At 42.9% G+C, this 72089-nt stretch overlaps 2 protein-coding genes and 1 long non-coding RNA gene across 4 annotated transcripts; 1 reads left to right on the top strand and 2 right to left on the bottom strand.

Annotated features, from left to right (window-relative positions):
• Positions 1-25206: 25206 nt before the first annotated feature.
• Positions 25207-29043, bottom strand: LOC115107832 (DNA repair protein RAD51 homolog A). The gene is made up of 10 exons (XM_029631493.2): positions 28843-29043; positions 28135-28245; positions 27881-28018; positions 27633-27750; positions 27415-27506; positions 27167-27261; positions 26847-26960; positions 26512-26641; positions 26215-26336; positions 25207-26075 (listed from the first exon to the last, which is right to left on the bottom strand). The coding sequence occupies exons 2-10, from the start codon at positions 28216-28218 to the stop codon at positions 25952-25954; spliced, it is 1017 nt and encodes a 338-aa protein (XP_029487353.1). The 5' UTR covers positions 28219-28245; positions 28843-29043; the 3' UTR covers positions 25207-25951.
• A 2708-nt stretch (positions 29044-31751) lies between these two features.
• Positions 31752-41994, bottom strand: knl1 (kinetochore scaffold 1). Of its 2 annotated transcripts, XM_029631492.2 has the most exons (25): positions 41920-41994; positions 41556-41587; positions 41264-41300; positions 41102-41161; positions 40940-41022; positions 40790-40842; positions 40438-40494; positions 40270-40322; positions 36384-40010; positions 36177-36285; positions 35973-36040; positions 35785-35883; positions 35519-35634; positions 35269-35359; positions 35036-35152; positions 34337-34424; positions 34073-34138; positions 33931-33970; positions 33661-33765; positions 33464-33564; positions 33243-33305; positions 33034-33143; positions 32785-32906; positions 32484-32609; positions 31752-32366 (listed from the first exon to the last, which is right to left on the bottom strand). In XM_029631492.2, the coding sequence occupies exons 2-25, from the start codon at positions 41585-41587 to the stop codon at positions 32270-32272; spliced, it is 5520 nt and encodes a 1839-aa protein (XP_029487352.1). In that variant the 5' UTR covers positions 41920-41994; the 3' UTR covers positions 31752-32269. The 2 variants fall into 2 exon arrangements, with proteins under 2 accessions (XP_029487352.1, XP_029487351.1); XM_029631491.2 differs by having other exon boundaries at positions 41556-41978.
• Positions 41995-43641: 1647 nt separating this feature from the next.
• On the top strand, positions 43642-54899 carry LOC115107317 (uncharacterized). Its single transcript, XR_003860182.2, has 3 exons — positions 43642-43738; positions 53598-53672; positions 53847-54899. It is a non-coding gene; the product is annotated as an uncharacterized LOC115107317 (long non-coding RNA).
• Positions 54900-72089: the final 17190 nt, after the last annotated feature.

Raw genomic sequence — 72089 nt, 5'->3', positions numbered from 1 at the left:
AAGTAGAGCATAGTCTAACCTAGAAGTGACTGTAAGAGGTGCGTAACTGGCTGCAGGGAAGTCAGGCGCAGGAGAGCAGAAATGGGTAACAACCGGAGCAGTTTAATGAGGCAAAACAAACTGCACCCAGAACAACAAATTACGGGTTGAAATAATCGCAAACCAGTGTGAATTGCACATACACTTTACAACAAACAATTCCACACACAGACATGCACATCAAGTAATGAGGGAATGTAAACCAGGTTTGCGGAAAACAAGACAAAATAAATGGAAAATGAAAGATGGATCGGAGATGGCTAGAAGACCGGTGACGTCGACCACCGAATGCCGCCCGAACAAGGAGAGGAACCGACTTCAGCGGAAGTCGTGACAGTACCCACCCTTGACACGCGGCTCAAGCAGCACGCCGACACCGGCCTCGGGGACGACCCGGAGGGCGAGGCGCAGGGCGATCCGGACGGAGACGGTGCGCACTGGAAGGGGGAGAGGTTAGTGGAGGAGTGGTGAAGTGAGTTCTGGGCCATCTCTGCCCAGGGCACGAACGCTGCCCACTCCCCCGGCCGGTCCTGGCAATAAGACCTCAGAAACCTACCCACATCCTGGTTTTCTCTCTCGTACCTGCCCGTTACTCTCGGGGAGAAAACCTGAGGTAAAGCTGATTGAGACACCCAGACGCTCCATGAACGCTCTCCAGACCCTCGACGTGAACTGGGGACCTCGGTCAGACACTATATCCTCAGGCACCCCGTAGTGCCGGAAGACGTGAGTGAACAAGGCCTCCGCAGTCTGTAGGGCCATATGGAGACCGGGCAGGGGAAGGAGACAGCAGGACTCAGCAGGAGAAATGGTCCACAACGACCAGGATCGTGGTGTTACCCTGTGATAGGGGGAGATCTGTGAGAAAATCTATCAACAGGTGAGACCATGGCCATTGTGGAACGGGTAAGGGGTGTAACTTACCTCTGGGCAGGTGCCTGGGAGCCTTACACTGGGTGCACACCGAGCAGGAGGAAACATAACCCTCACGTCCTTGGCCAAGGTGGACCACCAGTACTTCCCACTCAAACAGCGCACTGTCCGACCGATACCTGGATGACCAGAGGAGGGTGACGTGTGGGCCCAATAGATCAGCCGGTCACGGACAGCAGACGGAACGTACAGACGCCCAGTGGGACACTGGAGGGGAGTGGACTCTGCACGTAACGCCTGCTCAATGTCCACATCCAGCTCCCACACTACCGGCACCACCAGGCAGGAGGCCGGGAGTATGGGGGTGGAATCCATGGGCCGCTCCTCTGTGTCATACAGCCAGGACAATGCGTCTGCCTTGACATTCTGGGAACCTGGTTTGTATGAAAGGGTGAAAACAAAACGGATAAAAAACATGGCCCAGCTTGCCTGGCAAGGATTCAGTCTCCTAGCTGCCCGGATGTACTTCAGATTGCGGTTGTCAGTCCAGATGAGAAAAGGGTGTTTAGCCCCCTCAAGCCAATGTCTCCGCGCCTTCAAAGCCTTGACGACAGCCAGCAGCTCCCAGTCCCCCACATCATAGTTTTGCTCCGCCGGGCTGAGCTTCCTCGAGAAGAAGGCACAGGGGCGGAGCTTCGGTGGCGTACCCGAGCGCTGAGAGTGCACGGCTCCTATCCCAGCCTCGGACACGTCCACCTCCACTGTGAACGCCAAAGAGGGATCCGGATGGGCCAGCACGGGAGCTGAGGTAAACAGGGCCCTAAGGTGAACAATAGTCCTGTCCGCCTCAGCCGACCAATGCAACTGAACCTGACCCCCCTTCAGCAGTGAGGTAATGGGAGCCGCTACCTCACCAAAACCCCCGGATAAACCTTTGGTAGTAATTGGAAAACCCTAGAAAACGCTCGGTCAAATATGCACGGCTGAAATGCGGTATCCTAGGAAGGAGACGGACTGCTGGAAGAACAGGCATTTCTTAGCCTTGACATACAGGTCATGCTCCAACAGTCAACCAAGCACCCTGCGCACCAAGGACACATGCTCGGCGCATGCAGGGGAGTATATCAGAATGTCATTGATATACACCACTACACCCTGCCCGTGCAGGTCCCTGAAAATCTCGTCCACAAAGACATGGAAGACTGACGGAGCATTCATCAACCCGTATGGCATGACGAGGTACTCATAATGCCCTGAGGTGGTACTGAACGCTGTCTTCCACTCGTCTCCCTCCTGGATACGCACCAGGTTGTAAGCGCTCCTGAGATCTAGTTTCGTGAAGAAGCTGTGGCTATGAGAGGTAGCAGGTAACTGTACTTCACAGTGATCTGGTTAAGAGCTCGATAGTCAATACATGGGCGCAGACCCCCCTCCTTCTTCTTCACAAAAAATAAACTCGAGGAGGCGTGTGAAGTAGAGGACCAAATGTACCCCTGACGCAGGGATTCGGAGACATATATTTCCATAGCCACCGTCTCCGCCTGTGACATTGGATACACGTGACTCCTGGGAAGTGCGGCGTCTACCAGGAGATTTATCGCACAATCCCCCCGGCGATGGGGTGGTAATTGAGTGGCCTTCTTTTTGGAGAAGACGAGAGACAAATCGGAATACTCCGGGGGAATGCGCACTGTGAAGACCTGGTCTTGACTTTCCACCGTAGTAGCACCAACGGAAACCCCTAAACACCTCCCCGAGCACTCTCGCGACCACCCCATTGCCATGAAACAGTGGCGTCATGACAGGCTAACCAGGCTAGGCCTAGCACCACGGGAAACGCAGGAGAGTCAATGAGGAAGAGACTGATTCTCTCCTTGTGACCCACCTGCGTCACCTTGCCTATGGGAGCGGTTGCCTCCCTAATCAACCCTGACCCTAATGGTCAACTGTCTAAGGCATAAACTGGGAAGGGCATAGCCACTGGAACAATGGGGATCCCTAAACTAAGGGCGAATGATCGGTCTATGAAATTCCCAGTCGCGCCTGAATCGACGAGCGCCTTATGCTGGGAATGCGGGGAAAACTCAGGAAAAGTAACATACAAAACAGGTGTGCAACAGAGGGCTCTGGGTGAGAATGGTGCCGGCCCACCTGGGGTGATGCCAGAGTGCCCTGCCTGCTGCCTCGAACCCCAGAGGAACCAACCCGGCACCGACCGACAGTGTGACCTCTGCGGCCACAGATGGTGCACGTGAAGGTTTCTCCTCCGGTCTCCCTGAGAGCAGCACCTCCCAGCTCCATGGGCATCGGAGTGGTGGTGCTGGGGGATGGAAGCAACAGATTCCACTCTGGACTACCACGGGTAGCCAGCAGGTTATCCAGCCGAATGGACAGGTCCACCAGCTGGTCAGAGGTGAGTGTGGTGTCCCTGCAGGCCAACTCCCGGCAGACGTCTTCGCGCAAACTGCAGCGATAGTGGTCGATCAGGGCCCTGTTGTTCCATCTCGCGGCCAGGGTCCGAAAGTCCATTGCGAACTGTTGGGCGCTCCTCGTCCCCTGCCTCAGATGGAAGTGAAATCCTCGAAGTGGTCCAGCGCCGCGTCCCCTTCTCCCCACACAGCGTTGGCCCACTCCAGGGCTTTCCCCAAGAGGCACGAGACGAGGGCCGACACCCTCTCGCGGCCCGAAGGAGCCGGGTGGACGGTTGCCAGGTATAGATCCAGCTGCAGCAGGAAACCCTGGCAGCGTGCAGCCGTCCCATCGTACTCCCGGGGAAGGGCGAGACAAATCCCACTGGGACCAGGTGCAGGGGGGTTGAGTAGTGGAGATCCATGTTGTGCTGTTGGAGGCACTGGAGGAACTCCCTGTCTCTCCCAGCGGTCCATGGTTTGGATGACACTGTCCATGGCGGCGCCGAGATGGTGGAGCATCGCCACATGCTCCCAGACGCGCTCCTCGACCCCTATACCAGGGGCACCTGCTCCTGCTGACTACATATTCAGGTGTGGAATTCTGTAAGAGGTGCGTAACTGGCTGCAGGGAAGTCAGGCGCAGGAGAGCAGAAATGGGTAACAACCGGAGAAGTTTAATGAAGCAAAACAAACTGCACCCAGAACAACAAAATACGGGTTGAACTACCCCATCGCAAACCAGTCTGAAGTGTACATACACTTTACAACAAACAATTCCTCACACAGACATGGGGGGATCAGAGGGTTATATGCACGTCAAGTAATGAGGGAATGTAAACCAGGTGTGCGGGAAAACAAGACAAAACAAATGGAAAATGAAAGGTGGAACGGCGATGGCTAGAAGACCGGTGATGTCGAATGCCGAACGCCGCCCGAACAAGGAGAGGTACCGACTTCGGCGGAAGTCGTGACAGTGGCAAAAGCATGGATACAGTTTTCTGCATCATTTTTGGACAGAAAGTTTCTGATTACTGCATAGTTACAAAGACACGGTTGGATCCAAAAATCCAAATACCAATTTTCCACCAGTCTAATGCCCATTGCTCATGTTTCTTGGCCCAAGCAAGTCGCTTCTTATTATTGGGAAAGTCAGTTGTACAACTGATATGTGTCTTCCGCATTTAACATAACCCCTCTGAATCAGAGAGGTGCAGGAGCCTGCCTTAATTGACATCCACGTCTTCAGAGCCCAGGAAACAGTGGCTTAACTGCCTTGCTCAGTGGCAGAACGACAGATGACCTGTCAGCTCAGGAATTCGATCCAGCAACCTTTCGGTTACTGGCCCAACGCTCTAACCACGAGGCTACCTGCCTCCCCTGCTGTCCTTTAGTAGTGGTTTATTTGCAGCAATTCGACCGTGAAGGCCTGATTCACACAGTCTCCTCTGAACAGTTGATGTTGAGATGTGTCTGTTACTTGAACTCTGTGAAGCATTTATTTGGGCTGCAATTTCTGAAGCTGGTAACCCTAATGAAGTTATCCTCTGCAGCAGAGATAACTCTGGGTCTTCCATTCCTGTGGCGGTCCTCATGAGAGCCAGTTTCATCATAGCGCTTGATGGTTTTTGCGACTGCACTTGAAGAAACTTTCAAAGTTCTTAACATTTTCTGTATTGACTGATGTTGATGTCTTAAAGTAATGATGGACTGCTGTTTCTCTTTGCTTATTTGAGCTGTTCTTGCCATTATATGGACTTGGACTTGGTCCTATTTTACCAAATAGGGCTATCTTCTGTATGCCATCCTTACCTTGTCACAACACAAGTGATTGGCTCAAACTTGGTCCTATTTTACCAAATAGGGCTATCTTCTGTATACCATCCCTACCTTGTCACAACACAAGTGATTGGCTCAAACACATTAAGAAGGAAAGAAATTCCACAAATTAACTTTTTAACATGCCCTCTCTTTTTAAGAAGGCACACTTGTAATTGAAATGCATTCCATGTGACTACCTCATGAAGCTGGTTGAGAGAATGCCAAGAGTGTGCAAAGCTGTCATCAAGGTAAAGGGTGGCTATTTGAAGAATCTCAAATAGAAAATATATCTTGATTTGTTTACTACATGATTCCATATGTGTTATTTCATAGTTTTGTTGTCTTCACTATTATTCTACAATGTAGAAAACAGTAAAACATAAAGAAAACCCCTTGAATGAGTAGGTGTTCTAAAACTTTTGACCGGTACTGTATATGAATATCAACAACAAAATAAAGTGGATTTTTCTCCGTCCTCCCCTGATTCAGAACATATCATTTTCATAGTCATGGCACGATTTGTGTAAGAGCTATAGAAGATTGAAAACCAAAGTGATAAAAATAGAATAAAAATCCAACAACCAAAAAAGCAGTGGATTTTTCTCTATCCTCCCGATTCAGAATATATAATTTTCATAGTCATGCCATGCATTGTGTAAGAGCTATTGAAATTTGAAAGCCAAACAAATAACACAATGACATTTTAACATCAACAACAAAAAAGCTGGGAATTTTTCCTCTGTCCTCCCCTATCATTCTCATAGTCATGCCACCATTTTCTGTAAGAGCTATTGAAGATTAAAATCCAAAAATTGTATTTAATTTATTTTCACACACAAAAAAGGTATATTGTTTTCCATCAACTCTTGATTCAGAATATACCATCTTCATAGTCATGGCATGCTTGGTTCAATAGCTATTGACAAGAGAAAATCGAATATCCAAGATAAAGATTATTTTACCCCTGGTGATTGACCTCACTATTCACACAGTTACATGTTAAGTGTAGAAGTACACTTGAAAAGTTTTAAATGTCTATAAGGAAGTCTTCAACATTATTCTAGCTGGAGAAGTATGGGTTGTATAGGTTAAGATAAAGGGTGAAGGGTCTAGGTCTACATGAAACGTAAAGCCGTCTGATAGTCAAATCCACCCAGGCTAGGTCACAGGAGGGTAAAGTGAGAACAGACATTTCAAAACAAGTCTATACATGCTCATGCAGGCGATGTGCTCTCCTTACCTGACATGCCTTGTACGCAGGGCTATAACTACATATGAGGACATTGAGGTTCAGAGCGTTGTAATTTATTTGAATTGTCAGCAGTTTTCCTCATATTTAACCTGTATGTCACTCACTGACTGTCACTTAATTAGCCCATGTCAGTAAACAATTTTTAGATTAGTAAATTAGTCTAGCCAGCAATCTAAACTAGTAGTAATCATGGCCCAATTACCGATCGGGCACGCAGGGCATGTGCCCATGGGCCCTGAACTCCAGGGGGCCCCAATTTATTTTGTTAGTTACTCTCACTTAGATATCATATTAACATTGCATAAGTCATGGCAAAATGTGTAGAATTGCAAGGAAATTAGCTGTAAAACTGCAACAAAAAGTTATGTAGAGCTAACGCATTTATTAACTTTTTGTTAATTAAATCTGGGGTTTTTTTGCTAACAGATCTATGTATTATTAAATTATATTTTTTAATCCCGGTGCTGAGTTAATGTGAGTTAATATGTAGTGGCTAATTGTATAGCTAATTGACTATGTGTTTGTAGATCGACTGAGGTGAATTCCAGCAACCAATGAGTGTCACGGATAGCTAGGAGTGGTGGGTGTGGAGTCAGGCGCAGACAGCAATGCTTCCAATGCATACGTTTATTAAGCTTGGTCTAGCCAACAAACAGGCAAAATGACCAATAATCAGGTATGTCCCCAAAGCCAGGGAAAATAACAGACAGCAAAATACTTATAAGCAAAACAATTTCACCACTGACAGTGAGAATAAGCCCGCACAAAAGCAGGCGGGCCCTGGAAGTTTAGATAGGCCATAATTAACAACAAATAAGTAACAGGTGAAAACAATCAAGACAAAACTAACAGAAAAGAAAAGGGAATCGGTGGCAGCTAGTACACCGGTGATGACGACCGCCGAGCGCCGCCAGAACAGGGAGAGGAGCCACCTTCGGTTGAAGTCGTGACAATGTGATAATTGCAGGGGTTATTTTTCCTAGTTTTTGCTGTTCTCCAAATAGCATTTTAGAGTTTTTAAATTATATAGAAATGCAGTAAATGAGCTTTAATGAGCCACCTGTCTGGACCTCACTATAAAACTCAGACCCTGGTTACGGCTATGCTTCTATGTACCATGCCCAATGCATTTCCGGTATTACCACCTGTCATTGGAATGCCAACCATGCATAGATAGATAAAAAAAGCAATCCTCATCTCAACAGTCCGTAAGATACACTCTATCCTGTTGCTACAGGCTACCTGCCAGTGTCAACCTAGCTCATATACGAACATGACCATGCCAGTTTGGATAATGGATAATCATGTTGTTGTGACTGGGTCAGTCAATGCACATTACAGGAAGATGTCCCTGAAAGCATAGGCCTACTTAGGCACCTTGCCGTTCTCCTTAAAACAGTAAACTGATCAATGATAAGGAGTGGGCCACTTATGCTTTAGCTCAGCGGGTTAACACATTCTAGGGGCACACAGACGATTCAAGTTCAAAGTCAGTCAATCACACAGGCAGACTGGGTAACAAGAGAAAACATGACTCTCCAAATAGAACCTTTTTATGTGGTTGTCCTAACCCATGATATATTGAAGAATGCTGCTCTTATTCAGCCTGTGATTTCATCTGTATTTGGAACTTTTGTTTCAATGCTCCTCCAAAAGGTACAGTAGTTTAGCTTCCGAATTTGATTAAAGCTGAATAGATTTTTCAGCACTGGGTGTGTGAACATTGAGTCATGCTGACCGCAATCGTTATCTCTCACACATCCGGCATTTAACTAAGTCGATAAAAACAGACTATAACCCTTAATCAGTTACCTTTATTTCGATTTTTAAAGAACGGAAAATGAAGCGAACCCAGATGATGATAAGACTGTAGCGTGGATTAATTATTACAATACAATGACCATGTCAACAAACACAGCAAATGTCTTTGGAACAGTGGCGGTTTCCTAAAGGATAACCTATGCCATGCCCAGGCTTCTACCACACCTGTGAAAGAGACTGCTAAAAGGGAGACCTGTCAAGAACAGCTGTGTGTTTGAATGAGTCAGCAGTAGTGGCTTCAGCCCCGGATGTTTTCGGTCCAGCCCTGAACCTTTTGATGGTCAAAAATATCTAGATTTTATATATTTTTTTCAGTCTGATAAGAGTTTCCATAAACACAGATCACTTGCACTATTCAGTATATAAGAAAAAAAATGTTTACTGACAAACTTATGACAAAAATAAAGAATACAGAATACCGTGTTAGGCAGGTAGCCTAGCAGTTAAGAGTGTTGGGCCAGTAACCTGAAGGTTGCTGGTTCAAATGTCTGTGCTGATTAAGTGAAAAAGCTGTCAATGTGCCCTTGAGCAAGGAATTTAATCCTAGTTGCTCTGGATAAATGCATCTGCTTAAATGTAGTAGGGTTGTCACTACTTAAAAAAAAATCATAAATATGGCTAAACCCCACCCATTTCCACAATTTATATTTTTTAAATCAGATTTTAAACCTAACCGTAACCACACTGCTAACATTATGCCTAACCCTAACCTTGAATTAAGACCACAAAGCACATTTTTGTAGCCAATTGTAACTTTGTGGCTGTGGATTCTGACTTTGTGGCTGTGTTACCTAATGGAAACCCAGTAGTTTGCACCGCAAGAAGCCTTTGAAGTGACACGGTAGATGCTGTGATACGTCCCTGGTTAGATGTCAATGTCATCATTCAACAAAACGCCTGTCTGTAGTATAGCACAGAGTATATGGCTATTCAGAACTTCTTCCGAAAGAGAGGCAAAAAAAAGCTAGCAGGTTGAGCACAAGCAGGCAGGGGTGGAGAGGGCAGAACAGCCAGAGAGTCAAAGTGCAGCAGCTGCAGAGTTATCCACATGTTTGTGTAGGGTTGGTTGTAGCCGACTAGCTAGTTTCCCTCAGCATCAAGGTTGAATAATGCTAATAAACTAGCGTTAGCACTCAGCATCCTTACTATTGGGTGTCAGTCAGAGTTATTTAACAGTATGTTTAGTTGATAGGCAAGCTAAGTATGTTGATATACACTACCAGTCTAAAGTTGGGACACACGTACTCATTCCAGGGTTTTTCTTTATTTTTTTTTTACAATTTTCTACATTGTAGAATAACAGTGAAGACATCAAAACTATGAAATAACATATGTACTAACCAAGAAAGTGTTAAATAAGTCAAACTATATTTTATATTTGGGATTCTTCAAACTAGCAACCCTTTGCCTTGATTACAGCTTTGCACACTCTTGGCATTCTCTCAACCAGCTTTTCAAACAGTCTTCAAATCTAACTTTATTTGTCACGTGCGCCGAATACAACAGGTGTAGATCTTACAGTGAAATGCTTACATACAGGCTCTAACCAATAGTGAAAAAAAGTTATTAGGTGAACAATAGGTAAGTAAAGTAATAAAAACAACAGTAAAAAGAGTGAAAAATAACAGTAGCAAGGCTATATACAGTAGCGAGGCTACATACAGACGCCGGTTAGTCGAGCTAATTGAGGTAGTATGTACATGTAGATATGGTTAAAGTGACTATGCATATATGATGAACAGAGAGTAGCAGTAGCGTAAAAGAGGGGTTGGTGGGTGGCGGGACACAATGCAGATAGCCCGGTTAGCCAATGTGCGGGAACACTGGTTGGTCGGGCCAATTGAGGTAGTATGTACATGAATGTATAGTTAAAGTGACTATGCATATATGATAAACAGAGAGTAGAAGCAGTGTAAAAGAGGGGTTGGGGTACACAATGCAAATAGTCCGGATAGCCATTTGATTACCTGTTCAGGGGTCTTATGGCTTGGGGGTAAAAACTGTCGAGGAGCCTTTTTTGTCCTAGACTTGGTACTCCTGTACAGCTTCCCATGTGGTAGTAGAGAGAACAGTCTAAGACTGGAGTAGCTTGGATCTTTGACCATTTTTAGGGCCTTCCTCTGACACCGCCTGGTGTAGAGGTCCTGGATGGCAGGAAACTTAGCCCCAGTGTTGTACTGGGCCGTACGCACGACCCTCTGTAGTGCCTTGCAGTGATGCAACTGGTCAGGATGCTCTCGATGTTGCAACTATAGAACCTTTTGAGGATCTGAGGACCCATGCCAAATCTTTTTAGTTTCCTGAGGGGGAATAGGCTTTGTCGTGCCCTCTTCATGACTGTCTTGGTGTGTTTGGACCATTCTAGTTTGTTGTTGATGTGGACACCAAGGAATTTGAAGCTCTCAACCTGCTCTACTACAGCCCCGTCAATGAGAATGGGGGCATATTCGGTCCGCCTTTTCCTGTAGTCCACAATCATCTCCTTAGTCTTGGTTACATTGAGGGATAGGTTGTTATTCTGTCACCACCCGGCCAGGTCTATGACCTCCTCCCTATAGGCTGTCTCATCATTATCGGTGAGACAGCTGTTGTGTCGTCTGCAAACTTAATGATGGGGTTGGTGTCGTGCCTGGCCATGCAGTCGTGGGTGAACAGGGAGTACAGGAGGGGACTGAGCACGCACCCCTGGGGGGCTCCAGTATTGAGGATCAGCGTGGCAGATGTGTTGCTACCTACCCTCACCACCTGGGGGTGGCCTGTCAGGAAGTCCAGGATCCAGTTGCAGAGGGAGGTGTTTAGTCCCAGGATCCTTAGCTTAGGGATGAGCTTTGAGGGTACTATGGTGTTAAACGCTGAGCTTTAGTCAATGAATAACATTCTCACATACGTGTTCCTTTTGTCTATGTGTTCACTATGGAGAGCGTGATCACGTAGTCGTCCGGAACAGCTGATGCTCTCATGCATGCCTTAGTGTTGCCTGCCTCGAAGCAAGCATAGAAGTGATTTAGTTCGTCTGGTAGGCTCGTGTCACTGGGCAGCTCGCGGCTGTGCTTCCCTTTGTAGTCTGTAATAGTTTGCAAGCCCTGCCACATTAGACGAGTGTCGGAGCCGGTGTAGTATGATTCAATCTTAGCCCTGTATTGACGCTTTGCCTGTTTTATGATTCATCACAGGGTATAGCAGGATTTCTTATTCGCTTCCGGGTTAGAGTCCCGCACCTTGAAAGTGGCAGCTCTATCCTTTAGCTCAGTGTGAATGTGGCCTGTAATCCATGGCTTCTGTTTGGGGTATGTACGTACAGTCACTGTGGGGACGATGTCCTCGATGCACTTATTGATAAAGACTGTACTCCTCAATGCCATCGGAGGAATCCCGGAACATGTTCCAGTCTGTGATAGCAAAACAGTCCTGTAGTTTAGCATCTGCTTCATCTGGCCACTTTTTTATAGACCGAGTCACTGGTGCTTACTGCTTAAATTTTAGCTTGAAAGTAGGAATCAGGAGGATAGAGTTGTGGTCGAATTGACCAAATGGAGGGCGAGGGAGAGCTTTGTACGCGTCTCTGTGTGTGGAGTACAGGTGACCTAGAATTGTTTTCCCTTTGTTTGCACATTTAACATGTTGATAGAAATTTGGTAGAACTAATTTAAGTTTCCCTGCATTAAAGACTCCGGCCACTAGGAGCGCCGCTTCTGGGTGAGTGGTTTCCTGTTTGCTTATTTCCCTATACAGCTGACTGAGTGCGGTCTTAGTGCCAGCATCTGTCTGTGGTGGTAAATAAACAGTCACAAAAAGTATAGCTGAAAACTCTCTAGGCAAGTAGTGTGGCCTGCAATTTATCACAATATACTCTACTTCAGGCGAACAAAATCTAGACCTCCTTAGATTTCGTGCACCAGCTGTTGTTTACAAACATGCACAGACCCCCCCATCTTGCCATCTTACACCCCCCATCTTACCCCGCTAGCTGAATATCCATGTCGTCATTCAGCCACGATTCTGTGAAACAGGATATTACAGTTTTTGATGTCCCATTGATAGGATATTCATGATCGTACCTCGTCTTGAAGGAATTCCCACATATCCTGAGCACTTGTTGGCTGCTTTTCCTTCACTCTGTGATCCAACTCATCCCAAACCATCTCAATTGGGTTGAAGTTGGAGGATTGTGGAGGCCAGGTTATCTACTCTGAAGAGTTGATGTTGAGATGTGTCTATTACTTGAACTCTGTTAAGCATTTATTTGGTCTTCCTTTCCTATGGCGGTCCTCATGAGAGCCATTTTCATCATAGCGCTTGATGATTTTTGCAACTGCATTTCAAGAACCTTTCAAAGTTCCGTATTGACTAACCTTCGTGTCTTAAAGTAATGATGGACTGTCATTTCTCTTTGCTTATTTGAGCTGTTCTTGCCATAATATGGACTTGGATTTTTACCAAATAGGGCTATCTTCTGTATACCCCCTCCCCCTATTTTGTCACACCACAACTGATTGGCTCAAACACATTAAGAAGAAAAGACTTTCCACAAATCAACTTTTAACAAGGCACACCTGTTAATTGAAATGCACTCCAGGCGACTATCTCATGAAGCTGGTTGAGAGAATGCCAAGATTGTGCAAAGCTGTCAAGGCAAAGGGTGGCTAATCTCAATATAAAATATATTTTGTTTATAACACTTTTTTGGTTACCACATGACTCCATATGTGTTATTTCATAGTTTGGATATCTTCACTATTATTCTACAATGTAGAAAATAGTACAAATCAAGAAAAACTCTGGAACGAGTAGGTGTGTCCAAACTTTTGACTGGTACTGTATGTGTTCCAGAATAGAGAGTGTTCCAGAGTAGCGAGACTGTGGCAAGTGCAAGTTTCCTGAAAAAGATCTAATCTCTCAATGTTCATCTCAAAGTGCACCAAATTCATGCATTTAGCTGTTGAAATTCCTTTTCTCTTGCTAGGGAAGGACATCTCCGGACCCCCCTACTGGCTTTGGGCTAAGCCCCCAATGTCTTCAAATCCTAGAAATGTCCCTGGTCAGCAGTGGGATGTAGATCTAGCCTGACATAGTGATTCTGGCCCAGACAAAAGCTGATTCATGTTATCTCACACACAGATGTGGAAGAGAATCAATGGTGCGGTTGTGCCTCAGTCCCATTGTTGATATTTTCTGGATCCCAAGAGTAGAGTGAACAAAATGTAGGATATTAAATAGGATACAGGGGGGAACATTTTCCAAATTCTAACTGTCTGAGTGTGGTAAAAGCATACTATAAAGATGGATGGCCATATTGAGTATATAGCTAATAAATTCATCAGTTTCTTATTACATTTTTATTTGTCATTGGGCAAATTAGATGTATGGATTATTCTTGATTTCAGTTTCTGTCAAAGAGCTTGAGGGAGATAAATAAAGATGTATCTATCTATCTATCTATCTATCTATCTATCTATCTATCTATCTATCTATCTATCTATCTATCTATCTATCTATCTATCAAATAATCGCCATGGACCGACTTGACCATTAAATAATGAAGTAAGCTACATGCCGCCCAATAAAAGGCTGGGAAATACTGCCATCAGGTGGTGAGGAAAGACAAACTGATGTGATAGTTGTTAGAAGATAGGGCACCAGTAGGTGGCAGTGTTGTTAAAGAATAAGATTGGCTCAGCGATGCGAACGATAAGAGACATCTTACTTGGCTTTGTGGTTTTTATTTTACAAATGAAAGCTTACAAATTGTGCACGAATGTGATTTCCTTGTGCCGGGCAGAGTTCATGCTCCACCTTAGCCAAAACAAAATTATATCTAAAAGTTTATGATATGAGGAACGAGAGGATTGTCAGTGAGCTTTGGTTTTCTAAAGACATTTATTATAGACTGATACTGTTCACAGTCACACCATAAACCCTGTAATAACTTATAATAGACTTATACAGTTTTATATTCCTAAAGATTTGAACTTTTCCCTTGGTAAGAAAAACAAGAAATATAAAATAGGCCTATCTGTATACACTCTTGTGAGTCTGCTGGGTCGTTCTAGAAATAAGTCCCTTTTGGGTAAGTGCAACTTGGTCCCCCCCAAAAATAACATTTTATTTCACCTAATTTTACCATTCTGTAATATAACAGGGTTGACAATTTCATCTTAAATCAGCAATAAATCCCTTTGTGACATGAGGAATGGAAGCTTGTTGTGTGCAACAGGAAGGAGCAATTGAATGCAAGCTATACAAAAATGTGTAATTGTCAATCTATGGGTAACAAGTTTGACGTGTTATGCTTGACCCACTCAGTATTTCAACACAAAAAAAACAGAAATTACATTATGATTTGACTATTAGATGTTCAATGTTTTTTTAAAGTAACAGTTTCACCATATTAACACAAGAGTTCAGTTCACTTAACAGGGTTGACCTTAAAATGAGGGACACGTTTTTTTTTAACCTAAAAATTAATCACTAATCACATGAAGAAATGACTTTGTCGAAGCAACCAAACAACTAGGGCTTTACAATGAAGGTGACAACTTGGAGAAATGTAGGTGTTAAGTGGGTTAAAATCTTCCTAGAAGTCACAGAGGGTGCATAGATTTGGCACTTTAGCAAGTATTGATTCATATTAAAAAAAAGGCTTTTAAAATGTTAGATTGGTGCACAATTTATACTTAAAATATCAAAGGGACGCAAAAGGGACTCATTTCGTAGAATGACCCAGCTTCTGTCCTTATTGCTACTGCATATGTCTGACTATGGGAGAGCTAGTGTTCATTGTCCCTGTATAGTAGGCCTAAACATTGAAAAGCAAAATCCACCAGTCTTATTTCAGTGTTTCACAATAGAAGTTGTCAGATAAACATCTGCCTCAGAGCTATGTCTCATAAGTAGTTTACCGTCTGTCTTTCTTACCTTTCACAACATGTCTCCTCTATACACCTGCGTTACAAAAGTCACATGATCCAGGTGGAGTGTCATTGGCTCACAGAGCTTTCACCTGAGAAAGGCAACTGTTGAAAGCATTGACCCAGATATGACACATTGCTCTAGTTAGCCAAACTAACAATAAAGACTCATATCATCTTGCATCCAAAATAAGAAAATATTATACAATCTGTCTTCTATGAAGACAGTAATTAAAAAATAAATGTGCCAATTAGCATCCTGGCAATTGAAAATAGTCCAGCTCATTTTTACATCCATGACATAACCCCTTTCTCCCCTATATATGTTGTGTTGCTTGAAAGGCCCTTAGAATAAAATATATTACAAGAGGGCCACACTTCTCAAAGTCTCACTGGTGAAGCTGGTTCATCACTTGCAGCACGTCTTCTAGTATGGACGGCCCCAAGTCAAGGTTCAGGACAAAGACGAGTCTTCATCGACCCCTGGAGGGGCCTCCACTGGGGGACAAGGAGCCTGTTGGGGGGCCGTGTTCAATTCGGATCCATCCGGCCCCATCGTTAACCATCCCTCCTCCTTATTTTCCTGCTCCTGCTTTACCTCTTCTTCGTGGTGCAACCTGTCATGTGCCACCACCTCCACAACATCCAGTAAAGGCAGAAAGAGGCACCTCTGGTGCCTGGAAGCCTGGGGATGGGTTCTGGCTTTGGAGGCCTGTGCATCCATCTCTTCTGGGCTGAAGAGGCGTGGGGGCTTGGGTGGGGGTGGGGGGGTCTCATTGGGGGTGATGTTTGAGTAGAGGTCCTGGTGGCTTTGAGAGCTGTGGAGGATGAGACTTCCGGTCCGCTGGAAGGTTGCGAGGTTGCCGAAGACATCCCCTTGGGCATCCAATCCGATGTGGGAGAGGTGGCGGAAGTCACCCAAGGGTAGGCTGATCATGTTGACTGATAGCAGCTCACGGCGCTTCTGCTTGCGGGGCCAGCGCATGCTGGCTGATTTGAGGTACAAGGTCGTCTTCAGAGGCATCTTGGACTTAATGGCGTGTACTGTCAGTGAGTTCAACACTTTTAGGCTGAAGTGGAGGTCACTCAGTTGAAGGGTCCAGTTGACCTTTAGGCAGCTCTGAAAATGTTAGGACAAACAAACTAGGTTAAGAAAACTCACTTCAAATGATTTGATACTCCTTCTTTTGTTTATTTTTTATTTTGGCATTTCATAGCTACACAGCCTAAAAATGCCAATGCTAAACAACCTTTGCCACAATTGTTATGATCATCATGATCATTTGCCACGATTGTCATGAAATTGGATTCCAGGTTGAGATCGGTAGCTAGCAATGGCCATATATGGACTGGTAACTGCAGCCATGACTGTATAATAAAATAACCTGTTTTTCTTGTATACATGTGTAACTTCACACACACACACAGCTTGCGGCACAAAGGTTTTGTCATGGGTGTGACCTTAATCTAGTAAGAATTGATGCCTAAAGAGTGCTGAATGCTGAATTATTTGTCTCATGGAAGGAAAAGTCTAAACAACCTCTTGTACTGGAAAGTGAACACTGAGGCACATTAGTCTGTTAATAAGTAACCTTGGAGACTTGTTTTATTTCAGGGCCATTACTTTTATCTCTGACCTGATAAAAATGCTTTTTTCTTTGACTGTTGGTGTTTCTGTGATTGCTTTAGCTTTGGTTTCACTCGTTGTCATTGTTCACACTATGTTTATGTGTCTAAAGCTACTTGAACGTTTGAGACAGTGTTGCAGTCGTGGCTTGTTGTAACTGGTAGTATCACATTTCTTCTCATGTTAAGAAGGTGAGCGTTTTTCCCCAGGGCAGTGTTTCATGTTACCTGTAATGGAACAGTGCCTTGAGAATTCTAAGGAAAATGGTTTACTCCTGACTGGAAGACAACCTGGTTAGGGACTTTCCTAAATTGCCTAAAATGTGAAGTTGATGCTGTCTTATTTGTATTTTATAGTCATAGCAAAAAAGCATCTGAGGAAAATGCTGATATTAAGGAATTTGGCCTATTTTTCAGACAATGTTGAAATCCCCATGGCGGGCTGTTTTTCTGTACAGTTAGTACAAGGTTTTATAATCTTCCTGATAGTTCCGATCATGGATCCTTAACAATTTAGTTCCAATGGATCTACAATTATTTCATTTTTACATCTAATATTTTTATGGGGCTTTTAAAGAGACAGCCACGAGGACAATGTGTCAGAGATAGTGCCTCAGGTAAGCTGAGGTAGCTGGCATGATTCAAATGAACAGTAAAACGGCCAACTGTTGTGTCCAGATTGAAATAATCATTTATTTGGACAATTATTTGGTCCACTGACACTAAGTCAAGACGTGAACCACTAACTAAAGCCATTACAGTATATAGGCCACACATTGTTTGTTCATTCACTTATTGCTTAAAAGTCTTAAAAGCTTACCGGTGTCTATCTTTGTTTCGACACAAGTGAGGTGAACAGGAAGCAGTCTTTCTATGCATTCTCAGTATATTTGCTCTTCTCGCTCTTCTCTACAGTTTTAGAACACACAGCTCTCTAGACGTTCCATGTGCGAAAAGCGCCCCTGACTCTGAAACACTGACAAGGTCTACTACCCTAAAGCACACACAAACTGAGCTAGACTGCCTTATCAGCTCACCTGTGTCTCTGGGTTGTGTTAGTTTAAAGTGATAAACCTTCGGTCCCTCCACCCTGATTTATCAATATCTCTGTCTGTGTGTCTTCTCTCTTGTGACCGTCTTCTCTCAGGTAGTCCTCTAGTCCCAATAATCTCTGGAATAGAGGGTCAGCTCTTATTGTGGAGGTGTGACAAAAGGAGGAGGGGTGTATGACGCTCAGGTGAACTCTTCACTGCTAGGGTTTCTTTCAACGAAGGTAGGGAAAGGGGGAAGTGTTCTAGATTATATCACTTGCCCTGTGGGTCTCAACTTCCTGTTGAGAGTTAGAATATTACAATACACAAGGTACAATTTGGTAGTGCTTCAGCAGTTTTTCTCTCTAGAAAGTTTAGCCAGCTACCTACACGTGGTAGTAATCATGGCCGAATAACTGACCAGGCCTGCAGGGCATGTGCCCAGGGGCCCTAACCTCCAGGGGGCGGCCATTGATTTTGTTAGTCACTCTCACTCAGATATCATATGAACATGGCATAAGTCATGGAAAAATGTATAAAATTGCAGGAACATTTTTGCAGTTTTAAAGCTATTTCATATTCACCCCATTGCACAATGAGTAGAATTGCATGACATTTGTAACATTTTATCTCTGCCCCATGGCAAAATGTGTAGAACTGCATAAAATGTGCTTTAAAACCAAAACGTTTCTCTATGCCCCATGGCAAAATGCATAGAATTGCAGAAAATTTGCTTTAATAAAACAATTTTGTTTCTCTCTGCCATCGAGGGGGACCACTAAAATATTATACCCCAAAAAGCTAGGGCCGGCCCTCCCTCCTCTCCAAACACACACCACCTCCATTTCCTCAATCCACTCGGTATTAATGAAAAAGTTATTCTCTGCTCAGACACAATGTGTCAGCTTGCCATAATAGTCCTAAATTATGTAATTCATCTCTCACTACAATGATAATGGAATGCTACAAACACTGACTCAGAGCATCTTATATCATGCATTGATAAATGTCTTTCTCATTTTCTTGCCAATTTGTGGATTTGAGCATTATTATAGACTTTTATGGTCGTTTCTGAATTGTGCCTTTTCAAGGCGCACACCATTTTGTTTTGCGAAGTAAATGATCAGTCTGGTCTTAGGCTTTTACAGATCATGACCAGTGAAACAATTTACCCCTCCAATATTAAAAAGGAATCGCATTACAAAATCACCAGCTGAACACCTTGATTTCTTAGAGGCGGCTGTTAGATACACATGGTCAGGGGACCTGCATTCCAAACCCTGTTTGCTTCTCATATTCATTAGATAAGGACTGGTTGCATAATCAGCTTGATCTAATATGAAAACAAACTCTCTTTCTCACACCTTAAGAACATGCTGTCTCTCTGAAGGGTATCAATCAAACATCAACCAAAATGAACATATAACCTACCATTTAAGGACCGTTTAGATTCTATACACATTTCTCCTTAGCAGCAGAAGGAGATGAGCAATGCCAAATGAATCTGAAGCTTGTGAAAAATGCACAGAGCACTATGAGAGGCAGGTTCTCACACATTGCACTCCATAGACCTGCTGTAGCCAATATGGAATGCCAATCACCAGATAAGCTTTTCGTTAACTTGTGTCAGTTACTGGTATTGTGGGCTGTGAAAAAAGAGCAAGCAAACAACCAAATAATAAAACTTACTTTGCCAGTGACCAGTGTTCCCTCTCATTTTTTTCGTCACTGAGCAAATTTCAGGTGTGCTGAGCGCAAACTTGAATGTTGTGGAAAATTCTGTGCAACTTCCAGCACGCATTTACTGTGAGTACTGAGGCTGTGCCCGCTTTAAGTTTCCGTTTTAACAGTGTTCAAGAAGGTTACTGTGGCTAGTTGATCATAATGTAGGCCTACCAGAGTGGCCTACCATCAAAAACAATGGAGATAATGCATCCCATAACATTTGATCATGGAAATAGCTGTTCTATCAGTCAGCCTACAGTAGCAGCCAATGTGTGGTGTTCAATGTAGGCCTACATTCCATGAGAAGTTTGAAAAAACATGCAGGGCTTGACATTAACCTGTTAATCCACTTGTTCTCCAGATAAGGAGGTGACTGGAAATGCTTTTGTGATGTGTGATGCAAGAAACCACTTTACAAAATAAAATGCATTATTATTCCCATAACATTATCAGAACCAGACAAATTATGCTTCTCTCTGCATATTGGCTACTTAGCTTATTCAAGCCTAAAAATAAAACAGTGCTCCTTTAAGACCAAAAACAGCTCTTTACCTGACTCGCTTTTCAAAGATATCTAGAGTTGTACACATTTTGTGCTCTTGTAGGAAGCCATCTCCCCCCTATTTCTGACTACAAAGGATCTACAGTGCATTTGGAAAGTATTCAGACCCCTTGACTTTTTCCAAATGTTGTTACGTTTCAGCCTTATTCTAAAATTGATTAAATTGTTTCCCCCCTCCAATCTACACACAATAGCCCATAATGACAAAGTGAAAACAGTTTTTTCTAAATGTTTGCAAATTGTGTAGAGGCACAGATCTGGGGAAGGGTACCAAAAAATGTCTGCAGTATTGAAGGTCCGCAAGAACACAGTTGCCTCCATTATTCTTAAATGGAAGAAGTTTGGAACCACCAAGACTCTTCCTAGAGCTGTCCGACCAGCCAAACTGAGCAATCAGGGGAGAAGGGCCTTGGTCAGGGAGGTGACCAAAAACCCGATGGTCACTCTGACAGAGCTCTAGAGTTCCTCTGTGGAGATGGGAGAATCACCTAGAAGGACAACCATCTCTGTAGCACTCCACCAATCAGGCCACACGTTTGCAGGAGGAATACAGTAGATTGGAACATTGCTGTCATAAATCAAATCAAATCAAATTGTATTTGTCACATACACATGGTTAGCAGATGTTAATGTGAGTGTAGCGAAATGCTTGTGCTTCTAGTTCCGACAATGCAGTAATAACCAACAAGTAATCTAACTAACAATTCCAAAACTACTGTCTTATACACACAAGTGTAAGGGGATAAAGAATATGTACATAAAGATATATGGACGAGTGATGGTACAGAGCAGCATAGGCAAGATACAGTAGATGGTATCGAGTACAGTATATACATATGAGATGAGTATGTAAACAAAGTGGCATAGTTAAAGTGGCTAGTGATACATGTATTACATAAAGATGCAGTAGATGATATAGAGTACAGTATATACGTATACATATGAGATTAATAATGTAGGGTATGTAAACATTGTATTAGGTAGCATTGTTTAAAGTGGCTAGTGATATATTTTACATCATTTCCCATCAATTCCCATTATTAAAGTGGCTGGAGTTGAGTCAGTGTGTTGGCAGCAGCCACTCACTGTTAGTGGTGGCTGTTTAACAGTCTGATGGTCTTGAGATAGAAGCTGTTTTTCAGTCTCTCGGTCCCAGCTTTGATGCACCTGTACTGACCTCGCCTTCTGGATGATAGCGGGGTGAACAGGCAGTGGCTCGGGTGGTTGTTGTCCTTAATGATCTTTATGGCCTTCCTGTAACATCGGGTGGTGTAGGTGTCCTGGAGGGCAGGTAGTTTGCCCCCGGTGATGCGTTGTGCAGACCTCACTACCCTCTGGGGAGCCTTACGGTTGTGGGCGGAGCAGTTGCTGTACCAGGCGGTGATACAGCCCGCCAGGATGCTCTCGATTGTGCATCTGTAGAAGTTTGTGAGTGCTTTTGGTGACAAGCCGAATTTCTTCAGCCTCCTGAGGTTGAAGAGGCGCTGCTGCGCCTTCTTCACGATGCTGTCTGTGTGGGTGGACCAATTCAGTTTGTCTGTGATGTGTATGCCAAGGAACTTAAAACTTGCTACCCTCTCCACTACTGTTCCATCGATGTGGATAGGGGGGTGTTCCCTCTGCTGTTTCCTGAAGTCCACAATCATCTCCTTAGTTTTGTTGACGTTGAGTGTGAGGTTATTTTCCTGACACCACACTCCGAGGGCTCTCACCTCCTCCCTGTAGGCAGTCTCGTCGTTGTTGGTAATCAAGCCTACCACTGTTGTGTCGTCCGCAAACTTGATGATTGAGTTGGAGGCGTGCGTGGCCACGTAGTCGTGGGTGAACAGGGAGTACAGGAGAGGGCTCAGAACGCACCCTTGTGGGGCCCCAGTGTTGAGGATCAGCGGGGTGGAGATGTTGTTGCCTACCCTCACCACCTGGGGGCGGCCCATCAGGAAGTCCAGTACCCAGTTGCACAGGGCGGGGTCGAAACCCAGGGTCTCGAGCTTGATGACGAGCTTGGAGGGTACTATGGTGTTAAATGCCGAGCTGTAATCGATGAACAGCATTCTCACATAGGTATTCCTCTTGTCCAGATGGGTTAGGGCAGTGTGCAGTGTGGTTGAGATTGCATCGTCTGTGGACCTATTTGGGCGGTAAGCAAATTGGAGTGGGTCTAGGGTGTCAGGTAGGGTGGAGGTGATATGGTCCTTGACTAGTCTCTCAAAGCACTTCATGATGACGGAAGTGAGTGCTACGGGGCGGTAGTCGTTTAGCTCAGTTACCTTAGCTTTCTTGGGAACAAGAACAATGGTGGCCCTCTTGAAGCATGTGGGAACAGCAGACTGGGATAGGGATTGATTGAATATGTCCGTAAACACACCAGCCAGCTGGTCTGTGCATGCTCTGAGGGCGCGGCTGGGGATGCCGCCCGGGCCTAAATAAATAGAATTTGATGAGAAAACATATAACACTAAAACACAACTCGGCTATTTTTATTTTATGATTTATAGAGGCCTCAAAAAATACATGATACCAAATGTGAAACATACAATAGGATTTGTCACAAGCAACAATTTAGTAACATAGACAGACTGTATGTACAGTAGTGAATGTAGCTTCATCAAAGTGCAATTTGTATGAATGTCTCCAAATGATATTTGACTGTAAATACACTATGACATCAGTACTGTAGGCACATCAAATACTGTAGCCACGTCATATTATATAATCAACAATTAAATTACACCAACATATGTTCTAGAGAAGAAACATACAGTGTATCACTGACCAGAGACACCCCTCCAATCAACAAACACACAGTGAATGCAGTAGTTCAAGTCTAACTGACTGGTGAAAACACTCATGCATTGTTGCAGCGAGACCCAAGTGGTTAGTAACAACTTTCCCATGATGGTGTCCCTGTTTAGACACCAAACCATTGTTTACCCCACGCCTGTCATGGTCACCACAGAGAAGCCCACCTTCTCCAGCTTGTCCAGAACCACCCGGGGAGGCTCGTCCACATGGTACTCCCAACTGGAAATGCAATGATCTCGTTATTATTTGATTGAGAACACATGGCATTAGTACTATACATTTGCACAATGTAAATCCATGGCAGCCTAAGGTTTTACATTTAAAAACCAACACTGTGGTGTTTGGGTATTTGTTGTAAATTCATACAGAAATTCAGTAAATGGAGAAAGCATAGTTAGGGTCCATGAAGTAACACTAAGGAATTTGTATGCCATTTGAAGGGTATGTTAACACATTTTCTGTAGATTCTGAGCTTCTTTTAAAAAGCAGTAAATTATGCAAATGACTCACAAGTATGTTGGTCTTTCTGGCTCCTAGCTTCCCAGGTGTTGGCCGTTCTGCTGTCTCTGTGTGGCTAAATAATGTTCTGTGGTTTGGGGATGCTTCAGTTGATGGAGCTGGGTGAGTTGTGTGTGTACTGACTAAAATCAGCAATTTCCTGCATTGAGAAGGCATCACCAACACAGATACTATCTTTAATATCCTCAAGGCTGTGCTACAGAGGAAATGACAGATTAAACAAACTGTCTGTAAACTTGTCATTCTGTGCAGACTGCAGAGCAATATTAATGGACATTGAAAAACGTGTTTTTCTAGAACCCTTTCATTTCACGCAACAAATTAATCAATGGAAACACTGCAACTATGTGAGTCTGTTGGGACATGGGGCTGACTTGTTACCAAGTACAGGAATTCCTCGACAGAGTTGCAGCAGACAAGTTTTTAAAATGAACCTGTCTTGCAATGCTTTCCTACTTTAATTTTTTTTTGTCTGTGGTTTTGTTTGATTGTTTTATTAAACAATTATTGATTAGCAAACAAATAAAACAGAAGACAAACATATGTACATGGTAAGAGTCTAAGACTTTACATGTTATAAGTATCAACGCATAGCGACTCGGAGGTTCATTTAAAAGACTTTAGTGTGCGCCCAATCCTATGCTAACTAAAACGTGTCTCGGTTTCCACTATTGGCTGTCTGGAGAGGAAGACTGCTTTGGCTGTCTGGAGAGGAAACCGGCCGGTTGTGATACAGCCTGGAATCGAACCAGGGTGTCTGTAGTGACGCCTCTAGCACTGAGATGCAGTGCCACTGCACCACTCGGGTACCCTCGGGTCTTAGACCATTCCTCCATGCAGAATCTTTCCAGATCCTTGATATCCTTTGTCTGCACTTATGGACTGCCCTCTCAATTCAAACCACAGGTTTTCAATGGGATTCAAGTCTAAAGACAGATGGCCATTGCAAAATGTTGATTTGGTGGTAAACTAACCATTTCTTTGTGGATTTTGAAGTGTGCTTAGGGTCATTGTCTTGCTGGAGGATCCACTTGCGGCCAACTTTCAGCCTCCTGGCAGAGGCAACCAGGTGTTTGGCTAAAATGTCCTGGTACTGGGTAAAGTTCATGACATCATTGACCTTAACAAGGGTCCCAGGACCAGTGGAAGCCAAATAGCCCCATAACAAAGATCCACCACTATATTTTACAGTAGGTATGCGTTTCTTTTCTGTTTATGCACCCTTATTTTGATGAAAAACCCTCCACTGGTGTATGTGGCCTAAGAGATATATTTGTGTCATCCAATAAATGTAAACGCCTGGAGTCTGCTAAATGGAATTGGCCCTTACATTGGAATGGGTGCTTTGGTCAGATGACATGAAAATAGATCTCTTTGGCCATGCACACCAATGGTGGGTTTTGCATCAAAATAAGGATGCAGAAGCAGAATATAATTTTTTTTAATCGTCGCAAAGTGAGGTATTAAATTTGACCCCGAAATTTCTCTGAGCAATTGTATTAGTACAAAATATAATTTCCCCAATTTCTTAGTTTACAATATAGCTCAGTATTTGAATGACTTATTTTTGCTCCTCTTTATTACAGGTGTCAATTTCAGAAGCCACTTCATATCACGTCACTGTGACATGGTTCAATATGGTTCAAGCTATTATATTGCAGTCCCATGACAGCTCAATTGGTGTCAATACCACAGATGTATTTTTGTGATACAGAAACATTACTTTAACATTCTAATACACAGTCCTTTCAAATTGATGTCATGTCAATTTGTGGAATCATGTAACCAGAGTTAAAATAACTTGTATGTAGTCAGGAGATGTCATGATAAAACTATTTTAATACAATGTGTCTCATACAGAAACTATGGTTCTTGAACGTACAAACAAAGAGAAAATGTAGTCGTTAGGGGTGTCAAACCTTGTTAGTAAGGGGGCATGTACTGATGTTTATTCTATTAAGAGCAGATGTTGAACAAATAAAGAGAATTGATCTATTGATGTAGTTGAATGTCAAATCCAAAGATGGTTTAAATGAAAAACACTGGTAGAAAATCAGACACCCCCGAAAAACAAAATCAAACAATACCACAAACATACATCTAAATATGTCCACGTCTACCAGTGGAGTTCGATAGAAATATTATTTTACAAGTCCATTGGGTCGGTGAAAAATGTGACTTCTGTGAAGTTGAGCTCCCTCTGATTCTCAAAGCCGCTATAGGCCCATATACTGTATAATACAAACTGAGTATTCAGCGTAAGCCTAAGCATGGGCAAATCACTGTGCTCCTTAGGGCAATAGGCAACATTCTCTATGCACAGTACCCTCTTGTACTGTAGGAATGCATTCTTCCCTCAGTAATGGGACGGTCCAAAATCATATCAACACAACAGTTATGGCCAGCATCTCCCTATTAGTCATTTTCTTAGCTCTTACCTCAGGGAAGTGTGTACACACAAACACACAAGAGCTGCCATTGTGCAAGTCTATGGTAGCGGGTGAGGGGCATAGCCACATGACATACAGCCATGCTCTCACTCCCTGGTATGGTGCCATCTGAGCTCAGTCCTTGGCGTCACCCACCCCATCTGCGTTGATGGCAAACATGGCTTCAGACTCAGGGAGGCAGGGCGAGTCGTAGATTTTGCAGATCCTCGTTTCGCCGCGGCCTTTCCTCAAGTACAGTCTGAAAACAAGGAGCGGTTTAAGCTTGATAGCTAGCTGTATTCTTTTAGAACCCAGTGGCTTAACGACTGGCATGCTATGTTTGAAACCAATAGAATGTGAACAAGAGGGAGTACAAGAGAGTCAATGGAGCCACCCACCGCGTAGTGGAGGCATGTGCCATGATGTTGCCCCCGATAGGTTTTTTAGGGTCTGCTGAGAACATGGCGGCACCGTCTACCTGGGCCACCACCTGATTGGTTATCACCACAGCAACGCCAAACTGTGACAAGGCGAGAGTCAAAAAATGACCATACCATGAACGCTAAAAACATGAAATGGATGTACAGAGAAGGGTTCAGAACGTGGCTGATATAAACATATTGTATTAGACCAACACAATAGGTAAGGAGTTCAGCGAACAGACAAAACCCCTGTAATTCTAGCCCTGGACTTACCTCGTCTGCTAGCCTTAGCAGCATTCTCAGGAAGCGTCCCAGGTGGCCTTGCCGTGCAGCGAGCTCTCCCCTCCCGGAGTAGTCGGTTCTGTAGAGGGCTGTGGCACTGTCCACTATCAGCAGGGCATACCTGAGAAGGGGCCGTATGGTTAGAGACCTATAGCACTGCAGACTAGAGGTAGGGGTACTTTACTAGGATTTCTGCCCTTATTCCAGATCACTAATTTATGTCATAAACAACAGTATTTATATGGAAGGAAAGCAAGTAATGTGAGAAATGGAAAAACATCTGAATGGTTGGAAACCTCAGGAAGAGGGAGGGAGATGGGCCTGACCTGGACTCTGCCATCATGGCTGAGGCTTGGTAAAGCAGCTGGGTCTGGTGGTCTGTGTTAAAGGCCCTAGCGTAGGCTACATTGTCCAGAACGTCACTCCCAACAAGTCCATACCTAATAAAAGACAACAGTACCTTCTGGTGTGATACAGCTTTTTGAAGGAAGTACTGCATTTGCAATGGTAACTCTCTGAACAGACAGAAATTGATGCCCGTTATTCCTGTAGAGGAATAGCGTGGCTCCAAATTTCAATCTCTGTCAGTGTCATTTAACCCAGTAGTTACTCCATTGTTATTGTGTTGGTCCATTAGAGAACTCACCGCTCTGCTACAGCCAGTAACCTCTCTGGTCTGAAGGTCCCCTCTGTATCAATGTACATGGCTTTTCCCTCTCCACCACCCTGGTCAATGGGCAACTGAGTTGGGGGAAAGCACAATAGATCAAAAACTGAATGTCCTGAGTGCTATCGTCATATTCTGTGAGCAGATGTGATTGGTATGAGATAGGAGTATACAGCCAAGTCTGTCTTTATTAGTATGGGGGGAAAAAATGGCATCATGACAAGTACCTGGCAGGTGACTGCAAGGGTGTGGCACAGCTGTGTTTTTCCTGTCCGGAACTCTCCAAACATTTCTGTGATGGAGCCTGTCTCTATCCCACCTGAGAGAGAAAGACTTTTTCATGCACACGATGACAAAAAATACATCTGGGCAACTCAAAAATCATGTCCCGAGTCATGAGAACAGTTATAAAAATCTAGGTAACTGGCATAGATCCCAGCCTCACCCTGTAGCAGCTTGTCCAGCTCTTTGGACCCAGTGGAGATCTGGATGATTTCAGCTCGGCGTTGGTGGAACTCTGTTGCTGTGGTGAAGCCCATGGGCACTAGTTTGGCAGCTTCAGCCTGGAGAAAATACCATAGAGGAAGATCAGCCACAGTCATAATATCAGACCTAATGTGAACTGTGGGCAACCCAAAATGAGCAGAAAATAAAAACTCGAAAATGGAAAATGAAAATTGAAGGTGACCTAACCAGAACTTTGTCTGCTTTGGCCTCACTGATCCCCTTGATGTTAAGCAGCTCCTTCTTGGGGGCATAGGCCACTGCCTCAATGGTGTGGAAGCCTGCATCCTCCAGCTTCTTTATGTCACTGGCACTGATGCCACATTGCTGTGTAGGAAACATTGCAAATGTAGGCCGTCATTGTAAATAAGAATTTGTTCTTAACTGACTTGCTTAGTTAAATAAAGGTAAAAAAAAAAAAAAAAAAATGCACCAACACCTACCTCAAGTCTGCTCAGTAGCTGTGGTCCAAAGCTCTCCTCCTCCTCTACCTCTGCCTCCACTCTGGCCTCGCTTCTCACAGCCATCTTGATTTATGGACAGGTGAGGTATGTCTTTCAAAGGGGAGAACGTTTGGACGGTGCAAGAGTTATAACTCTATAGCTAGTAAACAAGTATGTTTCACTGAGGAGAAAACAACTGCGAGGCAAATATTACTTTCCATTGTGTTAGTTACTGAAACACACTTGATCACGACAGGATTTCCCCCCCGATCGGGAATAAGAAATTATTCTAACTATCAACAGAAGTTACACAACCGGAAATTGTAACCAACTACTGTACAGTAACGTTAGCTGGTCAAGTTGTTGATGTTGACCTTTCCAGCCTGTTCATGCATCTAGTAATCAAAGCATTATTGACTTACTAAGTGAAATAAGATTTAGCTAGCTAGTTCACCTACTAGTAAGTGTTGTATTTCTTGTTTAGAGACTTGTACAGTCTTTGAATGTGACTGATATTCATGAAAGTTAGCGTTACCTAGCATTATTAGGCTAATTCGTTCAGCTGAGCTACTGAATTACATGATCTGGCATGTCTGTGAGTGACTTGGCTTACATCCAAATGTTTAACTCAAAATAGTAGCTAGCTCATGTTAACTTCAAGTTATGGGATAGGATTTATCCAAACGTATGATAACAGCATCCACTTACCTCTAGTTTTTATTGCTTGAACTAAAATCTCCCGCTCGCTAGTCAACGTACTTGTTTATCAGGCTACGTAATTACGCTAACCCTCCCTCGAGTGCTGGGATTGGACAGTGTTGGGTTGCATCCCAATGAAAAACATGTACTTCCTCACTCCCATTTCATTCCCTTGATCTGCATCTGAAAAATCAATATATGGAAGCAAGCTAAATGTAGTGGTCAGTAAGCACTATATAACCAATGCTTTTGCTATTTCTAAAAACGTTTGGCTGGTGTGCCGTCACCCATCTGAGCAGTCGGCTGTGAATGCCCTCACTGGCTTGTGCAATTATGTTGACTGTGATTTGGGTTCTGACCCTCCACAGGATGTGCGGTAAGAACAATGCTGATGCATCTCTTTTAAGGGTTGTTTTCCTTTTCCTCTTAGCACACACACACTTTTGGTCAGTTCACATGAATCTTGACTGGGAGTGAATCTTGGTGGAATAGGATTTGTGTTAATCCGAATGAATTGTGGTTTGACAATTACAATTACTGATACATAACAGTATCAGTAAAGCGTGATAATTATGATAATTATGCTATATAGACAGGATATATGCACATGAATTAATAACCATAATATTACGCTATTATAACAACTATAAACAGGGCTATAATCTTAGTAGCATAAACATTAACCTAAAGATGAACCTCTTGTCAGAGAAAGAGAAACCTATTACTGAGACTGACAAAATAAAGACTTATGGCACCTTCTCTCTCCGGCCTGGTGCGAGAGCCTGCTGTGCTGAGGTCTTATCTGATCTGCCCTAGAGCCACAGGGTCGCAAATTACTCTGCGCATGTGCGACCTCCAAGACCCGTCTGGGAGAAGCGCAACAACCGCTTTAATTAACTAAGGCTATTATGGTAAGCACTCGCACACATATAATGCACATATGAAAACTATGTTTACCAATAAAACAATGACACGCATGGCAATGGGCACAAGGCTACATTCTATGAACAATATGCCAAGCAGTATTGGCAACTCCAACATGAAATAATAGTAACAACGGTACAATAGAACATATGGTTGCAAACTGATCAAAGTTACTAAGTCATTTAGTAATTACCCATTATTACACATGTAAAAAAGAAATCCAATAAACCCCCCTCCAACTTACATTACGATGCACACACCCAATTCATGTATTCTTGTTACTGTCCACAACAGTCCTCAGAAATGTGTCTTTTTTTGGACAACAATAACACTCTGACGTGTGGGTGCAGTGTCCAGATGTGCCTTTTCAAGCACTCTGATTGGTTGGGAATGGCAGCTATGGATTTTTAAAAATAACTTAACCTTTATTTAACTGGGGAAGTCAGTTAAGAACAAATTCTTATTTACAATGACGGCCTACCCCAGCTGAACCCTCCACTAACCCAGACGACGCTGAGCCAATTGTACACCGCCCTATGGGACTCCTGTTCATGGCCAGTTGTGATACATCCGGGGATCGAACCCAGGTCTGTAGTGACGCCTCTACCACTGCGATGCAGTGCCGTAGACCGCTGCGCCACTCAGGATCCCTTAAAACTAAGATAACTAAGGTAGGCTAAACAGCCATACTAACGGCACTGTGAGGGAAATTTAGGAAGAGAGGAGGGGAATAGGACAGATTTATTTTTAACAATATTACGACACATTACAAATCAGAGGAGACAATGAGATGAGGCCACTGTAGACTATTGAGATGCAGCCATAAGCATACCAGTAATTTCACTGAGGGGGTTTGATTAATCCCACCCAGGCACGCCAGTGTAGGCGTGTTTTCTATTGGCTGAAAGTTGATTGCATTCGAGACGTGCCCCTTTCAAAGCCCACACCAAAATCGGCTCAAAAACAAGTGAGGTAATAAAGCAATGTGTAGTAATTACTAAGATTCTGTTTTCTCATGCAAAAGAGATTGCTTTTGATAAAAATGCTATATCTGCCTTCCCAATGAAAACTAGTTAGAACATTCTAATATTTATTTTATGGAAAGGATATGCATGTTTCTAGATGATGCACTATCCTACCTTGTTGACAAAATGACTGAGCAGCGCAGACTACGGTTTGATTTGAGAAAGGCGTGCCTCCCTCCCTGCTTTTGCCCAATTACTTAACGGGTCTATGCCCGGTGCCGCACGGATCAGCATAATCAAATCGGCCCAATGTAAAAATCCTGTTGACTTTCCATACCATGAAATGATAAATAGTACCAGTCAAAAGAATGGATACACCTACTCATTCAAGGGTTTTTCTTTATACATTGTACAATAAAAACAAAGACATTAAAACTATGAAATAACACATATGGAATCATGTAACCAAAAAAGTGTTAACATTTGATAGTCTTCAAAGTAGCCACCCTTTGCCTTGATGACAGGAGAGTGATGAGTGCGGCATCAGATGACCTGGCCTCCACAACCACCCGACCTCAACCCAATTGAGATGGTTTGGGATGAGTTGGACCGCAGAGTGAAGGAAAAGCAGCCAACAAGTGCTCAGCATATGTGGGAAGTCCTTCAAGACTATTGGAAAAGCATTCCAGGTGAAGCTGATTGAATGCCAGTGTGCAAAGCTGTCAAATGGTGGCTACTTTGAATAATCTGAAATATATTTAGATTTGTTTAACACTTTGTTTTGGTTACTACATGATTCCATGTGTTATTTCATAGTTTTGATGTCTTCAATATTATTCTACATTGTAGAAAATAGTAAAAATAAAAACCCATGAAAGAGTAGATGTCCAAACTTTTGACTGGTACTGTATATATTTGTATGACGGCCAGATATGATCTGAAACCCCCATTTGTTCAGAGAGAACTGAAGAGCCAGGTTAACAATTCTATGTTAAACCAGTGATTGTTATCATACAGAGAAAAAATGGGTAAAAGTTGCAGTTACATTTTAATAATGATTCAGACAATTAACAAAAGACTAAATGTTATTGTACCACTCAAGCTTTTTTCAGTTATTGTAATTCTTGCCATAGTTTTGCTAGAGGAAATACATCAAGGATGTTTGAAATGGCCAACTATTACTATTGATCCCTTATGAACAAAAATTATACAAATGATCAAAACATATGGTAGGAAACATGTAAAAAAAAAAAAAAACAACAATGTGGCATTGAACATTTATAAATGGAATTGAAACATATACACATTTTCAATCACTACATCAGGGCTGCCCAACCCTCATCCTGGAGATCTACTGTCCTGTAGGTTCAGTCCAACCCTAATTTAGCACATCTGATTCAGCTAGTCAAGGTCTTGTTGAGCAGCTACGTAGTAGAATCAGGTGTGTTAAATTAGGGTTGGACTGAAAACCTACAGGACAGTAGATCCCCAGGAAGAGGGTTGGGCAGCCCTGCACTACATAGAACACCCATTGACTGGAACTGGTCTCAGCACAGCAGACTTTCATGGATCCTCTTGACAATCTTGGTCAAGTAGTTCTTGGCTGGTGTGACTGATGATACAATGTCTTCCACCTGGTCTTTTCTGTATATATATAAAACAAAGTATTATAGTGTTAGTTGTTAAAGGTGCAATGTTGCAACAATGTACCAGTAAAACTAGAAACAAAACATGTGTGAGAAGACAAATATGAAGTCTTACGTTGCATTTCCAATGTGATTTTGGAAGTTTTGCACATGAAAGAGACCGAAGGGGTAGGCGGAGGTGACGGCTACTGTCATCTCAAACTTGCTAAACGACTTGAGACTGGAGAATAGGATTCTAACTCTGAAATAAAGGAGGACAAAACAATAATGAGTTTTGCATTCAGAAAGCTGTTGAATGGAACTACATCTACAAAATTCCCTAGAAAGGACAGTCCCATTTAAGTCAACATTCTCTGGTGGTCTGATGGGGGATCTGTCTAGTCTAGGAGTTGTGTTTCTATGGTGTGTGATCTTACTGTGTGTCCACACAGCTGATGTCCAGGATGTCCAGCCTCAGAGCGCCCCACTTCTTCATCAGGTGGATCTCTTCTCCCAGGAGGCGACAGCGGCTTACCACCAGACCCACATCATGCAGCAGCTGGAGAGCGAGAATCAGATATTATACAGCCAAAACGGAACCTCTGTGGACATGCAATGCAATACAAACCCCTTTTCTGGACTTCACGTCATGTGGATCATCCCTTTTAACCAAGCCTCACACTTACCATGGGAATGTATCGACTGGTGGGGTACTTCTTGAACCAAGTGGTTTCACTGCCTATGTACTGGCATAGCAGATTGTGTACAAGCCGAGAGTAGCACTGTGACTTTTCATCTGTAAGAAAGAAAAGGTGAGTTTGCAAGGCAATAGTCCCGTGTGCGGCGAGAACCAAGAAAATATTCTACATTAGTGTCCGAGCTTAATTTCTCCCACCATCCATTTGGCGTTGAAATGTGATGTCCATGATGTTACGCTCAGTCTGTTCACAGACCTCTCCTAAATAAAAGAGCAAAGCATTAGAAAAACATTGACATTTGTTTTAAAGCAACCCTTTGGAGAAAAAAAAACTGCAGAGCAAAACTACTATAAACATACTAGCACTTTTGGTGCAAGGAAAGTTATACCATGAAGGAATATATAGCACTACATCATACCGTCAGGTTTGTCAAACTGCACCTCCAACAGCAAGGACTCGTAGAGAAAGCTGTAGACTGTCTTCATGTCATCTTTCTGCACAAACTTCCATTCATTCACTCTGAAACCAAAAGAGGCCAAAAGTGTCATTCAAAGTTGAATGGAATAGTAGGTGTATAAGCAGGGAGGAAAAATGTCCGGAAAATGAGACACGGACCTATCCAGCATGGCAATATGTTTCTCAAGTTCCAGAGTTTCCTTTCGGAGTCTGTCCACTTTGTCCACAGAGTTTATCTTCTGTAGTTTCAATTCACACATTTGCCTGTGGAGAAAAACAAATGGTTTCCATTTCTCGGCACATCCAGTGGAAGGCAGTAAAGTAATACAAATTAAAGTATCAATAGAGACCGTAGCTCTGGCGACAACAAAGAAAAATAAAATTTATTTGCACTAAATTCAAGCCATGTTTCAAGCCATGTAGACTTACCTTTCACTTTTAACAATTGCTTTGTTGACCTTCTCCAACCCTGATAGAACGTAATTCAACATTAACATGTCAAATACCAAGCACACCATTGATTAATCATGAAACATTTCATTTAAAAAAAGATTGTGGCATCATACGTTACCTTGCTGCCTTGCTTTCAAGGTTGGCTCACAGTCCTCTACCCCTGTGCCCTCCACAGCTGCAAGTTCTGTGGCAGACAGAAGAAAGAATAAGCATGACAAAACCTGAAATTCAAAATCAATTACCACCACTAATACCTCAATTATCTTAACAGGATGACAAGCATGCATTGTGCAATGCAATGATATTAAGTCCATTGGTTCAAATTGAATTACAGTAGAGAATATGAAAGGCTCAAAAGGAGATTAACTCAAATCCAATATACCATCTTCCAAGTCATGTAGACATTCATCAAGGTCTTTCAGACACTGATCGGTCTTCTCAATATTTCCTCTCAAGTTATGTTGTGCCTCCTGTGAAGATGTAATGGGACATCAATGAAACAGTTCATTTATGTTTTTCTACCCCCAATTTTGTGGTATCCAATTGTTAGTAGTTACTATCTTGTCTCATCGCTACAACTCCCGTACGGGCTCGGGAGACGAAGGTCGAAAGTCATGCATCCTCCGATACACAACCCAACCAGGCCACACTGCTTCTTAACACAGTGCGCATCCAACCCGGAAGCCAGCCGCACCAATGTGTCGGAGGAAACACCGTGCACCTGGCGACCTTGGTTTGCGTGCACTGCGCCCGGCCCGCCACAGGAGTCGCTGGTGCGCGTTGAGACAAGGATATCCCTACCGTCCAAGCCCTCCCTAACCCGGACGATGCTAGGCCAATTGTGCGTCACCCACGGACCTCCCGGATCGCGACAGAGCCTGGGCGCGAACCCAGAGTCTCTGGTGGCACAACTGACTCTGCAGTGCAGCGCCCTTAACCACTGCGCCACCCGGGAGGCCAATGAAACAGTTTATTAGCCGAGTTTTACACACACACACAAATGTGGAAAGCATAAGTATTTTTCAGTCAAAGGTTACGAGCAACAAAGCAAATGGATTTTTGTTCTCATCAGGGGTCTTACCCGAGTTGTGCGCACAAGGTCAGAGTACAAAACTGCTTTCATTTCATGAGATCGCACTTTGCTTCTCTTTCTGAAGAATGTCCTCCTCTCTTTCAACTTTGAACCAACAAGCAGCAACTGGGGAAAATAAGCCACAACATCAAGAGGGGTGGCCCAAATGGATCAAACTGACTAGTAATAGCAAGAGGGAAATTAATAAATAACCAATGAAAATTAAAGACAAAGTTAAACACCTCTTCATCTGAAAAGCCCTTCACCGCCTCCCAAAGTGTTCCATTAACACTTTGCAGAAGACTGTCTTGGTCTCTCAGACGTGCTTTCAACCTGAAATCAGAAAGTACACCAAAGGGATGAACATACATGGCTTGTTATTTACTAAGCAGGTTACAGATTTGAGCAGTTTTTTTTTTTTTTTTTTACTTCATTTTACGGTAAATAAAATGCTATGTAAAGCATCACAATGACATGCATAATTAAACATACCCCTCCACCATTTCTGTGAGTATCTGGCAGTCTGTCTCATACACCCTCTGTTTGGGACGGTTGATATGTTTCTCGATTAACAAGTCCTCTGTTTTGCGATCGAGATCCGACACAATCTAAGGAGATGAAAATCTGTATTTAGCACCTATGTTTATTGTGAGCGTCAGTCAGTAAGTATTATTCCTTGTAATAATTCCTCAAAAGTTACTAGTATTTTTTTTGTGTGTGTCAAAATTCAATTCTAAAGACAAAAGTTTAAGATTTACTCTCGCAGGCAGAATACTTTGTCGAGGTTTATGGATGACAAAGTCGATGCTGAAGAGTTTCAGGAACTCAGCCACTGTAATGCTGCCATCTTGGAGTTTCTGAAATTAAATGTGGAAGAGCAATGAAAACACAGTATATCGGAAGTGGTAACAGGAATAGTCAATATAAAAGGGAGTTGTTGACATACCTTCCGTACATCAGATGTGTAGTCCCCGGTGTTGTCAAGCAGGGACTCGAATTGGCTTTGTCTGTAAGCTGCAAAATGGCATCAAGTTAGTATTGCCTACCTAACCAAGACGATGCACTTTAAAAGGGATCAAGACAGACAAGGCGATGATGAATGTTTGAATGAGACAGTCGAAATGAGCAGTAAAAGCGCCTCAAAACTCACTTGACGACTCAAATGTGCCCTCACATCGGAGGTTGGAGTTGCTGCCGGAGCCATCAGCTGCAGCTCCTGTACAGTTACTGTCCCACTGAACTACCTGTGTGTGGGGGATCTGTCAAGATAAAATGTGAAAAAATTAAAAGTATTAACTCGTATTGAATACATTTAACAAAATAAATGTGAACTGATTAAATGAAAAACAGTATTTACCATTTCTCTGATGTTTTCTGTTGATGGCTTATTCCTCTTTACCTCATCCATGGAGTCATCATGGCCCTCTTCTGGTAGGGGCCTCTTCTGACATTGGGTAACAGTTAGGACCGGCTCTTTAAAGACCTCATGCTCCACAACATCCTTGACCACCTTGCCTAAAAAAAGATTTCCTTTGTCGTCGACCCTCTGAGGTGACTTGGTGTCCATAGTTTCTGATAAGTCCTCTTCACTGCTAATGTCTGGAAGCACTTCATCATCAATGTTCTCCATCGAGGTGTTGCTCCTCAGTTCATGAGTGCCACCCAAGCTATTCTTCTTCAGAAGTTTCCCAAAATCTGTCACGTTATTGGACTGGTTTGATTCAGAGGGTTTGGCTATTTGTGGGAGTTTGGGCAGGAAACCACCAAATGACAGTCGTGATGCAAGGCATTTACTTTTCAAGTTTAAAGGAGCAGTCATATTAGGTTTGTCATTGTGAATAATATGGTCTTCCAAGTTGACACTTGTTGGTCTCTCAGTCATTAATCCCATGGTTTTAGACCCATAGTCTACAGTTGAGAAGCATTCTGTCTCTACATTGTGTTGGTCAGAGGTCCTCATCAGGTGAGATAAAGGTGCAGTGCAGCTACCCATCACTTCAGTGGATTCATTTATCATGCGGCTCATATGATTAAGTTTCAACTGCAGATCTGCCAAACTCATTCGCCTGGTCTTTGCCTTTTTCAAAGGTATATTATCTTCTGTTGAGACTGAAGAGGCAATGGGAGAGCTTTCTGGATTGTTAGGAATAAAGGAGCAGTCTTCATCTTTCAGATCAGGATCATTTCGGTCTGCCAATCCCTTTAGGTCAAAGTGTTCTGTAAGGTTAGTGGGGATTTCTCTAGGGTGACCCTCCGGTAGACACAAGGAAATTGCATTTGTGGTGGATGAAGGGCCCTTCACATTGGTAGGTGCATGTTGTTCAATTTGCATTGTGACAGCCTTGGTCATCTCCATTTCATGATCCTCAGAAAACATTTCAGTTTCATCTCTGGCCATTTTCTTCTCCTCCAGGTTAGAGGGTACAGCTACAGGATTATTTCTGCAACGTGTCGCTTCTGCTACTCGTTTCACTTCCATATCATTTGCCTGACTAATTGACACATTCCCTAATGGTGGATTTGTTTCAGGGGAAAACATAATGTTAATAACTTTGGATTCAATTGCAACAGTCTGGCTCCTTGTCAGTTCCATTTCATCAGAGTCAGAAGATGTAGGTGCCTTTTTACTGCAGAGGCTTTCAACACCTAACTGAAACATAATCTCACCATGTGCACTCTGCCCTGCCAGAGGAACCATCTGCAGGGTCTTACTCACACTGGATAAATGTTGCCTTCCCATGAAAGGGTCACGATTCCCCATCTTGATGTTTTCAGACTCAATTACAGCGGTCTGACTTCTCGTCATATCCATGTCATCTGAATCTGATGCCCAACGTTGATCAGGTTTGTGACCCACTTCCACGAAATGATTGCCCTTTGCTCCAGTGAAATTTGTCTTTGAGATTGTGGACATCCTAGCTAAGGTCTCACCCCCATGGGCAGAATGTGACACATTTGTTAATATATGTGCAGTGAGAGCTTGAGTCATCTCCATACAATTGTTGTCCTCCCCAATAAGAGTTTTATTTGAATCCAAAAAGCTGACAAATCTTCCTCTACCACCTTGGAGTGAAGGAGTTACACCACAAAAACCTCTGGTGTCAATAACCCCAGTTTTGCTCCTTGTGATTTCCATGTCATCTGTACTAAGCTCTGCTCTAATCAGGCTCTTCTCAAATGTTTCCTTTTGGTGTTTTGATATGGGGAACAATCTGCCAGTGGTCTCATCTGTCACGTTCAGACCATTTCTGTGATCTATAGACACAGTGAGAGATTTGGTCATGTCCATACCACAGCCATCCTCTGACATATGATTGGGTCTGTTGGAAGCTGACATGAATGATATACTTTTCCTTGTGTTTTGTATGCGATTGACCACATTGAGGCTTTTGGTGTCGATGGCAACAGTTTGACTTCTAGTTATTTCCATGTCATCAGGATCCGATATGGCTACAGAAAAACGTTTAACCTGATCCAGCGCCCTCTTCACACTGTTAGCATTGTCTGAGAAATTGCCATATTCCATAGATGGTGGCACATAGGATAGACCCAGGTCAAACTTGGTCTTCGGTTTGCTAAGAGAAGGCTTTTCCATCACACAATATTTGGAATCAATTACAGCAGTTAGGCTTTTTGTGATTTCCATGTCATCAGGATCAGAGGATGCAGGCTCCAATACTTTATTACTTCTCTGTCCTGAAGTCATCTCCATGTTAGTACTCAGATCAGAGTGAAAGGACATCTCTGTTGTGGGGAACAAGCTCTGTAGTGGCTTATTAATGGCTATATGGCTGTTTGACACAATATTTCCAGTGAGGGCCTCAGTCAGATCCATACCATTGCCATCTTCTGAAAAAAACACACCTCTGTGAGAGGCTGGCATAAAAGACAAACTTTTCCTTGTATTCCCTGTTAGGGCTACACTTTTGGAATCAATGGCAACTGTTTGACATCTTGTCATCTCCATGTCATCTGAGTATGGATAAGAGGTCTGTTGATTTTGCTGAACGGAGGAGATTCTGTTTTCTGGGAGAAACATCCAGGGTGATGATTCACCTTTCTTGGTCGGAGCACACACATTCTCCTGGAGAGGTACATTGAGAGCTGAAGTTATTTCCATGCCATGGTCATCACCTGAGAAGATCTGGGATTTATTGGGATCTGATGTGAAGACCACACTTTTCCTTTCAATTTTCTGAGAGGGATTTGGCCCAAACATCCAAATGGCTTTGGAGTCAATGGCAACAGTTTGGCTCCTGGTCAACTCCATTTCATCTGGATCAGTAGAGACAGTTACCTGGCTGAAAGTGCTTCCCCTAAGCCGTTGCTCTTCAGAGCTTACAGTTTGCACACACTGAAAAACTCCTTTGCCATCTATCAAAGTGGTATGGCTTTTTGTCAGATCCATATGATCTTGTTCAGTTTGCATCGTAGATGTATTCATGAACTGAGGCCCTTGCCTTTGAGGGATAATTGAGCCCACTGTACAGTCTCCCCCCGTTGCTGACAAAGCTGGGAGCTGATTCTCTTTATCAACTCCTGACCTGCGGGCATTGAGCGCAGCAAGGAAACGTCTGTTGTTCGTTTTTTCTGGAGGGGATGCAGCTCTGTGGAATGCCACAGTAGTTGAGGATTTGGGAGCTATTGGATTACACATGGGGCCACTTGACTTCGTTATACTGGCAAGGAAATGTTCAAACTCTGGATCTATACCTCTGGCTAAGGAGGAAGGGTTTTTAAAGGGGGCATAATTCTCTGTTGAGTCCTGAAAACACCCAGTTTTACCTTTCTCCATTGAAAAGGTAAAATCCATGTTTCCACAGGTAGGTGTAGTCACATTGATTTCATTTGGCAGAACAACTGATTCTGAATCATTGGCGATGAGTATTGTGTGACTGTGAGTCATATCCATAAATGCTGTGTCCTCTCCTGTGAACATCATCGTTTTCTCCCCATAATCATCCTGGTTGAACATGACATTTTCCTATTAGGAGAAACAATGACTTTAGTGTCTCATGAATAGCTAAGTACACAGCAACAACAATTAACACAGGTAAGAAGCGCACTGGCATGGTCAATGAAAGAATTGTCAATGTACCTTGGTTTTTGGCAATAGTTAAAATACTATTCGTATTATATTTTATTGTTATGAATTTCTATGTACCTATATAAACATGGGAAGAATGTAGCTACGCCAATTGAAAGTCTAATTTAAAGAGTCACATTTCTCAGTGATAGCTTACCTTATTTCTTTGTTGTGAAACATGGAGGGGAGCATTCAACAAGGTTTCCATGCCTACATTTACAAATGACGGTGCATAACAGTTAAAGGCATGGTGGTCACTGAGTGATTTATACAGTACCTACTGAGAATGCAAAAAATCTACTTAATAACTAGATTTTAGGCATACCTGTGATTGGTTGAGAACCTTCAATGGAACCCGTATGAATGCTTATGTTTTCTGCCGCTGTTAAATCAAATTGCATTTCAGTTGTAAATACGTTACATGAAAAAACATGGACATTTTTTGAAAGGTTGGATAAATTGAAAGTAAAACAAACCCAACTGCCCGAGTTAATATTGTCACATTTTCACTGTTTAGCAATTGCAAAACCAGTCACACGTAAAACAATTCAGCCAATGTGAAACAAACAATTGCATGAGCCTCCTCACTTAAATACACAGTATTGTGAAGCATCATATGCTGCTCTACATTGAGAAGAAAACAAGAAATGTCTCAAGCATACAGTAGGCTTACTTACTAGTTGTGAGGTTTTTTAGAGGACTCCGGACAGGGGAGCCATTCTTCACATCTCTGATAACGAAAAGGTAATAACATTTTTTATAAGAGTTTCTTATTTTCGTGGCATTGTAATTTAAATTCCAAATGTGGCACAGCGAAAACGTTTTACTTTGAAAACAGTAGAACATCATTGGAAGTGGCAAAACTGACTCTTCTGGAGATCCTCTTCTCTACTGGCTTGACCACCTCCACCTTGTGAAGACAATAATGCATTGAGTAAAATGACAAAGACATTCACAATTTCCCCAACTGCTATCTATTTAGTCTTTACCCGACTCTCCTCTAGCTCTGGGCCAGTGAATTTGATAGATGTCCGTGGAACTTTCAGGATCTAATTAGATGTGGATACAATATTAATTCAGAGACGTGCTGTTAAAATGGTTGACAAAACATTCTCAAACTAAATAGTGTTATGAGCAACTGTTGTACTAACCGAAGAAATACGCCGTTTGGAGGATCCAACATGATCACTGTTGCAATTTAGAAAACAAACCCAAGCAGTTAACGTACCTAGTAATATTAACGCTATACTTGAAATACGAGACACGTAACAATAATTACATTTGTCCTATTTCACACATGTAAAAGTGTGTATTATTAAACGTGTGAATTAGAATATAATTCTACATTTTGCATATCCCACCCCCCTGAGACCCCTTCGGAGAGTGAGGTCATGGCCAGGGATAGGGAACTACAATTGGGCTATCAACAAACATATCACTCACTCCGTCCTTGATGCAGCATCAGGCGGCTCCATCTTCGCCGACAGTTATGAAATAAATACATTGACATAAACACGTTAACTGGTTAGCTAGCAATCGTCGTTCACATTGATAACTGAGTGCTCGATGTGTGAAAGAAAAATACACACATCTACTTAACTAGCCACGTTTGCTAATACACTGAATGACAATTATTAAAATACTTAGCTAGCGAACTAGCTGGTTAGCTAGCTGTGTCACAAGTCAAGCGCTAATGTTAGCTCGCTAATGTTAGCTAGTTAACTTAGCCATCTAGTCTACTTGAACACATTAATGTTAAAACATTGCAAAGATAATACGTTGTTAATTTGCCACAAAACTACTGTACCGTGTAGCTACTAGTTGTTCAAGTACAATTTTAAGATGCCAGCTATTAAGCGTCAAAGCTGTTGTTGGTTTTGAATTTAACCGCCCTCTCTTGAGCATGCGCAGTCAGATAACCTTCTTATTTACGCTATCTGAGTTGTGTGGAAATAAACGTTATACTGCCACCCCTGGACGTCAATAAATATTACGCCACTTTTACATCGAACGCTGGAAATAAGTATAAACGTGTAAACACCCTGGACTCCACTTGTTATTTAAGCCCTACTTACTCCAAAACAACTCATATCGGCAGGGCCAGGACCTGTTTTTTATTCCGTTATTCCATTGATACTGTTCCCAGTTTATGTGTAAAAGAAACACAAAGGCAACAATAAAAATGTTGATAATAAAGGGTATTCTGTTAATTTGTTTCATCCAAAAAATCTAGTTGGAAGGGATCAAATCTGAACAACTGACAGGCAGAATCCAGGTGGTGAGGGTCGGCAACTACACCTATGCCATGCTAATTCTCAACACCGCTGAAGAAATTCGGCATGGGACCTCGGATCCTCAAGAAGTTCTACAGCTGCACAGTCGAGAGCATCTTGACCGGCTGCATCACTGCCTGGTACAACAATGATGAGACAGTCTATAGGGAGGAGAACAGAGACCTGGCAGTGTGGTGCCAGAACAACAACCTCTTCCTCACCGTCAATAAGACAAAGGAGCTAATCGTGGACTACAGGGAACGGAAGGCCAAGCACCCTCACATTCACATTGATGGGGCTGTAGTGGAGCGGTTCAAGAGCTTCAAGTTCCTCTGTGTCCACATCACTAAGAATCTATCATGGTCAAAACACAACAACACAGTGGTGAAGAGGGCACGACAATGGCTCTTCCCCCTCAGGAAGCTGAAAAGATTTGGCATGGGCCCTCAGATCCTCAAAACGTTCTACAGCTGCACTATCGAAAGCATCTTGACTGGCTGCCTCACCGCTTGTTATGGCAACCGCACCGGCCTCAACTGGAAGGCTCTACAGAGTGATGGTGCGGGCGGCCCAATACATCCCTGGGGGCGAGCTCCCTGCCCCTCCAGTCAACCGAGCCACAGACTGTTCACTCTGCTACCTTTTGGCAAGCTGTATCAGAGCATTGGGTCTCGGACCACCAGGCTCCGAGACAGCTTCTACCACCAGGCCATCAGCATGCTACACAGCTAACTCTGGCTGTCTCCATGCACAGACCTGCACCTCAGAGATTATTTGCACTAACTACCCACACATCCAACCCCTACACACACATTTACACAAAAACACACGCACACAAACCCATAAACTCACACAAACCCATAAACTCACACACACAAGCACGCACTCAGAACTCTCTCACACACAGTCAACAGTGCTGTTATATTATATGTAATTTACTCTACTCCATGATCAAGCCACCACCCACTCTATATTTGTAAATACCGTGTAAATACAGTCCACAATTACTACTCCTACTACCTCTTCTATTACTTGTTATTTTTGACTTGACTCTTGTATCGTTAATATTGATATTGATTAATGAACTGCACGGCTAGCACATACTCATTTTTCTGCACCTTATATGTGTCGAATAAAATTTGATTTTTAAAGGGGGATACTTTTTATCTGAGAAGCAAGATTATTTTACTGTAAAATATTTTGGAAAGGTAAAAAATAAATAACTGGTGTTGAAACCAAGTGGTACGGAAGTGACGTTCCCACAATTTTCAAATATATATATGTTTTTTTAAATCTTTGGGCTCTTTTCAAAAATTGAGTTTCTGTGGTTTTTGTCATTGAGTACAGTGCACGGTAAGGAAGCGTTGTTTTATTGCTAATTGGATACGTCGGAATAATTATCCATTAAGTATTGTTTTATTCTGTGGGTGTGGAGGTGTAAATGAGAGTTAGCTACCTTACTACTTCTCCTTGATGCTGATGATAGTTAACGTTAGCGGACTAAACTCCACGGTGAAGGAAGCGTGTCGTTAGCTCGCTAGCTAGCTGTAGCCAAGATACTCTTAAGAATTGAGCCACTAACGTTAGCAAGCGTATTAACTAGTTATGTAGTAGCTAGATAACATAGACCTAATGTTAGGACTATCAATATATGACGTTAATGTTACTGAACAAAAATAAACGCAACATGTAAAGTGTTAGTTTCATGAGCTGACAAAAGATCCCCAAAATGCACAAAAGTTTATTTCTCTCAAATTTGGTGTACAGATGTTACTGAGCGTTTCTCCTTTGCGAAGATAATCCATCCACCTGACAGGTGTGGCATATCAAGAAGCTGATTAAACAGCTTGATCGCGGTGCAGCGGTCTAAGGCACTGTATTAAAGTGTTGCGCCGTCACTACAGCCCTGTGATTCGATCCCAGGCTGTGTCACGACCGGCCGTGACCTGGAGTCCCATAGGGTGGCGCACATAGGTGAGGGTTTGACCTGGTGGGCTTTACTTGGCTCGTTGCGCTCTAGCGACTCCTAGTGGCGGACTTCGGTCGTCAGTTGAACAGCGTTTACGCCAACACTTTGGTGCAGCTGGTTTCTGGGTTAAGCGAGCAGATGTTAAGAAGCGTGGCTTCGAGGGTCATGTTTCGGAGGATGTATGACTCGACCGTCACCTCTTCCAAGCCTTTGGGGAGTTGCAGCAATGAGACAAGATCGTAATCATGAAATTAGGGAGAAAAATGGGGTAAAAATAACCAACAAAACAGCGTGATCATTACACAGGTGCACCTTGTGCTGTGGACAATAAAAGGTAACTTTAAAATGTACAGTTCTGTCACACAGAACTGTACCTTGGTTTTCCAAGATGGCGTAGCAGTCGGACGTGTGTTTTGTCTTGTCCCGTCCTGTCTGGTGTAAATATAGTGCTGAATATACTCTCCTGCAACCCGCATCACCCAATGTGGTACGGATCTGCTTTTTCTATACTTTAGAACCGGAACCCTCATCAGAAGCTAGCCAGCTAACTAGCTACTAGCTAGTAGCTAGCCACTGCTAGCGGTCTTCAAAGCTAACTAGGACACCAGCGCGACATCAACCCAGAGCATATCAGACTGCTTTTTCTCTACCACATCTCCGGATTCCTACCGCAAGCTCTGAACCTTTACACCGGATCATCGCAACTAGCTAGCTGCAATCCGAGTGGCTACTCCTGGCTAACGTCTCTGTCCTAGAGCAAGCACCAGTTAGCCTTGAGCTAGCCTCGAGCTAAGCCCATCTCCCGACTAGCCGAAGAGGTCCAACAATACCTATTTTGCCAATTGGCCTGGACCCTCTACTGCCGACACGGAGCCCCGCCGATCCATCACGACTGGTCCGCCGACATAATCGTCCGAGGTGGTTTCAACAGGCTTTTCCGTTGCGACATCGCCAAAGATCCATCTGCTGGCCAAGGCCCGCGAGCTTTCTGAATCGCTGTGTCTCCAGCTCACCTAGCATACTAGAGCACCTGTAGCATACTCCTGGGCTACAATTACCCGGGCCCACGACCGGTCTGTCGACGTCACCGCATGAAGAGGAATAAACAGACTCACCCCATCGCGACGTCCCCCAAAGGTTAACTCTCTAGCCCTCGGTATCTCCCTGCTTGCTAATTCGGCCTGCTAACGGCTAGCTTGTCAAGCTCCGGTCCGCTAACTGCTACCTTGTCTAGCCCGGGCCTACGAACTGTTAGCTTGTTAGCACAGGCCTGCTAACCGTCTGAACCACCGCGTCCCAATCACTCTCTGAACCCATTTACTTTCTATCTCTTTTTGATTTTTAATTTGTTTATACCTTCTGGAAACCTGCCTCACCCAATGTGATACGGAATCGCTGTTACTTTTAATTTTAATTTTATTTTTATGACACACTCAAGAACCTCCAGACGCTAACTAGCTACAAGCTACAAGCTAGTCATTGTTAGTTAAAAAAAAAAAAAAACCTGGATAACACTCGCCAGCCCAGCTTCCCTGCCCATCCACCGCTGCCCCCTGGACACTGATCTCTTGGCTACATAGCTGACGCACGCTGGACTGTCCATTAATCACGGTACTCCATTCTGCTTGTTTGTTTTACCTGTCGGCCCCGTTGCCTAGTCAACGCCATTTTACCTGCTGTTTGTTGTGTTAGCTGATTAGCCTCGCCTACTGTTTTTAGCTAGCTTTCGAAATTCAACACCTGTGATTACTGTATGCCTCGCTGTATGTCTCTCTCAAATGTCAATATGCCTTGTATACTGTTGTTCAGGTTAGTTATCATTGTTTTAGTTCACAATGGAGCCCCTAGATCCACTCTGCATACCCCTGTTACCTCCTTTGTCCCACCTCCCACACATGCGGTGACCTCACCCATTACAACCAGCATGTCCAGAGATACAACCTCTCATCATCACCCAGTGCCTGGGCTTACCTCCGCTGTACCCGCACCCCACCATACCCCTGTCTGCGCATTATGCCCTGAATATATTCTACCATGCCCAGAAACCTGCTCCTCTTATCCTCTGCCCCCAACGCTCTAGGCGACCAGTTTTGATAGCCTTTAGCCGCACCCTCATACTACTTCTTCTCTGTTCCGCGGGTGATGTGGAGGTAAACCCAGGCCCTGCATGTCCCCAGGTACCCTCATTTGTTGACTTCTGTGATTGAAAAAGCCTTGGTTTTATGCATGTCAACATCAGAAGCCTCCTCCCTAAGTTTGTTTTACTCACTGCTTTAGCACACTCTGCTAACCCTGATGTCCTTGCCGTGTCTGAATCCTGGCTCAGGAAGGCCACCAAAAATTCAGAGATTTCCATACCCAACTATAACATCTTCCGTCAAGATAGAACTGCCAAAGGGGCGGAGTTGCAGTCTACTGCAGAGATAGCCTGCAAAGTAATGTCATACTTTCCAGGTCCATACCCAAACAGTTCGAACTACTAATTTTGAAAATTACTCTCTCCAGAAATAAGTCTCTCACTGTTGCCGCCTGCTACCGACCACCCTCAGCTCCCAGCTGTGCCCTGGACACCATTTGTGAATTGATCGCCCCCCCCCCATCTAGTTTCAGAGTTTGTTCTGTTAGGTGACCTAAACTGGGATATGCTTAACACCCCGGCAGTCCTACAATGTAAGCTAGATGCCCTCAATCTCACTCAAATCATCAAGGAACCCACCAGGTACAACCCTAACTCTGTAAACAAGGGCACCCTCATAGACGTCATCCTGACCAACTGGCCCTCCAAATACACCTCTGCTGTCTTCAACCAGGATCTCAGCGATCACTGCCTCATTGCCTGTATCCGCCACGGAGCCGCAGTCAAACGACCACCCCTCATCACTGTCAAACGCTCCCTAAAACACTTCTGTGAGCAGGCCTTTCTAATCGACCTGGCCTGGGTATCCTGGAAGGACATTGACCTCATCCCGTCAGTTGAGGATGCCTGGTCATTCTTTAAAAGTAACTTCCTCACCATTTTAGATAAGCATGCTCCGTTCAAAAATGCAGAACCAAGAACAGATACAGCCCTTGGTTCACTCCAGACCTGACTGCCCTCGACCAGCACAAAAACATCCTGTGGCGGACTGCAATAGCATCGAATAGCCCCGTGATATGCAACTGTTCAGGGAAGTCAGGAACCAATACACGCAGTCAGTCAGGAAAGCTAAGGCCAGCTTCTTCAGGCAGAAGTTTGCATCCTGTAGCTCCAACTCCAAAAAGTTCTGGGACACTGTGAAGTCCATGGAGAACAAGAGCACCTCCTCCCAGCTGCCCACTGCACTGAGGCTAGGTAACACGGTCTCCACCGATAAATCCATGATTATCAAAAACTTCAATAAGCACTTCTCAACGGCTGGCCATGCCTTCCGCCTGGCTACTCCAATCTCGGCCAACAGCTCCGCCCCCCGCAGCTCCTCGCCCAAGCCTCTCCAGGTTCTCCTTTACCCAAATCCAGATAGCAGATGTTCTGAAAGAGCTGCAAAAACTGGACCCGTACAAATCAGCTGGGCTTGACAATCTGGACCCTCTATTTCTGAAACTATCTGCCGCCATTGTCGCAACCCCTATTACCAGCCTGTTCAACCTCTCTTTCATATCGTCTGAGATCCCCAAGGATTGAAAGCTGCCGCAGTCATCCCCTCTTCAAAGGGGGAGACACCCTGGACCCAAACTGCTATAGACCTATATCCATCCTGCAAGTCCAAACAGGTCACTGACCATATCTAAGGTCTTCGTCAAAGCCAAGTCAACAAACAGGTCACTGACCATCTCGAATCCCACCTCTATATACGGTTTTTCGGATGACTGCCGTCATTGGACACTGTGCTATCTAACCTCCAAACGAGCTTCAATGCCATACAGCACTCCTTCCGTGGCCTCCAACTGCTCTTAAACTGCTCTTAAAGTAAAACCAAATGCATGCTTTTCAACCGATCGTTGCCTGCACCCGCATGCCCGACTAGCATCACCACCCTGGATGGTTCCGACCTTGAATATGTGGACATCTATAAGTACCTAGGTGTCTGGCTAGACTGCAAACTCTCCTTCCAGACTCATATCAAACATCTCCAATCGAAAATCAAATCAAGAGTCGGCTTTCTATTCCGCAACAAAGCCTCCTTCACTCACGCCGCCAAGCTTACCCTAGTAAAACTGACTATCCTACCGATCCTCGACTTCGGCGATGTCATCTACAAAATGTCTTCCAACACTCTACTCAGCAAACTGGATGCAGTCTATCACAGTGCCATCCGTTTTGTCACCAAAGCACCTTACACCACCCACCACTGCGACTTGTATGCTCTAGTCGGCTGGCCCTCGCTACATATTCGTCGCCAGACCCACTGGCTCCAGGTCATCTACAAGTCCATGCTAGGTAAAGCTCCGCCTTATCTCAGTTCACTGGTCACGATGGCAACACCCATCCGTAGCACGCGCTCCAGCAGGTGTATCTCACTGATCATCCCTAAAGCCAACACCTCATTTGGCCGCCTTTCGTTCCAGTACTCTGCTGCCTGTGACTGGAATGAACTGCAAAATCGCTGATGTTGTAGACTTTTATCTCCCTCACCAACTTCAAACATCAGCTAACCGAGCAGCTAACCAGCTGTACATAGTCTATTGGTAAATAGCCCACCCATTTTCACCTACCTCATTCCCATACTGTTTTTATACTGTTTTTTATTTATTTACTTTTCTGCTCTTTTGCACACCAATATCTCTACCTGTACATGACCATCTGATCATTTATCACTCCAGTGTTAATCTGCAAAATTGTATTATTCGCCTACCTCCTCATGCCTTTTGCACACATTGTATATAGACTGCCCATTTTTTTTTCTACTGTGTTATTGACTTGTTAATTGTTTACTCCATGTGTAACTCTGTGTTGTCTGTTCACACTGCTATGCTTTATCCTGGCCAGGTCGCAGTTGCAAATGAGAACTTGTTCTCAACTAGCCTACCTGGTTAAATAAAGGTGAAAAAAAAAAAACACAACACATTGTCAGGTTTTTAAGGGCGCGTGCAATTGGCATGCTGACTGCAGGAATGTCCATCAGAGCTGTTGCCAGATTATTGGATGTTAATTTCTCAACCATAAGCTGCCTCCAACGTTGTTTCAGTCGTTTTCAGTACGTCTAACCGGCCTCACAACCGCAGACCACATGTATGGCATCGTGTGGGCGAACAGTTTCCCATGGAGGTGGTGGGGTTATGGTATATGCAGGCATAAGTTACAGAGAACAAAAACAATTGCATTTTATCAATAGCAATTTGAATGCACAGAGATACCATGGCGTGATCCTGAGGCCCATTGACCGCTGCCATCACCTCATGCCATTCATCCGCCGCCATCACCTCGTTCAGCATGATTATGCATGGCCCCATGTCACAACTATCTGTACCCAATTCCTGGAAGCTGAAAATGTCCCATTTCTTCGATGGCCTGCATACACCAGACATGTTACCCACTGGGCATGTTCGGGATGCTCTGAATTGACGTGTATAACAGCATGTTCCAGTTCCCGCCAATATCCAGCAACTTCGCACAGCCATTGAAGAGGAGTGGGACAACATTCCACAGGCCACAACCAACAGCCTGATCAACTCTATGCGAAGGAGATGTAATGCGCTGCAGGAGGCAAATGGTGGTCACACCATATACTGACTGATTTTTAAGGTATCTGTGGCCAACAGATGCATATGTATATTCCCAGTCATGTGAAATGCATAGATTGGGGCCTAATGAATTTACTTCCTTATATGAACTGTAACCTTATAACCTTATACTGCCCAAACAGATCCACAGATGATGCAATCTCTATTGCACTACACTGCCCTTTCCCACCTGGACAAAATGAACACCTATGTGAGAATGCTATTCCTCAAAGCTCACCACTAAGCTAAGGAACCTGGGACTAAACACCTCCCTCTGCAACTGAATCTTGACAGGCCGCCCCCAGGTGGTGAGGGTAGGAAGCAACACATTTGTCATGCTGATCCTCAACACTGGAGCTCCCCAGGGGTGCGTGCTCAGTCCCTTCCTGTACTCCCTGTTCACCCACGACTGCATGGCCAGGCACGACTCCAACACCATCATTAAGTTTGCTGACGACACAACAGTGATCAACGACGAGACAGCCTATTAAACAGCTTGATCGCGGTGCAGCGGTCTAAGGTACTGTATTAAAGTCAGAGACCTGGCCGGGTGGTGCCAGAATAACAATCTATCCCTCAACATAACCAAGACTAAAGGAGATGATTGTGGACTACAGGAAAAGGAGCACCGAGCACGTCCCCATTCTTATCGATGGGGCTGTAGTGGAGCAGGTTGAGAGCTTCAAATTCCTTGGTGTCCACATCAACAACAAACTAGAATGGTCCAAACACACCTAGACAGTCATGAAGAGGGCACGACAAAGCCTATTCCCCCTCAGGAAACTAAAAAGATTTGGCATGGGTCCTGAGATCCTCAAAAGGTTCTACAGCTGCAATATCGAGAGCATCCTGACTAGAGGTTGACCGATTAATCGGTATGGCCGATTTCAAGTTTTCATAACAATCGGAAAACGGTATTTTTGGACACCAATTTCCGATATTTAAATTTTATTTAATTTTATTTTATTTATACCTTTTTATTTAACTAGGCAAGTCAGTTAAGAACACATTCTTATTTTCAATGACTGCCTAGGAACTGTGGGTTAACTGCCTTGTTCAGGAAAAGAAAGACAGATTTTCACCTTGTCAGCTCAAGGGGTTTCAATCTTGCAACCGCACAGTTAACTAGTCCAACGCTCTAACCATTGCACTCCACGAGTAGCCTGCCTGTTACGTGAATGCAGTAGAAGCCAAGGTAAATTGCTAGCTAGCATTAAACCTATTTTATAAAAATCAATCAATCATAATCACTAGTTATATCTACTAATCCAGTTTAGCAGGCAATATTAACCAGGTGAAATTGTGTCGTTTCTCTTGCGTTCATTGCACGCAGAGTCAGGGTATATGCAACAGTTTGGGCTGCCTGGCTCATTGCGAACTAATTTGCCAGAATTTTACGTAATTATGACATACATTGAAGGTTGTGCAATGTAACAGGAATATTTAGACTTAGGGATGCCACCCGTTAGATAAAATACCGAACGGTTCCGTATTTCACTCAAAGAATAAACGTTTTGTTTTCGAAATGATAGTTTCCGGATTCGATCATATTAATGACCAAAGGCTCATATTTCTGTGTTATTATGTTATAATTAAATCTGATTTGATAGAGCAGTCTGACTGAGCAGCAGCAGGCCCGTATTCGTTCAAACAGCACTTTCATGCGTTTTGCCAGCAGCTCTTCGCAAGCACAGCGCTGTTTTGACTTAAAGCCTATCAGCCTAATGTGGTGTAACCCATGTGAAATGTCTAGCTAGTTAGCTGGGTGTGCACAAATACTGTTTCAAACATCACTCGCTTTTAGATTTGGAGTAGTTATTCCCCTTGCGCTGCAAGGGCCTCGGCTTTTGTGGAGCGATTGGTAACGATGCTTCGAGTGTGGCTGTTGTCGATGTGTTCCTGGTTCGAGCCCAGGTAGGGGCGTGGAGGGGGACGGAAGCTATACTGTTACACTATAGGGATGGAAGCTATACTGTTACACTGGCAATACTATAGTGCCTATAAGAACATCCAATAGTCAAAGGTATATGAAATACAAATGGTATAAAGAGATAGTCCTATAAATACTATATTAACTACAACTTAAAACCTCTTACCTTGGAATATTGAAGTCTCATGTTAAAAGGAACCACCAACTTTCATATGTTCTCATGTTCTGAGCAAGGAACTTAAACGTGAGCTTTTTTACATGGCACATATTTTACATGGCACATATTTTACATGGCACATATTTTACATGGCACACATTTTTATATGACACATATTACTTTCCTCTCCAACACTTTGTTTTTGCATTATTTAAACCAAATTGAACATGTTTCATTATTTATTTGAGGCTAAATTGATTTTATTGATGTTTATATTAAGTTAAAATAAGTGTTCATTCAGTATTGTTGTAATTGTCATTATTACAAATAAAAAAAATTGTCCGATTAATCAGTATCGGCTTTTTTGGTCCTCCAATAATCGGTATCGGCGTTGAAAAATCATAATCGGTCGACCTCTAATCCTGACCGGTTGCGTCACTGCCTGGTACGGCAATAGCTCGGCCTTCGACCGCAAGGCACTTCAGAGGGTAGTGCGTACGGCCCAGTACATCACTGGGGCAAATCTCCCTGCCATCCAGGACCTCTACACCAGGCGGTGTCAGAGGAAGGCCCTGAAAATTGTTAGACCCAAGCCACCCCAGTCATAGACTGTTCTCTCTACTACCGCATGGCAAGCTGTACAGGAGTGCCAAGTCTAGGACAAAAAGGCTTCTCAACAGTTTTTACCCCCAAGCCATAAGACTCCTGAACAGGTAACCAAATGGTTACCTGGACTATTTGCATTGTATCCCACCACCTGCCAACCCCTCTTTTTACGCTACTGCTACTCTCTGTTCATCATATATGCATAGTCACTTTAACCATACTCACATGTACATACTACCTCAATAAGCCTGACTAACCGGTGTCTGTATATAGCCTTGCTTCTCTCATTTTCAAATGTATTTTATACTGTTTTATTTCTTTACTTCTTTACATTTGATGAAATTAACTTGATATCTCTGAAACATTATTTTTAGTAGCAGCGCATTTGAGTGCATTCGATGCAGGTTAGGGGGGGCTGTACCGGCGATATAGGCTACTGAATATACAAATATTGCAGTTAGAGTGGCTATTGCGGTTTTTTTCTCCCCCATATGAAAGTAATTTGAAGATTGGGACGCACAAGTGAGCTTCATGATAATCATAGATGGATTTAAGGCGAGCATTTTTAGGCGAGCATTTTTGTCCAATAGACATGGACACATGCAAGTAATTTTGTGTTGTTTAGGAGTTTTAGATTTGGCATTGTGAAACCAACCAGACCAAATGGGGGAAAAAATACAATGTATCAAATAATCAAACTCTGATTCGAACTATAGCACAAATCTGTGTGAAAATGCCTTTAGACTCAAATGTTAGAGGACCTTGTTTGCAGGAATCTGGCTTTGTAATTGTATGTAGTGATTTATTTTTATGGATGTAGACCTCATTTTTTAAATCTCCTATGATGCAGAATATATCCCGGGATCTGTTAAGTGAACTGTGGACATTTGGTGACATGGCAACAGAACAAAGTGCACAACTAACAGTAAGTTCATTATCTTTGACATAAGCATAATTAATCCTGTGTGTATTCCCGATGGGCAAGTGCCTTTGAGAGCTTAAGACATTAAGCTCTCAAAGGCACTTGCCCATCGGGAACCTCTGGTAAGTCTGTTCAAGCTAGAGCTTGTTGAAATGGTCATTGTTTGTTAATTTCCAGGATGTTCAAAAGTCCATGAAGGATCTCATGGAGGCTCAGAAGGATCTCATGGAGGCTCGGGAGCATCTCATGCAGGAGAGGGATCATTTCTCCTTGGAAGTTGAAGAAATGGAGAAGGCTCTTGAGGAGGCAGAGCAGCTTTTATTGGAGTAGATACTGTATAAGTGTGTGCTTGCTTTTAATGTAAATGTAATGATAAAACATTTAGTATATTTCACCTAACTCAATTTAAATTGTTAATACTTGCAAAAATACTTATTTGATTTGTCTGGAAGACTCCAAATTTAAAAGCGGTTGGAATGCCAGTGTTATTTTAGCCTGGGTACCAGGGTCGTCACTAGTTGCCACTAGTTGCCACAGTCATAAACCCCTACATACAGAATTAATACAATTTCTCTTAAAATCTGATTTTAAACCTAATAGCACTGCTAACATTATGTATATCACTATTTTTTTTTTTTCATGAATTTTGACTGGAAACCTGGTACCAGTCTCTTTAGCTAATCCATTCTTCCCTGTATTCTCTCTGGTTACATGTGTTCACTGCAGAGGCCCATTGGAGATTTGACAACAATAGAACGTTGCGTTTTTTATTTTTATTTTTTTACCTGTGCCTTGATGTTCATAACACTCCACCAACCTGCTCTTGCGCAGTGGAACCCTGAACGATATGTGACCACTTGGTTACAGTGACATCATTCTGCCGAGGACACCCAAACCAGTGGCCACCGTAAAGCCTAAGAGCCTCACCGTCTCTGGAAGTTGCGGTAGCCCTGCTTGGAATCTTTAGCCTATATTGACTATTGGTTGAGACGCAGGGCCAGTTAGGGTAGGCTATGTCAGGATTTAATTGGAAATGTTAATTGGGACAAGTTGGAAGAAATAATACATTTAGGTTATAGTTTGAGATGCATGAATACACCACACCAAAAGCTTGATTTTTATGGCTGTTTTAAAATGAATTTTCTGCAATTCTACGTAGTAATGACTTATGTTCACAACTTGGTCAATTGATTTGATTAAATCTAAGCAAATAAATTATATGAATTGATAGTTCAGCCCTCTGTTTTATTTTATTCTGTGATGGGTATATTGCAACCATGTGTTCAAGCTAATCAAATCAGTTTATTTAGCGATGTCATTTTTGAACAACTAAGGGCACTCATTTAAAATATCTCATCAAGATCTGTATCCAATGACTAATAGTCTTACTCATCACTTATTATTACGAATAGATTATCACTTCTCACTATGGTGCTTGTTTAGTGAAGTTAGATCAAAGCTGAATCAATGTCTTGCAAGGTCACACAACGATTAGTTGGTATTTTATATAACAACTCATTAGCATAGCAGGCCTTAAACCCCAAAACATCTAATTTCGAATGAAATGTTAGGATGGTTAGCTGAAGCTGAATAATAAAATTATATATATATATCATGTGCCAAAACTGAGCCACAATGCAGTATATATTGTATGCTTTGAAACAATATACAAGAAAGGCAAATATTTAATGTCATCTGCTGTAACTCACAAAACAGTAGTTCAAGAAGATGGAAATGCATAGGCTATTCCCATGAAACGTATTGAAATCAATCAAATGATAGGCATGCAGATGCAGTTTCACCGGTAAAACGTGAATAATTATCATTCACGATTGCCAGTGATCATGGCCTATTTTGAAATTAGGTATGCATAATTTGGTGTTAGAGGGTATTGAAAAAAAAAACATTTTTCTGAGACAATATGTGTGAACATAGGCAAACGATACAATTGGAGGATGTGTTTTATGCAGATTTTATATCTCCAACCCTGTTCCTGGAGAGCTATCAGAATGGTACAGGATGTACATTTTCATGCTAACCCTAATCTAGCGCAGTTGATTCTAATAATTAGCTGGTTTATAAAATGAAATGGGTTATTTTTGATTGAGGAAATAATGGCATTTACATTTTCTGTGCTCCCTCATCTAAAAAATCAAATGTATTTATATAGCCCTTTGTACATCAGCTGATATCTCAAAGTGCTGTACAGAAACCCAGCCTAAACCCCAAACAGCAAGCAATGCAGGTGTAGAAGCACGGTGGCTAGGAAAAACTCCCTAGAAAGGCCAAAACCTAGGAAGAAACCTAGAGAGAAACCAAGCTATGAGGGGTGGCCAGTCCTCTTCTGGCTGTGCCGGGTGGAGATTATAACAGAACATGGCCAAGATGTTCATAAATGACCGGCATGGTCAAATAAAAAAAAATGTGCACCACACCACTGCAAGTAAGATCTGTGTTAGGTCTGTAACCGGTGGCTGGCTTCATCCATCTGGGCAGAAACCAAAATGCAACCGCATCACACTTAAAAATGAGTGGTTCAACAACGGTTCTTCTAAGATCCTCATAGTTCTTAGAAGAACCTTAAGATACTTGGCACTGAAAACTGCCCCCAAAAGGTTCTTCCGAGAACCCAATAGTAGGTGGGGTTCATCAAGGAACCACCTTAGTTGGTGGGGGTTCTTGCAGGAACCTAACTGCCCAACTGAAACATTTGGATTTGAAAGGACAGCAGGTGAAGGCACTTAACTGAACAATGTTAAGATCTCCATTTAAGGGAAGGTTTGTCCCTTGTATGATCTAAATTGATATGGTTTTATGATGATACCATTTGTTTTTATATGCAAATCATTCTGACTGAAATTAGACAATAACATGGATATCAATCAATAGAGGTAAGATGTATGCTATAAGAACATGTTGAAGGCTAGCTATATTGGGTGCAGATGACTGAACTGCTCACGTTTGTCTCTGCAGGTATAAAGACAAGGCATACAAAGGTATGTTATGCAGATAAGATTTACCATCCTCCCTTAACTCTCCCACGAATATCCCATAGGCCTCTACATTATGGACAAGGTATGTGTATGAACCATTATCAAAACTTTTCATTCACATTTATCACAAAAACCAAGGTATGAATACGGTCGTGTGCATGTTTTTGTTAATCGTCTATATAAATACTGTTTTTGGGATTCACAAATGTCACCCTCCCGACATCTCTGAATAAGACAGGAAACCTGCTTGGTCACCATCCACTGCAAAATAATTCTGGCTATGGATACAGAAAACATCAACATGCTCTGAGGATATACCCATTGGACTTGGGGCTCTGCTGGGAGTTTATCTCATATTTTGATATTTTTATTCCGCTTTACCACTAAAATCATAAACACTGACAACTAAAATATTATGTGTATTATTATTACTACTAACAATACAAAAAATTATAGGGGGTAGTTAAAAAATGTACTCTGAAAGGTTCTTCGAGGATCCATTGAAAGGGGTTCTGTGCAGAACCCTTTAAAGGGTTCTTTGTTAATCTTATAGGGGTTCCCCCACAGTTTAAATTTGAAGAACCCCTAAAGGATACTCCAGGAAGCTTTTTATTTTTTAGAGTGTAAGGTTTGTCCCTTATGATCTATATTATTGTTTCATGATACCATCTATCTTACGTGTGCAAATCTTTCTAAAACAGAAAATGGACACAATTCAGTGGATCTCAATCCACAAAGAAGTTAGAAAATGTAAGCTATAAGAATATGTTGAAGGCTGGCTATATTGGGTGTAGATGACTGAACTACTCACTTTTGTCTGTCTGCAGTTATACAGAGGAGGAGGCATACAAAGGTATGTCTATTGGTATGTTATGCAGATAACATTTAGCATTCTTCTCCCCTACACTCTTCAGCCTCCACATTATGGACACGGTATGTGTATGAAAAGTGTTTTTTCCATTCACATTTACCACAAAAACAACAGTATGAATACTGTTGTGTGCATGTTTTGTTAATAATCTGTATAATTACATTTTTGGGGGATTCATTCTGGCTATGGGTAAGGAGAACATCAATACGCCAGAGGATATATCCATTGGACTTGGGGCTCTGCTGGGAGTTTACATCATATTTTAATTCTGCTTTGACACTAAAAGCATATACACTGGGAACTAAAATAATGTTATTGTTATGTATTTCACTACAAGGTTATTTGAGGATCCATTAAAAGGGGTTCTTTGAAGATGTTATAGGTGTTACCTCAGTTTCAATCCCCTATATTTTACATCAGGAACCTTTTCCTTTTAGAATGCATAGACAACTAATCTGTACCCCCTGCAGACTTTGTGCCACTATTTTGATCGGCCGCTGACCACATGTCATAGCCTACACTTGGTATAGTCTACACTGTAATAAATTAAACTGGACTGGATGATTTTACCAGCATTGCAATCCAATGCATGCATGATTTATGCAATAAACAGATGTATTGCGGCAATGAAAAACATTTTGGGGATGTGCTACAGAAGGCTATATTGGTCCGCCAATACAGGACTAGTAAAAGGCCCACTGCACTACTACTGCTCAAAAAAATAAAGGGAACACTAAAATAACACATCCTAGATCTGAATGAAATATTCTTATTAAATACTTTTTTCTTTACATAGTTGAATGTGCTGACAACAAAATCACACAAAAATTATCAATGGAAATCAAATATATCAACCCATGGAGGTCTGGATTTGGAGTCACACGAAACCACACTACAGGCTGATCCAACTTTGATGTAATGTCATTAAAACAAGTCAAAATGAGGCTCAGTAGTGTGTGTGGCCTCCACGTGCCTGTATGACCTCCCTACAACGCCTGGGCATGCTCCTGATGAGGTGGCGGATGGTCTCCTGAGGGATCTCCTCCCAGACCTGGACTAAAGCATCCGCCAACTCCTGGACAGTCTGTGGTGCAACGTGGCGTTGGTGGATGGAGCGAGACATGATGTCCCAGATGTGCTCAAATGGATTCAGGTCGGGGGAACGGGCGGGCCAGTCCATAGCATCAATGCCTTCCTCTTGCAGGAACTGCTGACACACTCTATCCACATGAGGTCTAGCATTGTCTTGCATTAGGAGGAACCCAGGGCCAACCACACCAGCATATGGTCTCACAAGGGGTCTGAGGATCTCATCTCGGTACCTAATGGCAGTCAGGCTACCTCTGGCGAGCACATGGAGGGCTGTGCGGCCCCCCAAAGAAATGCCACCCCACACCATGACTGACCCACCACCAAACCGGTCATGCTGGAGGATGTTGCAGGCAGCAGAACGTTCTCCACGGCGTCTCCAGACTGTCACGTCTGTCACATGTGCTCAGTGTGAACCTGCTTTCATCTGTGAAGAGCACAGGGCGCCAGTGGCGAATTTGCCAGTCTTGGTGTTCTCTGGCAAATGCCAAACATCCTGCACGGTGTTGGGCTGTAAGCACAACCCACACCTGTGGACGTCGGACCCTCATACCACCCTCATGGAGTCTGTTTCTGACCGTTTGAGCAGACACATGCACATTTGTGGCCTGCTGGAGGTCCAAAACATCAGCCAGGAAGCATAGGAACTGAGAAGTGGTCTGTGGTCCCCACCTGCAGAACCACTCCTTTACTGGGGGTGTCTTGCTAATTGCCTATAATTTCCACCTGTTGTCTATTCCATTTGCACAACAGCATGTGAAATGTATTGTCAATCAGTGTTGCTTCCTAAGTGGACAGTTTGATTTCACAGAAGTGTGATTGACTTGGAGTTACATTGTGTTGTTTAAGTGTTCCCTTTATTTTTTTGAAAAAAGAAATATATATATTTATATAGTACCAGTCAAAAGTTTGGACACACCTACTCATTAATGGGTTTATTTTTTAAAACTATTTTCTACATTGTAGAATAATAGTGAAGACATCAAAACTATGAAATAACACATGGAATCATGTACTGTAGTAACCAAAAAGGTGTTAAACAAATCAAAGTATATTTTTATGGAGATTCTTCAAAGTAGCCACCCTTTGCCTTCATGACAGATTTGCACACTTTACATTCTCTCAACCAGCTTCATGAGGTAGTCACCTGGAATGCATTTCAATTAACAGGTGTGCCTTGTTAAAAGTTAATTTGAGGATTTTTTCCCCTTCTTAATGCGTTTGAGCCAATCAGTTGTGTTGTGACAAGGTTAGGGGTGGGTATACAGAAAATAGCCCTATTTGGTAAAAGACCAAGTCCATATTAGGCAAGAACAGCTCAAATAAGCAAAGAGAAACAGCAGTCCCATCATTACTTTAAGACATGAAGGTCAGTCGATCTGGAAAATTTCAAGAACATTGAAAGTTTCAAGTGCAGTAACAAAAACCGCTCTGATGTAACTGGCTCTCATGAGGATCGTAATAGGAAAGGAAGACGCAAAGTTACCTCTGCTGCAGAGGATAAGTTCATGAGAGTTAACCACATCTCAGATTGCAGCCCAAATAAATGCTTCACAGACACATCTCAACATCAACTGTTCCGAAGAGACTGCATGAATCAGGCCTTTATGGTCGAATCGCTGCAAAGAAACTACTACTAAAGGACACCAATAAGAAGAGTCTTGCTTGGTTCAAGAAACGCGTGCAATGGACATTAGACCGGTGGAAATCTGTCCTTTGATGAGTCTAAATTTGCGATTTTTGGTTTCAACCTCCATGTCTTTGTGAGTAGGTGAACGGATGATCTCCGCATGTGTGGTTCCCACCATGAAGCATGGAGGAGGAGGTGTGTGGATGCTTTGCTGGTGACACTGTGATTTATTTCAAATTCAAGGCACACTTAACCAGAATGGCTACCACAGCATTCTGCAGTGATAAACCATCTCATCTGCTTTGCGTTTAGTGGGACTATCATTTGTTTTTTAACAGGACAATGACCCCAAAACACACCTTCAGTCTGTGTAAGGAGAGTGATGGAGTGCTGCATCAGATGACCTGGCCTCCACAATCACCTGACCTCAATCCAATTGAGATGGTTTGGGATAATTTGGACCTCAGATTCAAGGAAAAGCAGCCAACAAGTGCTCAGCATATATGGGAATTCCTTCAAGACTGTTGGAAAAGCATTCCAGGTGAGGCTGGTTGAAAGAATGCCAAGAGTGTGCAAAGCTGTCAAAGGCAACGGGTGGCTACTTTGAAGAATCTCAAAAACAAATCAAAATATATTTTCTATAACTTTTTTGGTTACTATATGATTCCATGATGTGTTATTTTACATTTACATTTAAGTCATTTAGCAGACGCTCTTGATGTCTTCACTATTATTCTACAATGTAGAAAATAGTACAAATAAAGAAAACCCCTTGAATGAGTAGGTGTGTCCAAACTTTTGACTGGTACTGTATCTAATTTTTGTTCAAATTTATTTTTTTCATATTTATTTTTTTAGGGGTGCTGCAGCACCTTTATTTCTTGTGGCTATGCCTAGCTTACTTGCCTTGCCTACTCTAAATTCTCAAAGTGAATACATACTGCAATTCCAAACACATCTTAGTTTTGATTTTACATCTCAAAATACAACAACTTGCCAAGCTAAATGTTTGTTTTTTACTTTGCTGTTCTATTTGAGGGTCCATGTGTCATGGAAAATACGAACTTTATTTCTAGCAATGAGTAATGGCGGAATTGTGCCTTCAAAAAGACGCCATTGCTATTTAACTCTATTGAATGTTGATTGCCGAAAGGCCAGTCTCTTTGGCAATGACAAGGAGTGTAACGTTAGCTGAAGAGACATGGTACAGTGTACAGGTACTAGTTTTTTGTTGTTGTTTTTTTAAGATTTTCGAAACAATTCAATTTGATACATATTCATACATCTTCATTTATTATATATATATATATATATATATATATATATATATATACTATTTCAATTTATCTCGTTATTTAATTCAGGTCATTTGCTATGAGAGTTTAAAATATATATATATATATCTTGGTCGACACTTCTGCACAACTCTTATTTTGAAAGTCATTAGGAAGAAATGCTGCCTACAGGAAGTTAGAGGCGCATCGTTTACACATAGTGTCTGGTGCTAGTTTTTCCACACACTGCTATTTGATTGACTAACTACACTCAGGCAAGCACCCATCTTTGTCGGGATGAACTAAAGTAAGAAACCGTACATGCCTTTACTCTTTTGTTCTAAATAATCCCTGTGTTATGACTGCTGGCAAAATATACTGCAACAACTAAATACATTCATTGCCCCTCCTAGCCTTGCTAGCTTAGCTTGCCATTGCTAGTTATGTGTACATGTAACCTTTGCTAGCTAACGTTAGTTACCTACTGTGAAAAAAAAGCATCGTGTGTTTGCGTAGGATGCTAGATTAAATTGACAAGACAGTCAATTGACCGCTCTAACAATGGAAATACATGGCATCAGAAGGGAGGCGAGATCAGGTAGGACCATTCTAGCCAATTAGAGGGCAGATTGCGCCATAGAGATAGATAGGACTCATCTTTGTATCTGTGCCATCATAGCGTCTGTGACAGCATGGGAAGCGCCACAGAGAGCATGGGAAGCGCCACAGAGGCCATCCCCATTTTAAAGTTACCCATTTTCTTCTTCGTTGGCTGATTGCGCCCAACTCAAGGCAATCAAATTGTATTGGTCACATAAATGTGTTTAGCAGATGTTATTGTGGGTGGAGCGAAATGCTTGTGTTTCTAGCTCCGACAGTGCAGTAATATCTAACAAGTAATATCTAACAATTTCACAACATATACCCAATACACACAAATGTAAGTAATTCCATTCTAAGGAATGGAATTAAGGATATGTACATATATGGATGAGCAATGTCAGAGCGACATAGACTGATACAATAGAATACAGTATATACATATGAGATGAGGAATGCAAAATGTGTCAACATTAGTGACTAGGGATTTCAAGTCTATGTATATAGGGCAGCTGTTTCTTATGTGCTAGGGGTAGCTATTTAACAGTCTGATGGCCTTGAGATAGAAGCTGTTTTTCAGTCTCTCGGTCCCAGCTTTGATGCGGTTCCAGCATTGATGCACCTGTACTGTCCTCGCCTTCCGGATGATAGCGGGGTGAACAGGCAGTGGCTTGGGTGGTTGTTGTCCTTGATGATCTTTTTGGCCTTCCTGTGGCGTCGGGTGCTGTAGGTGTCCTGGAGGGAAGGTAGTTTGCCCCCGGTGATGCGTTGTGCAGACCGCACCACCCTCTGGAGAGCCCTGCGGTTGCGGGCGGTGCAGTTGCAGTACCAGGCGGTGATACAGCCCGACAGGATGCTCTCAATTGTGCATCTGTAAAAGTTTGTGAGGGCTTTAGGTGCCAAGTCAAATTTCTTCAGCCTCCTGTTGCACCTTCACCACACTGTCTGTATGGGTGGACCAATTCAGTTTGTCAGTGATGTGTACGCTGATGAACTTGGAAGCTTTCCACCTTCTGCACTGTGGTCCCTTCGATGTGGATAGGGGGTGCTCCATCTGCTGTTTCCTGAAGTCCACGATCATCTCCTTTTGTTTTGTTGACGTTGAGTGAGAGGTTATTTTCCTGGCACCACACTGTCAGAGCCCTCACCTCCTCCCTGTAGGCTGCCTCGTCATTGTTGGTAATTAAGCCTAGTACTGTTGTCGTCTGCAAACTTGATGATTGAGTTGAAGGCGTGCTTGGGCATGCAGTCATGGGTGAACAGGGAGTACAGGAGGGGGCTGAGCATGCACACTTGTGGAGCCTCAGTGTTGAGGATCAGCGAAGTGGAGGTGTTGTTCAGTTAAGGAAATCAGTCAAATTAAATCAAATCAAAGTTTATTTGTCACGTGCGCCGAATACAACAGGTAGACCTTACAGTGAAATGCTTACTTACTAGCTCTAACCAATGGTGCGGAAAAAAGAAGGTATGTGTGTGTAGTTAGGAAAGAAATAAAACAACAGTAAAGACATTTGAAAAAAGAGTAGCAAGGCACCTGTTAGTTAGGCTTATTGAGGTAGTATGTACATATCGTTAAATACATTCATTATGCCCTAATCTATGGATTTCACATGACTGGGAATACAGATATGCATCTGTTGGTCACAGATACCTTAAATAAGATAGGACTGTGGATCAGAAAACCAGTCAGTATCTGTGTGACCACCATTTGCCTCATGCAGCGTGACACATCTCCTTCACATAGAGAGTTGATCAGGCTGTTGATTGTTGTCCCACTCCTCTTCAATGGCTGTGCAAAGTTGCTGGATATTGGCGGGAACTGAAACACACGGTCGTACACGTCAATCCAGAGCATCCTACAAATGCTCAATGGGTATTTGGTATTTTATTAGGATCACCATTAGCTGTTGCAAAAGCAGCAGCTACTCTTCCTGGGGTCCACACAAAACATGAAACATAATACAGAACATCAATTGACAAAAACAGCTCAAGGACAGAACTACATACATTTTTTAAAAGGCACACGTAGCCTAGATATCAATGCATACACACAAACTTTCTAGGTCAAATAGGGGAGAGGCTTTGTGCCGTGAGGTGTTGCTTTGTCTGTTTTTTGGAACCAGGTTTGCTGTTTATTTGACATATGAGATGGAAGTTCCATGCAATAAGGGCTCAATATAATACTGTACGCTTTTTTGAATTTGTTCTGGATTTGGTGACTATGAAAAGCCCCTGGTAGAATGTGTATGTGTGTGTGTGTCAGAGCTGTGGGTAAGTTGACTATGTAAACAATTTGGGATTTTCAACACATTAATGTGAGTTGGCAGGCCATGGAAGAACTGGGACATTTTCAGCTTCCAGGAATTGTCTTCAGATCCTTGCGACATGGGGCTGTGCATTATCATGCTGAAACATGAGGTGATGGTGGCAGATGAATGGCACAACAATGGGCCTCAGGATCTCGTCATGGTGTCTCAATTGTGCATTCAAATTGCCATCAATAAAATGCAATTGTGTTCGTTGTCTGTAGCTTATGCCTGCCTGCCCATACCATAACCCAACCTCCACCATGGGGCACTCAGCTCACAATGTTGACATCAGCAAACCGCTCACCCACACGACTCCATACACGTTGTGAGGCCAGTTGGATGTACTGCTAAATTCTCTAAAAGGACTTGGGTGGCGGCTTATGGTAGAGAAATGAACATAAAATTCCTCAGCAACAGCTATTGTGGACATTCCTGCAGTCAGCATACCAATTGCACACTCCCATCAACACTTGAGACATCTGTGCACATTTTGGAGTGGCCTTTTATTGTCCCCAGCACAAGGTCCACCTGTGTAATGATCAGGCTGTTTAATCAGCGTCTTGATATGCCACACCTGTCAGGTGGATGGATTATCTTGGAAAAGGAGAAATGTTCACTAACAGGGATGTAAACAAATTTGTGCACAAGATGTGAGAGAAATAAGGTTTTTGTGCATCTAAAAAATGAAGCTCGTGAAACGTGGGACCAACACTTTTTTTTGCATGTTGAATTTATATTTTTGTTCAGTGTAAAAATTATTATTATTTTTAAATCAATTGGTATGCCTATATATCATTATTTTATAAGTCCAAAAATGGATGTAGCAGCTAAGGATTCTACCTTTTAACCAATGTAGGCTTTATAGCCTATGTCAAAGTTTTTAGTTGGGTTTTTCTAAGATGAGACGTGAGAGAGTTTTAGAACAAAGTTGGTTTATTCTGAACGGTCTGGTTTTGCAACGTCTCGTGTCGGCTGTTTTAACTGAAATGTTTTAAATGTGGTTTGTAATTGGTCTTTGATCTTGCATTGTCATAAAGCAGTGACATCACTTTCACTCCAGCCATTTATCTGAACACCTGCTTGTAGGGTGTGAAATGGTGAGGGAGTTCCAATTTCAAAATGAATTCACCCACGAGCTCGGCTTGAAGTCATTATTCTTGATCTTTGTTGGTTTCCTCATACATAGAGCTTGCCGGCTTGTAGTCCTAAAAAAACGGAAATTAGTTACCTCTGGGTTGTTCGGCCATTTGTATGGTGGAAATGAATCGGGAAAGAATCGGGTTTTGGGATAAATGCTGAAAAACAGGCTTAGGAGATCTAATACGTTTTTGCTCTCTGAGATAATCAGTTAGTCAATATGTATGAATTCTGAAGCCTTTCTGTGCTTGTTTTGATTACATAAATTCACAAAAGTTGTTAGCTGATGAAGATTATAGAACAAAACGTATAAGATCTCCTAAGCCTGTGTTTACCACATACCTTATTTTCTGCGTTTATCCAAAACCCCCATTCATTTCCCCATAGGCTTTGGCCAATGAGCCATGACGGAGTTAGTGCCTACACAAATACTCCATTACTATTGCTCTCTATTGCCACCACTACCTGAAAGTGCCCCTTGCTTCCGACTCTTTGCAAGGAAAACTCTTGGTAGGAGCACTAATTTAAATAGACTCCTTTGACGCACACACCCCATGCCTCCAGAAGTACCTTTTTTGGGCTTGTGCTATGAGACGTAAAGAAGGAAGGGTGAAACTCCTGATTTAATGTAATGCGCCTCATCCAGCTTTATTACAAACAGAACATAAATCACAAAAGAATGGGTCTGGCTGTGAGGGTCAGCTCAGTTCTGGTATATCCATTAGTTCTAGGGGGCAATGCTAGTGTAAACACAGCTTGGCTATGCTAATTGAAGGGCACTTGTAGTTGGGTACCCCACACTGTAGTTTGTTGGTGGAAGTGTTTCTTAAGCATTAACTCAATAATCCATTTCTAATGCCTACTTAACATTATGAACATGAAAATAACCAACAGCTGAGTGTTTGCTGTTCTAATTGGGTAACTAGGCCTAGTGCTTGAGGGACTGAGTCAGAGAAGACTAGTAAGGGCATAGTAATCACATCACATATTTTTGCCAGCTCTTTCACAAATGTAACATCTCCAGGTACAAGATATACTTCAATAACATTGGAACTGGGTTTTTATTTAAACCTTTGTTAGACCTATACAATTCAGATTCTGATTCATACACATTAGTCTGGCCTAACTTTTGTAAAATAATGTTTCCACAACAGAAATAACCAGAAAGGCGTCTTTTATATTGTGTGGAGTGGTTAGCCTACACAGACCCAGGGGGAAGGAACATGCATGTATTTCTTTTGAGACATGAGCCTTGCTCTGTGGCCCCTGTCCCCCTAGGGTCTAGGGCAGTGGGATGGTTCTAGCACAGCCATGTGGCTTCTCCTTGCTCTCCACATCATTAAAGGAGAATCCCTGAATCTGAGGCCCAGGGAGTCCCAGTAGGTCTGTTTGCCCAAGCACAGATGCCTCACAATTTACTACGGGAGTAAATTCTACAGATGGGGGGTCTTCCTCCTGGGGTTACACACTATCCAGTTCCCAACACGGCTGCTGGATGACCCCATTTTTCACCCCCTCTAGATAAAGTTGTTGGGATGAGAATGGCCAGCCCATTACATCACAGACCAACAGTTGAGAAAACAGAATGAGGTAGGCTTAATTTCTCTTGTGGCAGAACTTCACCTCCTGCTCTCTGAACGTAAGTCTGAATGCTGGGTTTTTGGCTATGCCTGCTATTCTCTCCACTTCGGTCTTTGAAAGAACTGGAAAGGCAATAGCCAGCATCAGTTGAGAAACAAAACATGAGTGGATTCTGCATGCCATTAAATGGATGATGTGGTTTTGTGTTTCTCAAATGGTCAACATTGAGTTCTTAAACCTCTGTTTAATAAACGGTAGTGATACAGTTCAATGCTTTACATAACATGTTGTCTTTGCAGTTGAACTTATATCATCTTAAGAGGAATGCCGATCCCTTTTCTTCTATAGACTTTTCCCTTATCCACTCATGTCACTAACCTATGTATTGTACAGTGTTTCTGTTATATAGCCTTCCGAGGTTAAAGAACGCAGAGAATCTCAGAGTATTCCACTGATTAGAACTCTACTTTGCAAATGTTGTGTTTTTTTTAAATCAGTGATTCCAGAGACCAGTGGAATGAGTTCATATGCTGTCAGAACTGAAGGCCAGAGCACAGAGATTACATTCTGCCTTGTTCTGAGAACCTTTAATACATTTTAAAGTCCCCTTGCATGTTTCACATGAATACAAACAGGCCAGTCAGATGCCCTAAGGTAGGCTCATTCTTCACAACAGTTTCTATTGTTTAGTCTAATGGAGTATGTTTTTGTATTTTAATCCTTAAAAAAATAGTTTGTTCAAAATGATAAACTTAGAGTAGATCAGTCTCAGGTGATGAAATCCAAACAGAATTGAGCTGTTTTCAACTATGCCCACAAGGGGGTAGTCATATGCCAACTCAACGAGAGAGTTTGTCTAAGCTGTGGTAGGAGAAACCCCAGTACGATTTCATATTTCCGGGTGGGGGGTAGTAATTTGCCTTAGCTTGTAAGTTTTTTTGGCAATGGCATCATCAACCAATTAATGTTTACTTTTCCTCATGAACACCAAGTTAACTGAACCAACAAAATACAAATGTGGATATAAAATCATGTGATCAGGCCTGAGGTCTTTTGTGGACTGCTGTGAGGACTCAAACAATGATCTGAAAAAGGCATCAACTCCGAGATATACTCTTGACTGGTCGTAGGGACTTTTAATGTGAGAGGAGGGGAGCACATCCTTGCTGGTGGACAGGGAGGGGTGGTTGAAGTTTCCTAGATGCTGGAGAGGGGAGCACATCCTGGCTGGTGGATAGGGAGGGGTGGTTGAAGTTTCCTAGATGCTGGAGAGGGGAGCACATCCTGGCTGGTGGATAGGGAGGGGTGTTCGAAGTTTCCTAGATGCTGGAGGTGGGCCTAGTCTTCAGGGAACCGTGACCTATTTCCTGCCCCTGGGCTTAACATTCTGCATTGTGTCCAGGTGCTCAGAAGAAAAATGTGACCTAAAATAATGAAGTATCTGTAAGGATAGTTCGTTTTTTTTAGATGATTGAAGATGGCTTGTGTCTTATTGTGGAATGCCACTGTAATGTCAACCATATTAAAATGCCTGTAGCCTAATCAATTAATACATGTTTAAATTAAGAGAGGTAGAGTAAATCACTAGACACTTTTTTTTGAAGATTTGTAAGGCCAAAAGTTTTGTTTTGTATCTGCTTATCAATTTAATTGGTCAATAAAGAGGTTTCATTAATAACTAAAATATCCTGGTGAAACGCTAATAGTTAAAACGGAGCGGTCAGGGCTTTGGTATGGCTCGTCCTATTAACAGACAACTGCTCCCTTTTGTGGACTGCTGTGTGGACTATGGCCTTGATTGTAAATTCCTCGAGTTTAGTATGCCTGGCCAACTCCAGCACAGAACTCACATAGACTGTTACTTTTTCTCTCTGGAGTGTCTGTCGTATAGGAGGAGCATCTCGGAAGGGTATCTTTCCAAACCCTCTTCCACCCCTGCCACCGTTGAACAACTGGTCCGGACATCTGGCTCTAACAGCTGTTCATGGCCTCATTTTAGACGTACTGCTGTATATGCCCCAGTCCCGTGGTGGTGATCTGGAGCTATCAGCACTCTCAGGACGCGCCATAGAGCTTTCTTACGGTCATTTGAAATGTCATTTTCAGAAGCCCAATTCCCCTTCATGTTCATTTGTAGAATTGGAGAGATCTTTGGGGTTATTTTGCCAATATTCAATGTCTCCAGTTTTTGAGGCTATTCCTAGTTTATCTAGTTTGGCTCAAGACATCTTCCATCTTGCGGTGACATGGGTGAAACGGACTGGTTGTTGCCACTAAAGGCTTGACTGCACACTTGCCATCTACAGCTGATATCATTGAGTGGCTCTCATCTAGATGAAAAGGAGAGAGACGGGTGGATCTAGCCCCTGCTCCCACTTGAGTCAAACACATTGCCATTTCTAATCTCCCTGTAGCGATTTCATACTAAAACGTGGCATGGATAAACCACGTAAAGTTGTATCTCTTATGTGGAATTTAGTCTTTTTGTGTAGGAGAACTGATGGGAATCACTATGGAAATATCCCTTGGTTATTGGAAATGCTGAGATTGAGCAAGATTGCATGACTTCAACTGTCAAATTGAAAGGACTGAGACTGGAGTAATTAGACTATATCCAGGCCTTAGATCATCTATGGGAGGATGCGTCAAATCGACCTGAAGTTCCCTGCAAGTTCATGACCCTTTAACTTCAAGCCAGTGGCTCTGGAGGCAAAGCCTACTTAGTGACCTCAGCAAAGTAGCCATTGACTATATGACAAATGCGTCTTTTAGCATTGGGAAGATAAGGTAAACGGAATCAGTTTGATTTATTTCACCATTGTTTTTGTAGAGGCTCTTGGCCTGTGATTTTGAAGGTAGTGGAACTGGAACGATTTCCAAGATCATTTTTAATAACCGACAGTTTTATATTCAACTGCCACTCTTTTATATCTGTTTTCCTCTCCTTTTCCAAATGAGGAAGAACTCCAAAGTCTCTTCAACTACTTTCACATCCACTTGTCTTTAACCTTCGGTTACAGCTGAATGAATCCCTCCATCAATTCTAGGCTGAAGTTTACGATATTAATTTCTAGACGCCATCCTAGGTACTTTGATAGAGCACCATCTTATGTCACCTCACTATATCACAGTCCTCTATTATAAACCTGTCCTTGCTTGATGGCCTCTGTGTAAAACTTCCCTCAGCGTTCACCTGGTACAATGGCATGTGGGTCGTCAGCAGGCAGGCGGATGGGATGGATCCCTGGCCTCTACCAGGCAGTATATCACGTCAGCTCTCTATCACAGGGCTTTACGGAGCCCATAATTGAAACCAGGCTCCCGATAGGGCTGCTTCTCTGAATCTCTGCTTAGATGGAAGAAATCGATAGTGCATGGTGCTCCTCAAAAGTCATATGTGAAATATTAGACTTAACCATTACACTCTGCTCTCAGCTATTTGACCTAGGCCCATAGGATGAAGCAGAGAGAACAACGCATGGCTCTGTCTTTCACATTGCCCGGTACTGCCATCTCAGTCTGCGGCGCAGCTGTCACTGTTTGTATATTTGATATACTGGGGATGCTGAAAAGAAACAGGTGTTGTATATTAGTTCCACTGTTTTATTTCCCCAAAAATGTGGACTGGAGTCAATAGAGTTGTCAGAGCACGTTATTGTAATATATGGCTATCTGACTTTTAAATTGACCATTGCTACAAACCATCACCCTCCCCCTTTCCCCCAGGAAGAAAAGAGAGAGGGGGGATAATGCAGTTCAGGTGGACTGACCTCAAAGAGAGATGAGAAAGATGGAAATCTCTTTGAAACTTCCCCCCTGTCCGGGCCCATTGGTTACCTGCAGGACGCACTGTATTCTTTCAATGTTCTTGCAGGGAAATTGGATGGGGAGTTAGTTGGCTAGTATGGAAAGAGCTCTACATGTATTTGTCATACTGTACTTGTTGTAACCTGTTGATAGTCTGAGCTAAATGTGCCAAATATTCATTCTTCATTACCTGTAAATATTCCATGAACATGAGTGACGTTAAGGAGGATCCAGCCTCGCCAACACTAACCTAACACATTTCCAAAAGCTTGTCTTGCTTTGGCCCGCATGAATGCTATTTGGCTGCGAGGCCTGGGGTTGTGAGGGGTGACTGCATCAGTGTTTATCTTACCGACCCGATCCCCAAAGACAGGGCCTTATTCTCCCGCAGAGAAAAATCTCATTAGGGTTTGTTGCACAAAACACAGAATGCTGATCCCTCGCAGGCTTTTTCTCTGGGACACATGTTTCTAACTGCTGTCTGACCCGGGCTCTTGAGCTTGTCCAATCCCATTTGGCTCATGTGCCTCCGAGCCAGGGCTCAGTTACCCCGCACCCATCTCAAAAGGCTATGTTTTTATTTCTCTCACCTTTGACCTCGTCAATAGAGACAGATCCATTTGGTACTGTATAGGGGTGGGGGTGTTTGATGCATGAACACCTCTTTGTGTAGGTGTTTTGGCCTCTATGTTATTGTGATAAATAATTAGAGTAAAGTGTGAGTAAAGAACACAGTCACAGCTTGTCTTTGTCAGTGGGTTATCATCAGTGTAAGCCTGTCCGGGCCCATGAGGCATCCGATCCTCAATTGCCCATTCCTGGCAGCTATGTCTCTTTTGGTGTCTAAAGGCTGTAAATTCAGTCAATGACGTCAGGGCACTGGGCTGACACCATGCATCAATGACTCACTTTAAATTCATGTCTCGCCTTCCGCCTGAGATGACTCTGACAATCAATAACGCTGGACTGAGGATATAGCAGTCGCCCCCGCTTGACTCCAATCTCAACCATTAATTGAAGTCTGTGCTTTTCGGGGCTGAGGATATATCTTGATGGAGAGGTGACATTGACCATAAAAGGAGGGGAAGAAGTGCACACACACACACACACACACACACACTGCAGCAGA

Source organism: Oncorhynchus nerka, linkage group LG24 (assembly GCF_034236695.1).
Source record: "Oncorhynchus nerka isolate Pitt River linkage group LG24, Oner_Uvic_2.0, whole genome shotgun sequence".
Lineage (NCBI taxonomy): Eukaryota > Metazoa > Chordata > Actinopteri > Salmoniformes > Salmonidae > Oncorhynchus > Oncorhynchus nerka.
The sequence above is the reverse complement of the archived record's forward strand: the minus strand, read 5'-3'. Positions and strand labels throughout refer to the sequence as shown.

What these genes read in the sequence shown, in the direction of transcription:
- LOC115107832 (XM_029631493.2), bottom strand. Translation starts at nt 28,218, where the DNA reads ATGGCTGTGAGAAGCGAGGCCAGAGTGGAGGCAGAGGTAGAGGAGGAG. An exon ending in CCCTTGCAGTCACCTGCCAG is followed by an intron (nt 27,262 to 27,414) that starts GTACTTGTCATG and finishes CCCCCAACTCAG; the next exon opens with TTGCCCATTGACCAGGGTGG. An exon ending in GCACATGCCTCCACTACGCG is followed by an intron (nt 26,076 to 26,214) that starts GTGGGTGGCTCC and finishes CCTTGTTTTCAG; the next exon opens with ACTGTACTTGAGGAAAGGCC.
- knl1 (XM_029631492.2), bottom strand. Translation starts at nt 41,587, where the DNA reads ATGGAGCCGCCTGATGCTGCATCAAGGACGGA. An exon ending in CAGAGCTAGAGGAGAGTCGG is followed by an intron (nt 41,023 to 41,101) that starts GTAAAGACTAAA and finishes TGTCTTCACAAG; the next exon opens with GTGGAGGTGGTCAAGCCAGT. An exon ending in CTCACAGAAATGGTGGAGGG is followed by an intron (nt 35,360 to 35,518) that starts GTATGTTTAATT and finishes TTCTGATTTCAG; the next exon opens with GTTGAAAGCACGTCTGAGAG.